This window comes from Dasypus novemcinctus, chromosome 22 (assembly GCF_030445035.2).
Source record: "Dasypus novemcinctus isolate mDasNov1 chromosome 22, mDasNov1.1.hap2, whole genome shotgun sequence".
Classification (NCBI taxonomy): Eukaryota; Metazoa; Chordata; class Mammalia; order Cingulata; family Dasypodidae; genus Dasypus; species Dasypus novemcinctus.
In genome coordinates this window covers 8,326,989-8,399,077 of record NC_080694.1, presented here as the reverse complement: position 1 = coordinate 8,399,077, position 72,089 = coordinate 8,326,989, and positions in this window count along the sequence as shown.

The following is a 72,089-nucleotide window of genomic DNA, read 5'->3' as shown; positions in this document are numbered from 1 at the left end:
CTTCCATGGAACTGAGGTGGACATAACTTGAATCTCTCCTTGACAGTCACAGTCAATTACTCCCATATGCACTCTAATTCCCTGAGACGTGAGACTGCTCCTCCCAAGAAGTCCAACCATACCAACTGGTAAAGGTCCCCCTTATTCCCGTTTTTACACAGACAGGGGTATCCCCTGGAAGCAAGATACCAGGTTCTGCTATAGGGATATCTATAGCTGCGTTTCCTGTAATGGTGGGGAAAAAGTCAAGGGCCCTGCAGAGTACAGGGGAGTGCTGGGATTTCTCTGCTAAACAGGGAAAGCCATTCCAGCAAGCCCAACTGCAAGTTTCCTGACTAGGGAGTGCCATACTTATGATAATTAGACCGACACTGGCTAGACCAATGATTTTCTTTACCACAGCAGGGGCAGGGCTCAAATGGTTTCCGAGCAGAAATATTCTGTCTGGTTGGCATTGTTTTTCCCTCAGACCTTTTCCGATAATCTTTTCATATGACCAATTTTCCCACAATGAAAGCATTTCCCAGAGAGCCTTTTACTAATTTTCACTCCTGCCATAGCCTGAGCCATCACAGTAGCATGGTGACCATCCATCCCTACTGAAGCAGACAAAGCAGGGTGAACTGAGAACTGACCTATTCCAACAGCCTGAGAGCTGGACTTGGTTCGGCCTCACACCGGCCCCCGCCCCCTGGGGTAAAACACCCTAACCCCCTATAGCTCAGCTAACTGCCAATGTTCTGCTTCTCTAACTTGCTTGCTTGCTCAGCATTAGAAAGCACAATCTAACCAGTAAAACTCCTTCTAAGCACGTGAAAACCACCCCTCCCTTTTGTATGGACCCCTATAAAACCCAAGTTCCCCTGAGCTCGGGGCTCCCTCAACTACTTATGGTGGAGGGTGGCCAGCCGAAAAATAAAGGTTCTCTAAATTTATACCTCCTGAGGGTCTAGCTGTCTGATTTATGAAATGGTATTTTGATTGGAGGCCCCAGAGAGATCTGACGGAGCCAACCTTGCCAGGACTCCTAGGGGAAGGCTTCTGAGAGACGTGCCTCAGCCCCAGGATGCCCTGGCCGGGCTTGACACTCCGTAGGGACTGCTGGCTTGGCCTTCGAAACCACCTGTTCTCTTCTGTTCTGGTTAAGTCTGGATCCAGAGAAGGCTGTTGAATTGCCAGAGGTAGTTATAGATTCTCAGCCAGGCCTCTGGGTAAGATGGTAGCCTGGGGCCCTCAGGGACTCCTCGGGGTCATTCTGGTTATTGTATAACTGGTTTTGTGTCTGTGTTCTTCTGTCTGTGTTTTTACTGTTGTGCCTCTGCTTTGCACTGTTTGTCTTTGTCCTGGGTCAGTTTACCTCCTGTGCATCCACTCCCCTCGACTGTTTTCTTAAAAATTCTCAGGAAGTCAAAAAGTCCGCTGCGGGATATGGCGTGAAAGTCAACCCCGGGAAACTCCAGACTCTCTGTGAGCTGGAGGGGCCCGCTTTTGAGGTCAGATGGCCCAGCGTAGGAACTACGATCTCCGAACTGCTTACGCTGTCCAGCGTGTTATCTACGGCCAACCCGGCCCCCCACCAGAGGCCCTACGTTGATGCCTGGATCGATCTGACTCAGACCCCTAAGAAGCTAAAGTCTTGTCTTTCAGGTCTAGCAGCTACAAGTAGCTGACCGGATGCAATTCTTCCTCTGAAAGTCCAAAAAAAGGACTCCAAGCCTCCAGTCTTGCAAGAACAACCTGAAGACCCCACTCTAGACCCCCCTCCCTACCTGGCCCCTAAATCCCTCAGCTCCCCCTTCCATTCCTTCCCTCTACCCTCCGATCCCGAAGCTCACAAGCTTGCAGGCTGTCCCTCCTGTGGCCAGCCCCCCCATAGGCAGCAGGGTACCCCGTATCAGGCTGCGGCAGATTCCACCAGCACCAGCTCAACAGATCAAACCCCTCCTGTGCCCCTCCTGCCTCTGCGACAGGCTGGTCTAGGTGCGGGGCCTGACGGTCAGCCTTTTATGGTGTATTCCCCATTTTCCTCCACAGACCTGTACATTTGGAAGCATCAAAAACCCCCCATTTTCAGAAAAGCCTCAGGGATTAATCTCTCTCCTAGAAACTATTTTCTTTACTCATAATCCCAATTGGGACAATTGTCAACAGTTATTGCAGGCTCTGTTTACGTCAGAGGAAAGAGAGAGAATGCAGAGGGAGGCTGTCAAAACCATCCTGGGACGAGATAGCCAACCCGTGAATGACACTAGACGCATCGAGGCTGTTTTCCCCTCCACCAGACCGGGTTGGGACTATAATGACGGTCAAGGTAAGGAGGCTCTCGGGCGGCTTCTCCAGACTCTGCTAAGTGGCCTCTGTGCTGCTGCCAGAAAACCAACTCATCTTTCTAAGGTAAGTGAAACCATCCAGAGACTAGACGAGTCACCGTCCGCGTTCTTAGTACGCCTCAGAGGCCTACAGGCGTTACACCCCCACCGATACTGAGGCCCCCGAAAATAGGAGAGCAATCAATATAGCTTTCGTGTCCCAATCGGCTTCTGACATTCGCAGGAAATTACAAAAGTTAGAGGGATTTGAAGGGAAGTTTTGTCAGAATTGATGGAAACTGCCCAGAAGGCATACAATAACAGGGAGGATTCTGAAACCCAAAAGACAAAAAAGGTAGCAAAGGTTCTCCTTAGTTCATTAGTTGAGGCCGGTGCTAGGCACCCCCCGGACCTGAGCTCATGTGGGCCTCCAGGAGGGCAAGGAAAGTCGGGGACAGGCAGAGCGAGGCTACAGAAAGATCAGTGCACATACTGTAAGGAAACTGGACACTGGAAAAATGAGTGCCCGGTTGAAAAGTTAACCCAAAACCTGCTTTAGAACTATTAAACTGACGGGGCCAGGGCCCGTGGTGAAATTAAAAGTCGGGGGCACCCCAGTTATCTTTCTAGTGGGTACCGGGGCCACCTATTCCGCACTGAAGACGGACCTAGGCCCCTTCTGGACTGAGCAAATACTCATCCAGGGGGCTATGGGGAAGTTAGATTCTCTCCCATGGGCCACGGCCCGGACTGGAGACCTCAGAGCCGGCACAGTCACCCATTCTTTCCTCATTATGCCTAACTGCCCATATCCCCTGCTTGGGAGAGACACTGCGAAAATTAAAGGCCACTATTTCCATCCATAGTGGTGCAACCAAATTAACCTTTGGCTCCCAACCTCAGACTCTCTTAATTACCTGTCCCCTTACTGAAGAATATGCCTGTTGTGGGCGATTAAGGCAGCATGCATAGAATCTACCTTTCAGCAATGCCGGTTACATGGCCGCCCGGGCTGATACAACAATAGCTTAGGTCACCCTCTCCCTTCTTTACAGAACCAGTTCACGCCAAAAGTTCTTACCTCAAATCTGCCTTCCGCCCTAGCAACAGCAGCTGCCAATCCCAGACCGCCACCTATCCTTACCCGCCACCCCCCTCCTCCCTATATATGCTCAGTCCCCTCAATAAAATTTTGCAGCTTGATCAGAATACTGTCTTGCTGTCGCTCTTTGTGTCTCTTGTCCCATACCTTTCTTCCCTCATAGGATCTAGAGCTCCCGTTGATCGTCCCGCTGGCCGGGACATATGCCCTCACTCCTACCGAGTTGCCCTCCCTGGATAAGGTGTTATAATTAGAATTCCAGCATTTAGTTCCTGGAGTCTGGGCTGAAACAAATTCTCCGGGCCTGGCATGACACCAGACTCCAGTAGTGGTTCAACTGCTGAGCACCTCTCTCCCTGTAAGAATATGTCGGTATACTATCAGTCAGAAGGCGAGATGGGGAATCAGCCAGCACAGCAATCGCCTTCTTGAGGCTGGTATTCTAATCCTCTGCCAGTCCCGGTGTGTGGGTAGAGCTGCTGAAACCTTCAGTCTCGCTGTGCTGCGCACCGCCAGATGAGCAAACTCTCAGGCGTACACGCTTTAGGGCACATCCTAAAGATGGCGCACCGGCACAGCGGAAGCGATCAAGTGCCACCCTCCTGCCTCCGTCTGTTAGCAGACTATCCAATTAAAAAATTACACACAAGCTACACTGCGCTAGCGCCAACAGCTAACCAACACCCCGCCATTCATTCTATATAAGCCACTGATGCTGCGCAGTAAAGTAGATTCGTGTCTTGAACCAGTCTCTGGAGTGTGTTTATCTCCATCGTCCTCACCCCAGTGGGTAACAGAGTTCAACACCAGTGGAATACCCCATAGCTCCCCGTTTTAAAACCAGGAAGCCAGGACTATCCCATGAAAGATCTGAGAGAGGTTAACGAAAGAGTGAAGACTGTCCATCCTACCGTTCCAAGCCCGTATATGCTCTTAAGTCAACTCCCCCCTGACCGCACTGTTTACTCTGTCCTGGATCTTAAAGACACTTTTTTCTCTATTCCACTGTCACCGATCAGCCAACCGGTTTTTGCTTTCGAAGTTCCCTGAACTGAGGGAACAGGGCAATTAACCTGGACTAGACTCCCCCAGGGCTTCAAGAATTCCCCCACTCTCTTCGGGAAGCTTTGGGGCGGGGCGGGATCAGTCCCTATCTAGGGAACAATACCCGAGCATAACCTTGCTTCAATGTGTCGATGATAATCTTCTAGCAGCTGACAGCCTCGACACTTGTCGGGGGGCTACTCTGGATTTATTGGGTGCCTTGGCAGAGATGGGATACTGCGTCTCCGCAACGAAAGCCCAGCTCTGCTCTCCCTTGGTAATGTACCTGGGTTACCTTATAAAAAAAGAGGAGCGTTGGCTTTCATTGGCCCAAGTCAAGGCTGTTCTGGACATCCCCAAACCAACAACCATCCGGCAGGTCTGAGAGTTACTCGGGGCTGTGGGTTATTGCTGGCTCTGGATTCCTGGATTTGCCAAAATAGCAAAACCTCTCTACGCTGCCATGGCAGGGAAGAACACCCATTTGTCCTGGACTGGCGAACGGCAAGAAGCCTTTGAGCATCTGAAGATGGCCTTGGTGAGTGCCCGAGCCCTTGGGTTGCCAGACCTGACTAAACCTTTTCATCTATTCACGGATGAAAACAAGGGAGTTGCTAAGGGAGTTCTGACCTAGACCACTGGCCCCTGTACTACATGGCAGCCGGCTGGCCCAATTGTGTGCGGGACGTGGCAGCCACAGCTCTGTTGGTGAAAAAAGCTTCCAAGCTAACATTTGGGCTAGACATGATAGTCACAGCCCTGCATTCAGTACAGACTATTCTCTGCAGCCCTCCTCCCACTCACTGGTTATCCAGTGCTCGAATAATGCAATATCAAGTACTACTTTTGAATCCCCCATCAGTAATCTTTTCTAAAACAGAAGCATTGAATCCTGGCACTCTGCTTCCCAATGCGGATGGACCCCCGCTGGCTCATGACTGTCTACATCTCCTGGAAACTCTGACGGGGCTGCGACCCGACCTTACTGACACCCCCATTCCTGAAGCAGAACACACCCTCTACGTTGATGGCAGCAGTTTCATTCAGAAGGGAGCCAGGTATGCAGGCGCAGCAGTGGTCGAGCCCCCGAACGTTACCTGGGCCCAGCCCTGGGCCATAACACATCTACTCAACAGGCTGAACTCATAGTCCTCACCCAGGCGCTCCCGTGGGTCAAGAATTGAGTGGTCAACATTTATACTGACAGCAGATACGCTTTTGCCACAGCACACTTCCATGGGGCCCTGTCCCAGGAGTGGGGACTATTAACTTCAGGAGGCCGGGATGTCAAAAATACCACAGAGATCCTAGCCTCACTGGAAGCTATCTGGCTTCCCAAGCAAGTAGTGATTATACATTGTAAAGGCCATCAAAAAGGAGATTGCCCCAAGCACGTGGCAACCGACTGGCAGATGAAATGGCCCAGAGAGCGGCTCAATCACCCGTAGCACCCGTATGACCCTCCCATCCGTAGCAGAACGCAGCCCGGTGGCGCACCACTATCCACCGGAGAACATGGGTCAAGGAGAGAACCTGAACGCCTTGTACACAGAGGATGGATGGTTATGTTTACCAGATGGCCGAATTTCCTTACCTGAGGCTGTGGGAAGGCAATTAGTTAAAAGGCTGCACGAAACTACCCACATGGGGAGCACCAAACTGGTGGAATTGGAGGGTAGAGATTTTCATTTCCACAATCTACACACAATCTGTCGTGATGCCACAACAAGGTGCGTAACTTGTGCTGAAGTAAACCAAAGGGGAGGAGCAAAGATTGAGGAGGGGACAAGGCTCCGAGGACTAGACCAAGGGGAACAATGGGAAATAGACTTTACTGAGATTAAACCAGGGAGGTAAGGGTATTGCTATTTGCTGGTATTAACAGACACATTTTCGGGTTGGGTAGAGGCTTTCCCTACAAAAGGTGAAACTGCAATAATAGTAGTAAAAAAGCTCATAACAGAAATCATACCCAGATTTGGACTATTCCTTAGGATAGGTTCTGATAATGGACCAGCATTTATAGCTAAAGTGACTCGCCAGATAGCAAAAATCCTGAATATAAAATGGAAACTGCACTGTGCATTTCGACCCCAAAGTTCGGGACAGGTAGAGAGGCTGAATTGCACCTTGAAAGATGCTCTAACCAAGTTGGTTCTGGAGTCTGGCGAAAACTGGGTGAGTCTCTTTCCCTTTGCCCTAAAAGCCAGGTGAACCCCTTATATACAAGGCATAATGCCCTATGAGATTCTGTTCCGATGGCCTCCACCTTTACTGCCCAAAGTGGGGTTAGAAGCGGCCGCCAATTTGATAACCAATATTTATGCTCATCTCTAAGAGCCCTCGACAAAATTCGGAAGGAAATAAATCATATAATCCAAACAACTCAGAATACACTGGCCGGTACTAACCAATCTGCCTTTCAGGGGCAGCCCGGAGATCAGGTGTGGGTGTGGAAATTCCAGGTGGGAATGCTTGAGCCCCTGTGGACTAGCCTGTACATGATAATCTTAACTACTCCCACTGCGGTAAAGGTCACGGGGAAGAAACACTGGATTCACGTGTCTCACCTTAAGCCCGCTCAGATCAGCCCAGCGGAAGGGGCAGAGAAAGAATGAACTGTCATAAAAACTGAGGAACCTCTAAGACTCAAGATCAGATGCACGGGTTAAGACTGGGATTGGAAAAAAAAAATGACTATTTTACTTCATCTCCTTCCTAGTACTTTCCCTAGCCCTAAATGCCCGTTCATCTTGGGTAATGACCTACACCTGGAACACTGTCCGAACCGAGAACGGGACCATCTTAAATAGCACCAACTCGGAGGGGGCAAGATGGCGGCTGAGTGAACATCCCTGTTAGGGTCCTCTGCAGGGAATCGGCTGGGCGGCGTTGGAGACTCTTTGGGACCGGATTGTTTCGGGATTTTTGCTGGTCCGGAGGTGTCTGGACATTGATTTGGAGGGAAGGTAACAGAGAGGATCCGTCTGTGAAATATACATGGAGATCCCAAATACCTGTAGAGGATTCCCTCCTTGGGTAGGCGGAGACGAGGCATCTACTCCCGCTCGGTGGGGCTGAGCCAGGCCGGGCCGCAGCTGCGGACGCCGGAGCCGGGCCGGGCTGCGCCGGCGGCGAGCGGGACCGGGCGGCGCCGAGCCGGGCCGCGGCGGCGTGCGGAGCCGGGCGGGGCCGGTTCAGGCCGCGGCGGCAGGCGGCGGACGCCGGAGCCGGGCCTGGGCCGCTGTAGCGAGCGGAGCCGGGCGTAGCCGGGCCAGGCCACGGTGGCGTACAGAGCCGGGCGGGGCCGGTGCAGGCCGCAGCGGCGAGAGGCGGACGCCGGAGCCGGGCTGGGCCGCTGTAGCGAGCGGAGCCGGGCGTAGCCGGGCCGGGCCGCGGCGGCGTAAGGAGCTGGGCGGGGCCGGTGCAGGCCACGGCGGCGAGAGGCGGACGCCGGAGCTGGGCCCGGCCGCTGTAGCGAGCGGAGCCAGGCGGAGCCGGGTTAGGCCGCGGCGGCGTACGGAGCCGGGCGTGGCTGGTCCAGGCCGCAGCGGCGAGAGGTGGACGCGGGAGCCGGCTGGGCTGCTGTAGCAAGCGGAGCCAGGCGGAGCCGGGTCAGGCCAGGGCGGCGTACGGAGCCGGGCGGGGCCGGTCCAGGCCGCGGCGGCGAAAGGCGGACGCCGGAGCTGGGCCGGGCCGCTGTAGCAAACGGAGCCAGGCGGAGCCAGGCCAGGCCGCGGCGGCGTAAGGAGCCGGGCAGAGCCGGTCCAGGCCGCGGCGGCGGGAGGTGGACGTGGGAGCCGGCTGGGCCGCTGTAGCGAGCGGAGCCGGGCGAAGCCAGGCCAGGCCGCGGCGGCGTAAGGAGCCAGGCAGAACCAGTCCAGGCCTCCGCGGCGGGCGGAGCCGGGCCTGCAGAGGGGTTTCGGTTCTTTGTGTTTTTTTTTTTTTTTTTTTTTAATTTATTTTACTTAATTTTTTTTTTTTCGAGCATGTGCAGTACTGGGGAATTCGTGGGCCCTGGGCGGCCTATTGGGGGTTTGTGGGAAGGGAGGTGCTCGCAGACCCATTTGGGCAGACAGACGGGGGTTTTAGGGCAAAGCGGGGGGAAGTTGTTGTTTTAGATAGTGTTGCAATTGTGACACGTGTATACCTGTATCTCTCTTCCCCCTATCCGTTCCCCACCATTTGCCCATCCGCTTTTTCTTTCTTCCTTTCTTCTTGTCTTTCTTTTTTTCCTTTATTATAATTAGTTTTTTTTTTCGGTTTTCTCTTTCCCTCTTGTCCCTCATCTTCCACTTATTTTATTTTAATTCAAGTATACAATAGGTGATACAGGGAACACCTCACATTTGCTGGATTTTCCCATCCTCCACTGACTCATTTCTGTGTGAACTGATTTAGGCTACCTACACTATCGCCCTTTCCCTGCATCTTGTTATCCACTATCATCTACTGTCTCTCCTATATTCCACCCCCCACCTCCCGTTCTTTGATCCACAAAGTGTCTAACTCTTAATTTCTAATACCTTTGTTCTGTTTTCTGTCTGTTATCCACTCTTGAAACTATTACCTTTCTTTTCTTTTTCCCTCTCTCATGAAAACAATAGCTTTGTAGTTCAAACCATATTCCTCCCATATTCAGTCATCTACTTCATAAAAGGTACTCTACCTACAGCTATAACTCTATACAATCAACATAAATCTAACCTCCATCCTCCCAGATCTCATATTCTTCCTTTGTTAACATACATCACCAATACTACTTTACACTTTTCCCTTGCTTACACAATTGCCTTTCCCCAACACTAATACTTTCCTCTAAAGTGACCTTAACCAACAACAAGTAACTAGAATAAGAAAAAGTGACAAAGAGAAGATATAACACCTATGCAAAAATAACAACTAATTAACCTCCAAGAGCAGACAAAGAAGCTAAGGAACTGATTAAATTCGTCAAAATAAAAAGATGACCAGAAAGCAACAAAAATCTACAAACCATCCCAATAATCAGGAAAACATGGCTGAATCCAATCAACAAACCAGTAATAACGAAGGGGACCAAAACTTGGCACAAGCAATGAAAGATCTCAGAACATTTATCACCGACAAATTTGATGCAGTAATGAAAGAGGTTAACAACATGAAGACATCACTTGGAGGGGAAATTGCAGACATACGCAAAAACATAACAGATATGATGGGAATGAACACCACAGTTCAAGAAATCAAAAATACACTTGCAGCAAATATCAGCAGACTAGAAGAGGCAGAGCAGAGAATTAGTGATGTGGAAGACAATACATCAGAAATCAAACAGATAGTAGAAGGGGTCAATAAGAAGATAGAAAAAATCCAATTAGGATTTAGGGACCTGAATGACAATGCAAAACGCGCAAACATACGTATTATACGCATTCCAGAAGGTGAAGAGAAGGGAAAGGGGTCAGAAGGAGTGTTGCAGGAAATAATGGCTGAAAACTTCCCAAATCTACTGAAAGAGACAGATGTACATATCCAAGAAGCACAGCGCACTCCACAAGTCATAAACCCCAACAGGCCCACCCCAAGACATATACTTGTCAAATTATCCAATGCTCAAGACAAAGAGAAAGTCCTAAAAGCAGCAAGAGAAAAGAAAACCATCACATACAAGGGAAGCTCAATTAGATTAAGTGCTGATTTCTCTTCTGAAACCATGGAGGCAAGAAGACAGTGGTATGATATAGTCAAGGTACTAAAGGAAAAAAATTTCCAACCAAGAATACTCTATCCAGCTAAACTAGCATTCAAACATGATGGAGAGTTCAAAATATTCGCAGACAAACAGAAACGGAAAGAGTATACCAACAAGAAACCTCCCCTTCAAGAAATTCTAAAGGGAGTTCTGCAGGAAGAAAGGAAAAAACAGGAAAGGCAAAGTTGGAGGAGAGTATAAGACCAACAACAACAACAAAAAAGACAAAAAAAAATATACAAACAAAATATGACAAACACAAATCCAATCAAAATATGGCTAACACAAATAATTCCTTGATAGTAATAACACTGAATGTCAACGGATTAAACTCACCTATCAAAAGATTCAGACTGGGACACTGGATAAGGAAATATGACCCATCCATATGCTGTCTACAAGAGACACATCTTAGACCCAGAGACGCATGGAGATTGAAAGTGAATGGCTGGAAAACAATCATACAAGCTAACAATAACCAAAAAAAGGCAGGAGTAGCTATATTAATATCAGACAAAATAGACTTTAAATGTGAAACAATTGTGAGAGACAAAGAAGGATACTACATTTTAGTGAAAGGGAAAATCTGTCAAGAAGATCGAACAATCATAAATATCTATGCCCCTAACAAGGGTGCCTCTAAATACGTCAGGCAAACGCTGAAAAACTAAGTGAAAGAATAGATACATCTACAATTATAGTGGGGGATTTTAATACACCACTATCAACTCTGGACAGAACATCTCAAAAGAGAATCAACAAAGAAACAAAACATCTGAATAGTATATTAGAGGAGCTGGATCTAATAGACATATATAGATTACTACACCCAAACACAGCAGGATATACATTTTTCTCAAGCGTACATGGATCATTCTCCAAGATAGATCATATGCTAGGCCACAAAGAAAGGCTGAACGAATTCAGAAAGATTGAAATCATACAAAACATTATCTCTGACCACAGTGGAGTCAAGCTGGAGATTTGCAAGGGACAGAAGCCCAGATTTCACACCACGATTTGGAAATTAAACAGTACACTCTTAGAAAAACAGTGGGTCAAAGAGGAAATCTCAAAAGAAATCAATGACTACCTTGAAACAAATGATAATGATAACACAACATACCAAAATTTATGGGATGCAGCAAAAGCAGTACTGAGAGGGAAGTTTATAGCCATAAATTCATATATCAAAAAAGAAGAGCAAAAATTGAAGAACTGCACATTTGAAGGAATTAGAAAAACAACAACGAAGTAACCCAACAGGAAGAAGAAGGAAGGAATTAACAAAGATAAGAGCAGAACTAAATGAAATAGAAAATAAGAAAGCACTTGAAAAAATAAACAAGACCAAGAGCTGGTTTTTTGAGAAGATTAACAAAATTGACAAACCTTTAGAGAGAATAACAAAGAAAAAAAGAGAGAAGATGCAAATACACAAAATAAGAAATGAGAAAGGCGATATCACTACTGACCCCACAGAAATAAAGACTATCATAAGAGGATATTTTGAAAAACTATATTCCAACAAAAATGACAATCTAGAGGAAATGGACAAATTCCTAGAAACACATAAGCAGCCCATATTGACAAAAGAAGAAATTGATGATCTTAACAAACCAATCACAAGCAGAGAGATAGAATCAGTTATTAAAAATCTCCCAACTAAGAAGAGCCCAGGGCCAGACGACTTCACAGGTGAATTCTACAAAACATTCCGGAAAGAACTGACACCAATCCTGCTGAAACTATTCCAAAACATCAAAACAGATAGAACATTACCGAACTCCTTCTATGATGCCAACATTACCCTAGTACCAAAGCCAAACAAAGACATCACAAGAAAGGAAAATTACAGACCAATTTCTCTAATGAACCTAGACGCAAAAATACTTAACAAAATACTTGCTAATCGTATTCAACAACACATTAAACGTATTATACACCACGACCAAGTGGGATTCATCCCAGGTATGCAAGGATGGTTCAACATAAGAAAATCAATCAACGTAATACACCATATAAACAGACTGAAGGAAAAAAATCACATGATTATATCTATTGATGCAGAAAAAGCATTTGACAAAATACAGCACCCCTTCTTGATAAAAACACTCCAAAAGATTGGAATACAAGGGAATTTTTTGAACATGATAAAGAGTATATATGAAAAACCTAAAGCCAATATTGTTTACAATGGAGAAATCCTAGACTCCTTCCCTCTAAACTCAGGAACAAGACAAGGATGCCCACTGTCTCCGCTCCTATTTAACATAGTCTTAGAAGTACTTGCTCGAGCACTGAGGCAAGAACCAGAAATAAAAGGCATTCAAATTGGAAAGGAAGAAGTCAAAATTTCATTATTTGCAGATGACATGATCCTATACATAGAAAACCCAGAGAGATCTACAACGAAGATTCTAGAACTCATAAATGAGTTTAGTAAAGTCGCAGGTTATAAGATCAATGCGCAAAAATCAGTAGCATTTCTGTACACCAATAATGAGCAAGATCAGGAGGAAATCAAGAAACAAATACCATTCAAAATAGTAAATAAAAAAATCAAATACTTAGGAATAAATTTAACTAAAGAGGTAAAGAACTTATACACCGAGAACTATACAAGATTGTTCAAGGAAATCAAAGAAGACCTAAATAAATGGAAGACTATTCCTTGTTCATGGAAAGGAAGACTGAACATTATTAAGATGTCTATCCTACCAAAACTGATCTACACATTCAATGCAATCCCAATAAAAATCAACGCAGCCTTCTTTAAGGAAATAGAAAAACTATGAAATTTATTTGGAAAGGAAAGAGACCCCGAATAGCCAAAGACATACTGAAAAAGAAAAACGAAATTGGAGGAATCACACTACCTGACTTCAAAACATACTATAAAGCTACGGTGGTGAAAAAAGCATGGTATTGGCATAAGGAGAGACACATAGACCAATGGAATCGAATTGAAAGCTCTGATATAGAACCTCACATATACAACCACATAATATTTGATAAAGCCACCAAACCCTCTCAACTGGGAGAGAGTGGCCTATTCAACAAATGGTGTCTGGAGAACTGGATAGCCATATGTAGAAGAATGAAAGAGGATTACCATCTCACACCTTATACAAAGATCAACTCAAGATGGATCAAAGACCTAAATATAAGAGCCAAGACCATAAAAACCTTAGATAGCAGTGTAGGGAAATATCTACAGGACCTTGTAATACGAAATGGATTTATGAATATCTCACGAAAAGCACGAGCAGCAAAAGAACTAATAGATAAATGGGACTTCCACAAAATTAAATCCTTCTGCACCTCAAAGGAGTTTGTCAAGAAAGTAAAAAGGGAGCCCACACAGTGGGAGAAAATATTTGGCAATCATATATCTGGTAAGAAACTTATAACTTGCATATACAAAGAACTCCTATATCTTGAAAATAAAAAGATAAACAACCCATTTAAAAAATGGGAAAAAGACTTAAACAGACACTTCTCCGAAGAAGAAATACAAATGGCAAGAAAGCACATGAAAAATGTTCCAAATCTCTAGCTATGAGGGAAATGCAAATCAAAACTACAATGAGATACCATCTTACACCCATAAGATTGGCAGCTATGAAAAAAACAGAAGAATACAAGTGCTGGAGAGGATGTGAAGGAAGGGGAACACTCATCCACTGCTGGTGGGAATGCAGAAGGATCCAACCATTCTGGAGAACAGTATGGCGGTTTCTCAAAAAACTAGCCATAGATTTGCCATATGACCCAGCAATACCACTGCTGGGTATATACCCAGCAGAACAGAAAACAAGGACACAAACCGATATATGTACACCAATGTTCATAGCAGCATTGTTCACTATTGCCAAAAGTTGGAATCAACCCAAATGCCCATCAACAGACGAGTGGATCAATAAAATGTGGTATATACACACAATGGAATACTACTCGGCTGTAAGAACAAACACACTACAAACACATGTGATAACATGGATGAATCTTGAGAACCTTATGTTGAGTGAAGCAACCTAGACATTGAAGGACAAATACTACATGACCTCAATGATATGAAATAAACAAGCTGCCCTAGATAGCAAGAGACTGAACGATAGGCTTACAGGAAATCGGAGGGTGGAGGAAGGATATGAGCTGATGTCTGCAGGGGTGGAATTTAAGACGAGATGGTGGTAAGTATGAACACAAAGAAGAGATAAAAGGGGGGCAAGGGGTTGCCTTTGGTTGGGGCTTTGCGGGTTTGAGGGTGGCTGGGGAGGGACGGATGGGTAACGTTGCCCAAAAGTGGGGGGAGGGAGGGGTAGCATACGAACACAGGAGAGGGTCAGGTGTTGGTGGAGAGTAAAATGCCGAGAAAATCATATCAAAATATAATAAAGAGGGTTACCTGTTTAGAATGCTCGGAGGGGAGGGTCTGATGCAGGACGGGCTCCTGGGGAATGTCTAAATGCTCATTCTGCCAGAGTGGGTGACACCATGGGGTAGAAACCCAAGTAGTGAGAGTGGGGGTGGACCAACATCCTGGGGAGGACTAATGCCATCAAATAGAGGGAACTGTATCCCTCGAGAGAAAGGGTGGCTCCCAGGGCATTGGGGCAGTTGAGCAAGTCAGGCCCTGAACACTATTCCATCTATCTCTGGAAGTGGCTCCTCAAGAAACGGAGGTTGGCTGTCACTGTGGGCACCAAGGTGGAAGGGAAAATGGACGTTAAATGTGTGGAACCAAAGTAAATAGGGGGTAAGAGAGGAGTTTCTTGAGAGTACACAAGGATGGATATAAAACATGTAATATTACACCATAACATATAGGAGATGACAGACTGATAATGTAAACCATAATGTAAAACATAGGATAAAAATGTAAAGAACTGTGTATCCTAAAGTATGCACCACAATGTAAGCACAGATGTCACCTTGTTAGAAAGCTAATGTCTCAGACTCTGTACATCACTTTAAGTAAATATGATATGAATAGGGCGTTAAGAGTATCACTGTGGAAGGGAAAAGGTTTTCTGGTGGATGTGTGGGAGTGCTGTATATTATATATATACATTGCTGTGGTCTAGGACTCCTGTGAAGAAAAGCTGAATAACTGGGGGGGGGGGGGGGGGGGGAAAGAAAAAGATAGGATGTGGAATTTTTTCAAGTCAACATTCTTTATCTAAGTTCTTTATCTAACTTTATCCAAGTTCTTTATCTATCCTTTATACCCATCGCTATATGCCATTCCCTAGTAAGGGACCATGACATTATATTGGGCTTCAAATTTCGGGGAGTTCTGGATCACAGAGTGTTTCAACAATGGCAATGGAGGGATACTGGTATGGGATACCAATGACAGGTGATATATGGCTGACAGGGAGCTGTACAGAACGTATGTCCAGGGTGCATGGTAATGTATGGATATACTCATAGTGGCAACAATTAAAAACCACAGTAGGGGGGGTACTGGGTTCCTGGCCAGTGGTACTCTGTTGTGGTCCCTAGGGGAGCAGCGACAGTCTCCCAGGTACAGTGGCGGGGACCAGGAGGGAGTGAGGGTTCAACAGTGAGCCCCTGAAGCTAATGACTATACTTGTGAGCTGATAAACCTAAAATAAGAACAAGGCCTAGAGCAACATTGTGCCTGGGAATTCCCTCCTGTCAGCCTTCATGTTACTCAAATGTGGCCAGTCTCGAAGCCAAACTCAGCATGTAAATGCAATGCCTTCCCCCCAGCGTGGGACATGACACCCGGGGATGAGCCTCCCTGGCAACAAGGGACCACTATCAACTACCAACTGATGATGCAACTGGAAAATGACCTTATACGGAAGGTTCAATGCGGATCGGCAGAATATCCATGTCTACATAAAATACCATGACTTTAAAATGCTGTCTGACCTAAAGTAAGGGGGAAATGGAAAGGAGAAATGAGTTTATATGGCTACGAGTTTCTAAAAAAGAGTCTGGAGGCTGGCAGAAGGATTGCCCTCATGCACAACTGAGCAGAGTCAGAGAGACAGATAAAGCAGATACAACCCCCAGATATTGGTTCCTGTGAGGGCTAAAGAGACCCATGGGAGTTATGGTCATGGCCAATGGGGTCAACTACCAGGGCAGATGGCCCCTCTTTGGAAATGGTGTTTATGTGTGATGAGTCTGGACTCAGATGGGATCTCCCTTCATAAGACTTTCATGCTAATGTGCTGGAGGTGCAGTTAATGTTGGGGTTTAAGATATATTTAGGGGATTTGAATCTCTGGACTGACAATGTGATAGCCAGGTCCTGAGCCTCAACAGACTCCAGCACCTACAATCTGATCTATTGGACTTACCACACTCAGCTAAGATGGAGTTGAAGAAGGACAACCACCACACCATGGAGCCTAGAGTGATTACAACTGAAAATGGGAGGATTACATCCAGCATCCATGTGGAATCTGAGCCTCCTCTTGACATAGAGGTGCAATGGACACAACCAATCCAATGTCCACATAGAAGAGGTGGCATTGGATTGGGAAAAGTGGACATGGTGGACGATGAGTATGGGGAAAGGCAGGAAGAGATAAGAGGTGGAGGCGTCTTTGGGACATGGAGCTGCCCTGGATGGTGCTTCAGAGGTAATCACCGGACATTGTAAATCCTCACAGGGCGCACTGGATGGAATGGAGGAGAGTATGGGCCATGATGTGGACCATTGACTATGAGGTGCAGAGGTACCCAAAGATGTACTTACCAAATCCAATGGATGTGTCATGATGATGGGAACGAGTGTTGTTGGGGGGAGGAGAGGGGGGGTGGGGGGTGGGGCTGAATGGGACCTCACATATATATTTTTAATGTAATATTTTTACAAAGTCAATAAAAAAATAAAAAATAAAAAAAAATAAATAGCACCAACTCGTCCAGCAAAGATCCCGTCCTCACTTTTGACCTGTGTGCCCTGTTTGGTAAAAAGTGGAACAATCCAGATAGGCACCGTCGGGGAGGTAAAGCAGAAGTAGTGAGTAGGGGATGTGGAAGCAGTTCCTTGGAGAAAGGGCTATCCCGAGATTAAATTTATGCATGCTCATGAGATGGACCCCCTGAACGTAACGCCCCAGGTGAGTATCACTGCGCTGCACGGGGTTGTGAAACCCTAGCCCCATGGACCACTAGGGAGCAAACAATTACCCTGAGCAGGGGCAAAAACAAGGGAGACAAAAGGGGAATATAACCCGATCCACATTCACATTTTGGATGGGTTTAATAATCACTGGGTAGGAGGGAGAACCTGGGGCTTCAGGTTATATGTCACAGGACTAGACCCTGGAACAGAGTTCACCATACAGAGGGCTGTCCTGGAGCCACCCCCACTCAGCCCCATTGGCCCGAATCGCTAGGTCCTTGTAAGCTTGAGCCGGGAGACCTCGGGATTAGAAAAGAAAAACCATGAACCTGCCAAATCTACTTTACTCACTATGTTAGACTGTTTTTGTTTTCCTGGATGGTAGTCAGCCAAATGCCACAAATGACTGTTGGCTATGCCTGAATCCCCAACCTCCCTACTACATGGAAATTGGGACAAATGGCATTATGTACAATACAAGTGACCCTCTATACACCTACCTGGCCACAGAAGAAGAGAGTAAAACGAGGTGCATATGGGGACGTGAACCCATGTTAACTCTGGGGGATGTAGAGGGACCCGGTGCCTGTTTTCGCATCACAGCACGCTAGGGTTGATGAATCGTTTTTAAAGCCCCTCTGTTCATCAATTGTTTATACAAATGATTCCTCAGAAACCTGGTACTGGATAGCCACAAATAGCACCTGATTTGCTTGCACCCGGGGAATCAGGCCCTGCTTTTCCCCCACAACCCTGGAAGACACTTCTAGCCTGGCCATCTGCATCCTAGTACATATCATTCCCCAAGTATATTACTACTCTGGAGAAGGCGGACGTGAGCATCTCAGGTCCTTTGACAGGTGTAAGAGGGCAGTACCCATCCTCGTCCCTATTTTAGCGAATCTCGGAATTGGAGGGTCTGCCAAGGTAGGTGCCACCGCTCTAGTCACTGGAGAAGAAAATTAAAAAACCCTTAGTAAACAAATAGACGTAGACCTCCAAATTCCTAGAAAAATCTGTTACTTATCTTGAAACTTCTGTAGCATCACTAGCTGAAGCAGCACTTCAAAACAGAAGAGGCTTAGACCTTTTATTTTTAAAGCAAGGGGGACTCTGTGTAGCCTTAGGGGAAACTTGCTGCTTCTCTGCTAACCATCCCGGTATTACTCGAGAGAGCCTGTCCTTGGTAAGAAATAGATTAAAAAACTGGGAAGAAGCCCGAGTTAGGGAAGCAAATTGGTATGAAAAATTGTTCTCCTCGTCTCCCTGGGTAACCACCGCTGTCAATGCAGTAGCTGGACGTCTTATTCTTTTATTGATTGGCCTCTTAGTAGCCCCTATTGCTATTAATTCCCTTACCTCCTACATTCAGAAGAGAGTACAAGCTGTTGAACTAATGGTGCTGCACTCCCATTACACCCCACTGACAACAGAATCTGAGTCAGGGTTTGACTTAGTCACAAAAAGGAGTAGGGAATGAAGCAGAGAAAGCAGGGTGAACTGAGAACTGGGTCTATTCCAACAGCCTGAGAGCCGGACATGTGTTTGGCCTCACACCCGCCACCCCCCTCAGGGTAAAACACCCTAACCCCCTATAGCTCAGCTAACTGCCAATGTAACTTGCTTGTTTCCAACACTCTTACCCCCTATAGCTCGGCTACCTGCCCATGTTCCGCTTCTGTCACTTGCTTGCTCAGCATCAGAAAGCACAATTAATTAGTTTAACCAGTAAAATTCCTTCTAAGCACACGAAAACTACCCCTCCCTTTTGTGTGCACCCCTATAAAACCCAAGTTCCCCTGAGCTGGGGCCCCTTCACCTACTTATGGTGGAGTGTGCCTGGCCAAAAAATAAAGGTTCTCTAAATTTATACCTCCTAGGTGTCTACATGTCTGATTTACGGATTACATTTCCCCTACATCCTGGCACAACTTAATATATCCAGTCAAATCCACTTTACCTTTCATAACCCCAATAGCCTTCTGACAATTCGGATTAGCATTTTCAAAAGCCATTAGCTCCAAAATGGTATCAGTGGCTTCTAAATTATTGATCTGTTTTCTGATAGCCTCTAGTAGCCGAGCGACAAAGTCAGGGTAATGTTCTTTAGGTCCTTGTAATATTTTTTGGAAATGACACTGGAAGCTGGCCTTTAGTCTCAATTTTTTCCCACGCCCTTACACAACAGCGATGGACCTGTGCGATGGCTTGATCATTCACTGTTAATTGCTGATCTACTCCTGCCCTATTCCCCACCCCCACTAACTGATCCAAGGAAATGGGGATATTATAGGCTCTATTACGAGCAGCTTGAATCTCTGTATGATCGGTCCACCAGGTTTTGAATTGTAAAAACTCTCCAGACCCTAGGGTGATGCGTTCTAATGCATACCAGCCAGCTGGGATCAGCCTAGAGCCTTCAGCCAGCCCCTGCACCGTACCATATAGGTAAAAGGAGAATTTGGACCATATTGTTGCACAGCTGCTTTTAACTCTTTCAAAATTTTAAATGGGAAAGGTTCATGAGTGAACTCATAAACCCCATTCGGATTTTAAGGATCCACTCCACGAGCTATTCTTTCTTGTACAGTGACTGGAAAAGCCATTTGAAGCACCTCCAAGTCACCCTCCCTTCTAGCCTGTAAAATGCCTTGTTGTAAAGCTGACAACTTTCGCCAAACATTTCCAGGCATAGGAGGGGGAGGAGGTGTCAGCAGGGGGGAAAGTGACTTTCTAAAGTCAGCTAATGGTGGAGCTGAAAGCAAAATAACTTTAGAATTAGTATAAAAATATTCAGAGGAAGGAACTTCCTCACCTCCTCTCTTTTCTGTTTTCTCTTCCTCATCTTCTGTTTGCAAAGGTTCCAAAACAGATCTAATAATCGTCCAATTGGGCCAAATAATAACAGGGAGTGGGACACCTTGTACATGTAAATTCTTCTCTCTTCCTACTCTTCACCAGTCTTCCAATTCTAAACTTCCTACTGCTGGGGACCATGAGCAATATTTTTCTATAATCCGTAAAAGTTCTAAAATACGAGACTCACTGGCCTTGACGCCTCCTGCCTTGAGGAATTGAGGAGACAGATACACGGATGATATTTTGTTGCACTGTGTCCACTTTCCATCATACCCTGCTAGATACCCGAGAGTGTCCTTACTCACCAAGGACTTGAAAGGCCTTCTAAACAACTCGAGGTTTGAAGCCCTTTTTCCCTTCGGGTCCCTGTTCAGGCACCAGCTGCTGAAACCAGTTCAGCAACAGGTCTGCAGGAAAGGAAGGCAACGCAGAACTGAAGAAATTGAGGGACAGAAAGAAAGACACAAGAAAGGAAACAAAGAGGGACCAGAGGACTTCACAGCTTTTGAAACGGAGAGCCTCAACCCTAGTTTCCCCATCCTATTTATTTGAAAGCTAAGGAGCAGCTCTGGGCTACAAGAAGCAACTTGCAACATAAGAAGCAACTTGCAACATCTACAATAAGGTAATTTACAACAACAGGAGGCAACTCAGAACATCTTGTACAATAACAAGAAACAACTAATAGGCCAGTTTCCCACAACATATGAGTGTTGAGAAGAAATGGCAAAAATCTGTAGGATACTGGTTTATTATTTGTCTGTTCCTGATGTCTCCAGGACAATAAAAAAAATAGTCTTCCATTAGTATTGTGTTCCTTTCAACATCTGGATTTCTACCAACTGCATATTTTGATTATTATATGTAATTTGATGTTAGGTTACCTGGTGCAATGGATGCATTTTTAAAAATATTTTATTTAAATATTGTGCTGTCAATAACAACTAGGTGATACTGGTGCACTTAATGTTTGGCATTTAATTATACTTTGTTTGCAATTAATGTTGCTACCCTTGCTCTTTTTATTTAAATGAGGAATATTTTTGCCAATACTTTGCTTTCAACATTTCTGAATATTTTTCAAAACTATATAATTTGATACATTTTTATGGTGCAATTTTATGTTTGTTATTTTAGTAAGAGATTTTGATGTATTTTTTCCCATTATTAAATTTACTTGGCCCCTTTAATCAGGACCTGAGAAGGCGGCACTCATATAATCATGTTACTTTGATGGAAACAGATAATCTTATTTTCTGCCATAAGCTCATAGAGATGTCATGAAGTTCATCTCTTTTTAAACTCCTGGGTGGGATTTTCCAGACAAAAATCTCACCATCAGTTATTGATGAATCACTCCGAGTAAAATTCAGACAGAAGCCTAATGAGTAGTTTTCAATGAGTCAGGTCTATCTTTCGTGTTATCTTTAACATCTTCTTTGGCTAGAAAAATCAATAAACATGGATGGAGGGTACTAAGAATGCTGCATGTCTTAGCTCAAAAGCTTGGAAATGCTGGCTTCCTATAGACCTTATTAATTTATATATGTTCCAACTACCAACAGCATACATTAAGACATGAGAACAAGTCCAGATGTGTGAAGGACAGCAAAGGGTTTATTTGATAGCATGTTTAAAAATATGACTTACATAATCACAAAAGCACTACTGTTACTGGATTTTGCTGCGGTTCTTGACTATCCTGCAGAAATGAATTTCAATGGCACATCGGGTGAGCTAGGTCAGTAATTTATTCAGACAGGGAGGGATGTGTAATGGGAGAAAAAAACAGACCATGGTTCCCAGGGGAAGAGGAAGGGGCTGAAAAGTGATAAAGAGGGCTGACTGATAGCCTACAATTTCCCATTATACATGATAATTCCACAGGATTTACTTGTGTGGTGGCCATGGTAGGGGAAAAACAGCGAGAGCAGGGCACAGAAGGCAGGAACAGGGGTCCAAAGGCAAGAGAGCAAATTCAGGCCTTGCTGCCTTTTTTTTTTTTTTTAATGTGGAGGGGTAATGACAGGTGTTGGATGTCCTGATTTTTTTTGAAAATGAAATTTTGGGTTTTTTTTTAAAGATACATAGATCACACAAAATGTTACAGTAAAAAAACTAAGATGTTTCTATATAACCCACTCCCCACCCTGTGCCTCCTTTTGGAACCATTAATTATTCCACCCCTTAGCTAATGGAAGTGGAGGAGTTCCAGCTGTTTGATGTTTTGACTGATTACCCCACTTATCAATTCCCCATGAGGGCCCAATGATAACATCCTTGGGGAATAATCTGGAGCGTCTCTTGGCTTCCGGAGAAAGATTTGTTCTGAATGGCAGAAATTGGAGAGGGTGTTCCAGCAGCCACCTTGGGGTTTTTGATGTCCACCTGGACTCTCTGACAGGTTCCAGATCCATCAACTGATTCCTCTGCTTCGGTCCCCCCTCAGAGTTTACACCTTTATTCTTAAAGGGGTGCTGAAGGGAGATGACCATTCTTCTGTAGCTACCTCATGTTGGTTAAGGGGTGTAGGCCCTACCTGGCAAGGTGTAAAACCCTCTTGCTTTTCTAGCTCAGTAGGCAGCAGACAGATCTGGCATCTTGGGCAAAGCCGAATGAAGTCCCCACATGGTTAAGAAAATTTTGATTCTGGAAGAATTAATTAGAATCCTGAGAATATATGGTCCCACTAAGAGGATACTGGACGACAAAAGTAGAATAGGCAGGGTGCCAGCAAAGGCTGCATTTTCCCAAAGTTAATGGGAAACAGTACTCTTACTTCAGTTTAATGAGAAGAGACAATGCCCTTCTTATTTAAGTTAAAGAGATGAAAACAGACAAGATTTTTTTGGGAGTGTTGCTGGGGGGGGGAAGGGTGCGGTGGGGGTGGTGGGGTCGAATGGGACCTCATATTTTTTTTTAATGTAATATTTTTACAAAATCAATAAAAAATAAATAAATAAATAAATAAAAAGAGGTTGAAAACACACACACACACACACACACACAAAAGCGGTGTCTGATTTACCCTTCCCCTAGCAATAGGCATTTGGGTTAGAGTTAGAGGGACCAGCTGACTTTGACATGAACACTACTTAGCTTTGTCTTGAAGAGGTATTTCAGGCTGACCAATGATTGGCATTCATACTTCTGGTGAACTGGCACTTCCTTGGGCAGCTGGCTTTATTCAGGATTAGTACACCAAGCTGGAAATTCCTTCAATAGCTGTGGGAGTGGCTGGAACTACAGAGTAAAGTTCCTTCCATTTTGGCTCTAACTGAGGAGGAGACCCGCTTTTCTAGGAAGGGGCAGGCAGGGCCAAAATGGATGCCGTGGGAGTGCCCCTTCCCCAGGGTGGTCACAGGCCAGGAAACCCTTGTATAATGCTTTTTGAGCCATTAATTATTCCACCCTGTTGCTAATGGCAGGGGAGGAGTTCCAGCTCTTTGCTGTTTTGACTGATTATCCCACTCATCATTCACCCACAAGGGCCCCATGATAAAGTCCTTGGGGAATATCAGCGGCTTCTCCGGGCTTCTCAAGGAAAGTTTTGTTCTAGAGTGGCAGAATCTTGGAGAGGGTCTTCCAGCAGCCTCTTGGGGGTTAGAGATGTCCACATGGACTCTCTCCCAGGTCCCACATCCCCCCATTGATTCCCCATCTTACTACCCTGCTGCACTAGCATAGAGGAGAGAAAAGAATCTAGTCCTTTTTTCATTCAAACCAAACCAAAAGGTAACTGTTGACTTTTTCCCACCCATGATGTTCATTTACACTTAATTACTTTTTGTAACAGTGATCTAGACTCAACAGCTCTCTGGGGACTGTCCTTCTGATTGGAAATTCACAAAGCAATTCCCAAGGAGCCAGCAGTTTTAAGCTTTATGGTTAAGAACTGAGACAGACTCTGGTTGGAATGGCCACATCATCCATTTAGTGGCTCTACTCTCAAAATGTGTGCTGGCTGAACTATGGGGACTGAAGGTTGTTCTGCCTCTGCCAGCTCACAGTCTTCTAATCTTTCTCAACATGAACTAACTCCCACCTGCCAATCTCAAGAGACAGTGTTTTTCCTATGTGTGTACCTACGTCTCATATAGGCGTAAAAAAATAGGAAAATGTGAGCAGAAAGAGAGTAATTCATAACTGCAGACACAATTAAAAAGAGAAAATGTAGAAAATGTAGAGACTGTAAATTGACAATGTTCATTTATGGCTTTCTGTAATCTGGGCTATTTCAATCACATGCATACACTAAACATCATTAAGGCAAAACACTATTTCAAGGTGCTACAGTACTTAAGAATTTTTAAAGCAATAGGCTTTCAGCAAAGAAACTGTAGAAGGGAAGGCAGCCAGCTATAATAACTGTTTTCTCTTTTGGAAAAGTTTCTACAGAGTGAACTTTTCCTCCTCTATGATAGAAAGAGGAAATCAAAGGAAGAGGCCCAGACACAGTAACACACAACCCTATTGCTATAATTAGCACCCAAGACAATCTGAGGGTCTGGGGTGGGTGATAACTCACAAAACCAATATATATTGTACAATAAATGGTAACACAAAAGCAGTATCAAATTTCTCATCAGGCAATCTAAATTTATGCCAAGTTAATTCAATATTCCTACTGTTTTATTAAACCTATCAGAAAAAAAGAAAACCATTTGCTCTGGTACATCATAAGTTTCAGAACACATTTGTTAATACAAGCTCCTTGTCTGCTATTTTGATATATTAAATATCTAGCAATGAACTTCTAGGGTCACAAATCCACAGTGATAGAATCAATCATACTGCTGAACACAAATATTTTATTGCACTTTTATGAACTTTTGTTCCCTCTTCACTTGCAAGTAGATGTTGTTTAGTGGAAGATATTTTGCTTCTGTAAAATGTATTAGAAACAATATATCAGTAATACAATTCCTATCCACAAAGCTGTTCTGCACCCTTAAGTTTGAAAATTCAAGCACATCTCCCCCTAAAACTTACAAAGAATAATTTGTCAATGGGAAATGTTCAGTCATGATATTCAACTCAATTTATATCCTGAAATTGTTTGAATTTAAATTGTGGGCATTAATTCTATTCTGCAACACTTTTTTATTAGCAAAAACAAAATAATATGAGTCACAGGAGTGAATAAAGTACAACAAACCAAATACAGTAAGTTTTATATGGAAAATTTAGTGTAAGTAGGACTTGCAAAGTTTTGGGGATGGCAAAAGCTAAGGGACTAGACCTCTGATGTCTATAGAGAAGAATTTTTGTTTACTTACCTTCAAAAGGTCTTTTACAACAACACAGAAATCTATATTGCAAAAATCAAGCAATTTATTCGCTCCCATAAAAAGAAGAGAAAGCTGAGGTTTAGGAAAGAGAGATTACTTATCCTGCAAATATATTATCTTCAACCACGTCTAAAACTAAAACCTAGGTCATCTGTTAATGCCATAAATTCAGGACCTTTCCATTTATAATGCATTAATTGATAAACACTATGCAAGAAATCTGATTTGGATGAGGTAAAACTCCACAGATCTGTAATACAGTGGGTACTCCAATATAATCAGCTAGTTATGAACCTTGGCCTTTGGCCATTTCTACAGTACAGTCTTGTTCAGGATAGTACTTACCACTTGTCTGGATCCAAACCTTTCCCACAAGGGTTTGGATCCCCAACACTTCTCTTCCTAAACTAATTCTCACCTCCTCCAGATTCAAATTTCATGGGCAGGGAGGCAGAATCAAAGATGGAAATACTCAAAAATTATCTCTCGCAGGAAGTATGGTATATATGCTAATTTCACCTGACTCTTGGCAAATTACAAAGAATATCAAAAACACTTTACAAAAAGTACCGTACAGGTGAGATATACAAGTTTAATAATGAATAGGAAAAAGAAAGTAAGAGGCTCCCACTTCCAGACAAGATGAAATAACAGGGGTCTGATTAACCCCTCTTTCTTGAAATAAACAAAGAATAAGATAAAAAAAGAAACAAAGGTTTTGGAGACACTGGATATAAGGCAATGAAGTAAAGTTATTCTTCAAGGTAAGAAACAAATAAGGTTAGCCCTAAAATTAACCTGGTGTATTAGTAAGCCAAAGGGGTACTTATGCAAAATACCAGAAACTGGCTGGTTTTTATAAAGGTTATTTATTTGGGGTAGGAGCTTACAGATAGATACCAAGCCATAAAGCGTAAGTTACTTCCCTCACCAAAGTCTATTTGGAGCAAGATGGCTGCTGACATCTGCTAGGGTTCAGGCTTCCTGGGGTTCCTTCCTTCCTGGGGCTAGCTTCTCTTTCCTATGTATGCTGACTTCCAGGGGCACCACCTTAAGTCTTCAGTATCAAACTCCAACATCAGAAACCCTCAACTCTGTTCTTTGTAATGCCTTTTATCTGTGAGTCCCCACCCTAATCATAACTTAATCATGCCCAAGTACAGATCAGATTACAAGCATAATCCCCTATTTCTTTTTGGAATTCATCAATAATATTAAATTGCTACACCTGGCTTACTGCTTTGAGAGAGTCTAAGCTGAAGTTCATGAAGGGGAAATTTAGGCAGAGGATAGGAAGCTCCTTGAGTGAGAAGACAAAGCTGAGAGTATGAGAAGAAGGTAGCTAGCATTCACAGGAAAGAGTAGAGGAGGGGAGAAAGACGCATGGAAAGAGAACTCCAGAGATCTCCAGAGAAACCCCTTGAGTATTCAGCTGAATACTTATCACCACACACATTTTAGAAAACTACTCAAGGCGAAGAGAAGAAACACAAATGAATGAGAAGGAACATTACCAGACACTCTTACGGGGATGGGAATAGCTCCCAATAAATTCCCAACATCATGGGAATTCCCAATAGAATTCCCATGACGTTGGGTAGAGTACGTAGAAAGGTCTTGGCTCTTTAGACTAAAGTCTGCTTTCTTCCTGCCTAAAAAACAGAAAATGGAAAACTGAAAAGAATTAAACTGTCTCCAACAAAGTAAAAAATGTTCAAGAACAAAGCTCAAGAAAATTTATGAAAATAGAGAAATATCTAGTTCTCAAAAAGGTAAAATCCACAATATCTACCATCCAATCAAAGATCACTAGGCACACAAAAAAGCAGAAAAATACAACCCCTGATGATTAAAAGAATCAAGGAAGTGAAAAGGAACCAGAATTGACACAGATGTTAGAAGTAGCAAACAAGCATATTAAACAGTTGACATAACTATATTCCGTACGTTAAAAAAGTTAGAAACTTAGAAAATATTTTTAAAAGACCCAAACCAAACTTCCTAAAAACAACGTCTGTGATGATGATATATGGGATAGGATTGACAACAGAGTAAACAATGAAGAAGTGAAGATTAACCACCTTGAAGACACAGCAACAGAAATGATCAAAAATGAAACTTAGGAAAAAATGTTTAAAAAATGAAAATATCACCAGTGAAATGTGAAACATTGATTTCAAGTGACATAAGAAACATGTAATTGAAGTTACCAAAAGAGAGGATGGAAGAACTAAAAAAATTTGAGGAATCAATGGAATCAGAAGACAACAAGAAATCTAATCTCACCCCTTCTAGTCAATATTGTACTGGAGGGTCTACCCTGTGCAAGAAAAACAAATAAAATACATCAAGTTTAGAAGGAGAAAAATAAACCCTCTTCATTTGCAGATGACATGATCATGCATCAGATGAAATCTATTTTTTTTTTAATCCACTTAAGTTCAGCACAATTGCAGGATTCAACATCAACATAAAAAATCAATTTTATTTCTATATTGTAGCAATGAGCAACAGAAATTGGAATTGAAAAAACATAATTTAAAACCATCAAAAAATTGAAAAAGGTTTAAACCAGACCAAAGGTTTGCAAAACCTGTGCACTCAAAGAAATAAAGACTTAAATAACTGTAGAACTATATCTTGGTCAGCAGGTATAAATGTTGTTAGGATACCAATTTTCCTCAAATTCATCTAGATTCAACACAATCTCAACCAAAATACAAGCAAGCATTTTTGTAGAAATTAAGCTTATTCTCAAAATAATAAGAAAATGCAAAGGACATAGAAAACTCAAAACAACTTGGAAAAGAAAAGCAAATTTTGAGAGTAAACACTACCAGCATTCAGGATGTATTTTGAAGCTACAGTAATTGAGACAGTATGGCATGAGCATAAAGGTAGACAAGCACATAAATGTAAAAGAAAAGAGTCCAGAAAGAGACCAACACATATATGGAAATTTATTTTTAACAAAGATGCAAAAGTAATTCAGTGGAGACAAAATAGTCTTTTCAATAAATTGTCTTGGAACAACTGGATATTCCGATTCAAAAAATAAGCTTCAATTCATACCTCATACCATATGCAAAAATAAAACTCAAAATAAATTAATAGCTCTAAATGTAACTCCTAAACTACAAAACTTCTAAAAGAAAACATAGGCAAAAATCTCTGTGATCATGAATTAGGCAAATATTTCTTAGATATGCTGCCAACAGAGAGATTCAAAAAGAAGGAAATTGATTAATTGCCCCTTATCACCATGTAAAACTGCTGCTCCACAAAAGTTACTGATAAGAGAAAGAAAAGAGGGAAGCGGACTTGGCCCAGTGGTTAGGGCATCTGTCTAACACATGGGAGGACCACGGTTCAAACCCCGGGCCTCCCTGACCCGTGTGGAGCTGGCCCACGCACAGTGCTGATGCGCACAAGGAGTGCCGTGCCACGCAGGGGTGTCCCCCACATAGGGGAGCCCCACGAGCAAGGAGTGCACCCCGTAAGGAGAGCCGACCAGTGCAAAAGAAAGTGCAGCCTGCCCAGGAATGGTGCCGCATACATGGAGAGCTGACACAACAAGATGATGCAACAAAAAGAAAGACAGATTCCCATGCCGCTGACAACAACAGAAGCGGACAAAGACGACGCAGCAAAATAGACACAGAGAACAGACAACCAGAGTGGGGGCAGGAAGGGGAGAGAAAAGAAGGAAAGGAAGGAAAGGAAGAAAGAAAAGCAGAGAAGAATGAAAATGCCCATCCAAAATCTATACAAGCAGGGTAAAACCACAACAGTCTATAAATGCTCGAAAGATGAACAAGGAATGCCAGAGACCAAGAGCACTGGATTCATTAGATAGGACACTGGATTCATTAGATAGGATGTGGAAACTCTGAAAGCTAAAGAGAAACAGGTTTGCAAATCATTATTTTAAAAAAAAACATATGGACGTAGTAGTTCATTCCATTATTATTCTTTCTTTTCTAAATTATACTCTGCTTTTATAGAGAAAAGGAACTAAGATTTCATTATAGCAGCCACTCTCTCTCCATTCTATTACTTCAAACTCACCCACCCCAAGTAACACAGCCAGGGCTGTGTGATTTGCTGAAAAACTCTAAAATACAGCAGGATAATATTTTGAGATGTTTACTGAGGTTTCTTTGCCCAAGATTCCTGTATGCATTACCTTCCCTACTTCCAACAGTCGGGCAATAGTGAAACCTTTCCTCAAGTATTACCCTTAAGGGAAGCTGGGACTAAACAGCCATATTGATTGTTTGATTATTGAAAACTTACTGAGGAAAGAGGACTTGGCCCAGTGGTTAGGGCGTCCACCTACAATGTGGGAGGTCCGCGGTTCAAACCCCAGGCCTCCCTGACTCGTGTGGAGCTGGCCCACGTGCAATGCTGATGTGGGAAAGGAGTGCCTTGCCATGCTGGGGTGTCCCCCGCCGTAAGGGAGCCCCACGCTCAAGGAGTGTACCCCATAAGGAGAGCCCCCCAGGGCAAAAGAAAGTGCAGCCTGCCAAGAATGGTACCACACACACGGAGATCTGACACAACAAGATGACGCAACAAAAAGATACACAGATTCCCAGATGCCACTGATAAGGATAAAAGCAGTCACAGAACACACATCAAATGGACACAGAGAGCAGACAACTGGGGGGGGGGGGGTAAGGGGAGAGAAATGAATAAAAAAATACATCTCTAAAAAAAAAAAGAAAACTTACTGAAAACACAATTTATTGAAAGTAAAAACAACATTTATGATCTATAACAGTTGTGATTTTTGAGGGAGAAAAACACTGTGAATTTTTAAGATCCAAAGTTTAGGTACATAACATTTAGATGTTATTTAAAAATAGAGAGAGGGAATATTGAGAAGGTGGGTTGATGACATGAAGGTTGTTTTCCAGTCATAGAGTCAGGATATAGAAATATTTATTGATGTAGGAAATAGTTTGGAAAAGGTTGGAAAATTAGGGCCAAAAACTAAAAGGTTGGATTAGGTCTCTCTTTCTTATTTATCCCTACATCTACCACCTGCCAACATTGTGGTTGCAAGCACAATTAAGGGTTGAAAAAAGAAAGCAGAAAATGTTGTCTCCATTTCCATCTTGAAGTCTTAGAAGATATGGCCTCCCAATACAAGGTGACCACAAGAGGTTTCAAATGGTGATGTATTCTACATGATAATAAACTTCTTTGAAAAGTGTCCAGAGATGAAAAAAATGTTTTCAATGTAAAGATGCTACACATTTTTTTTTAAATTCTTGGCCAGAAGCATTTCTGAAAAATCAAGGTGAAGAGCTCTTCATGTTTTTTCCCCCAGTTAAACTGAAATAACAGTAACTCATGAAAAATATAAGACACAACCATTTAATGTCTTCAGAAATGATCCTAAGGGCATACAGAATATGAAGAAACATTTTTTTCCAGAAAATCTATTAAATCCTGGTACAAAGAGCAAGGATTCAAATCATGATCTGCTCCCTTTCCCCCTACCCCAGCTCATAAAGATACAAGCTCCACTCCAGGCATGAAATGCCAAAAAGAAATTCTTCTCACTGAAGTGTTCACTCTAGAGTTATGGTATCTCCCCAGGAGTGCAAGGTCTACAGTACTTCTCATCTCCATGAACTTCATGTTGCAGAAGCTCTATTCCAGGCAGGAGTGACAGAGCGATTGGGAGCTTCCTTCCTCCACTGTCCCCTGCTCCCACCCTGCTTTTCGCTTCCTTATACTTTACCCGCCTGTTCTTCATAACCTCTCTGTATTATGGCCCTTCTCCTCCCCACTCCGCCCCTCCTCCCAGCCACTGTTATCTTCCCCCTCCCAGCCTTTGCTGTTCTCCCCGCCTCATTCCAACCTCCCTCATCCCGCATCCGCCCCTCATCCCGCATCCGCCCCGGCACAACCTCTGAAACCACCTCCTCTGCCATCAACTGCTTACGGCCTAAACCGCAGGTCCGCCCTTGCCTCTGCAGCCAATCCTCAGCTGCCCCGCGGACCTGCCCCTCCCACAACCTCCCCGCCTCCACGAGGCTATAAAACCCCATGTACTTCCTTAAATAAATCAGACCTGCGCATAGACCTCGTCTCCGTGGTTTCTTCCACCTAACCGCGCGTCCCCACCAAGCCTTGAGCCGCCCGCTGCCGCCCCGGTCCGGCCGTGAGCTCGGCCCGACCCCCGGCAGTGACCCACCCGCGGTACCGCAGCGGCGGCCACACTCCACCCAGACCTTACTTGTGTGCAAGAAGTTCTATACCAGGCACAATAGGCCACAGATATTGGGCCACAATCACCCTCACATCAACTTATGCTTAAGGAAGAAGTTCCTCGCTGGGAGAAGCAAGCCAAGAAGACCAAAGTATGCCACCTTCACCCAGCACCCTGCTCACAGAGTAGGAATATATTTCTAAGAAAAACAGACCACATTCCCCACCCAAAGCTCTAGAGCAGTGGCATCAGTATTCTGCCCAGGAGGCAGAGGCACACTGGAAGAATAGTGAGCTCCATAGTTCTCACTAAGAGGACTGACTTTATATGGAACCCAAAGTGGGGCAATTCTAAGCTAAGGGCACTGTCTAAAATAATGGATATTTTGGTTGGGAACAATCAACAAGAGACCTTTAGTATGATTAAAGCAATAAGGGAAAAGGCAGACTGGCTACAAGTTTAACAGTCACAAACAAGGAAGGAAATAACATATGAAGAGCACTCCTGGGGTCATGCAAGCCCTAAATTCTGGTCTGAAAAGTTACCACTGTAATAGGACCTACTTTGATTGGATAATACTGTGGAACATTTAGTGACCTACAGTGTTGTTAAAGACAATAGGGGAGAAGGTATAGATCAGTGGTTTGAGCACCTGCTTCCCATGTATGAAGAAGTCCTGGGTTCCTGAGCCTGGTCTCTGGTACTTCATTAAAAAAATAGAACAATAGGCTAGAAATTAGGGAAGTCTACCTGCAGTGTCTGATATCAAGGGAGGAATACAAGCTATGTGATACTGATACAAGAAGACAAGCTAGCAGCTTAACAGAGAAATCTGGGAAAGACACATTCAAAGAGAGACTGGCTCAAACCACCGTCAGTGGTGGAGTAGGGAGACTCAGGGTGGCTGAGTACATATACAAGGCCTCTGAGAAGCAATAGAAGAGGCTATGCACTTCAGGGAAACTGAATGGCAAGGTCACTTAGAAAATAAACCTGCAAACTAGTAAATGTTTGTCTTCATTTACCTAGCCCAGACAGTCACTTAAAAAATAAACAAGCAAACTAGTAAACAACAGTGACAGCCTTGGGGGAAAAGGCGGGGACAATATAAGAATTTCCACAATAAATTATGTAAAATACCTAGACTTCAACAAAAAAATTATGGGCAAGCAAATAAACAAGAAGGTGTAACTCATACAGAAGGGAAAAAAAACAGGCAACAGAAACTGCTATTGAGAGGGCCCAGATTTTGGACTTTGCAGACAAAAAGTTAAAAGAAGCTATTCTAAATATGTTCCAAGAACTAAAAGATGCCATGCTTAAAGAATGAAAGGAATTTATAATACTGATGTCTCATATAACAGAAAACATCAATAAAGAAATAGAAAGTATAAAAAGAACAAGTGGAAATTCTGGAGAGCAAAAGTCCAATAACGATAATAATGTAATTTGTCAGAATGTTTTGAAGGTAGACAGGCACTGGGAAAAGAATCAGTGAATGTGAAAACAAATTGATAGAGATTATGCAATCTGAAAAACAAAGATAAATGAACAGTCTTATAGAAATATGAAACACCATAAAAGAACACCAACACACATACAATGGGAGTACCAAAAGGAGAAGAAAGAAAGAAGTATAAATAATATTCAAAGAAATACTGAATACCAACTCCCCAAATTTGAGGAAAAACATCAATATAACCATGCAAGATCAAGGAATACCAAGTTAAACAAACTGAAAGAAATCAACACCCAGACAAATCATAGTCAAAATGCTAAAGGACAAAGACAAACAGAAAATCCTGAAAGTGGTAAGAGCAAAAAGAGTCATCATGGACAGAAATAGGATGACATATTTGAAGTGCTGAAGGGAAAAATCTATCAACAAAGAATCTTATTATTCCAAATATGATTGCTAGAAAACCTACAGTTCTTCAGACTGAAAGTACCAGATTTTAATTTGAGTCCACCTGAAAAAATAAAGAGCAAAGTAAAGGTAATTATGTTGCCAATTATGAAATGTAATAAAATTACTTATTTCTTCTCTCTTCTCTTAAATGATTTAAAGAATAATTACATAAAATAATGTAATTGTAATGTTATTGTATTTGGGGGCCTATGAAACATAGAAATGAATTATACTTCAAATAGCAGCACAAAGGATGTGGGTGGAAGCAAAGCTGTATTGTAGGCTGGAGTAAGGAAATGGTACCAGATGGTAACTCAAATCCACATGAAGAAATGAGCAAAATCAGAAATACTAAATAATATTAATATTACAAACTCTGTAAATATGTATTAGGTCTCATTTTCCTCTCAGAACAGATCATATACCTTATTATAAGAGCTACAACTATAAAAATCTTAGAAGAACACATAAAGGGAACTACCACCAGGATCTTGTATCAAAATTTAAAACTTTTGTTTATCAAACAAATCATCCAGAAAGTTAAAAGAAAACCAGAATGGGAAAAAATATATGTGGAAATGATATATGTTACAATGGTTTAACATTCAGAATATATGAAGAGCTCTGCAATGCAACAAAAAAACACAAATTCAATTTAAAAATGGACTAAGGACCTAAATAGACATTTCTCCAAAGAAGATAAACAAATGGCCAATGAGGACATGAAAAGTCACTCAATGCCTTTAGCCATTAGGCAATTGCAAATCAAAAATCGAAACCATGAAATACTACCTCACATCCACTGGAATGACTACTATTAAAACGAAAGCAACAAAAAAAACAACCAAAAAGTAGTACGTTCTGTTGAAGATGTGGAGAATAGGAAGACTAGTATGTTTTTGGTGGGAATGTAAAATGTTACAGAATAGTTAGACAATTCCTCAATACTTAAAACATAGAACTACCCTATGACCTGACAATCCCACTTTCAGGTATGTACTCAAAGGAATTAAAAGTACAGACAACAAACAGGTATTTGTACACCAGTGTTCATAGAAGCATTATTCACAGTAGCCAAAAGGTGGAAGGAATCCAAATGCCCATCAACAGATGCATGAATAAATAAAATGTGGTATATACATACAATGGAATATTACGGATCCCACAAAAATGAATGAAGTTCTAATACAATCAACAATACGGATAAATCTTGAAGATATCATGCTGAATATATCAGGCAGAGAGGATCAGATACTGAATGATTCCTCTTAAATGAAAAAATTAGAATATGCAAATTCAGAGACAGAAAGTAGAGTGCAATTTAATAGGAGTGATGAATTAGTGAATAATGATGTTAGACTTTCTGTTTGAGGTGATGGAAAAGTTTTGGCAATGGATGGAGGTAAGGAAGCCAAAATATTGTGGATATGGTTAATCCCAGTTAATAGTAAGCTTGGGAGTGGTTGAGATGGGAAATCTTATATTGCATATATACTAAAACAATTTAGACAGGGAGAGAGAGAATGAGAGAGGGGCTGAGACAATGACAATTAAAGCAATTATTGATTCTGGATTGGATTGAATAATTTAGGAGGAAATCCCAAGAGGACATTATTGGAACAACTGAAAAAATTGGAATACAGACTGCATTTTATATATCTGTGTTAAATTTCTTGACTTGATAACTGTACTTAATGTGGTTACATAAGTCACAATGTGTGTTCTTAAGAAATACACATAGAAGCATTAATTGTTCAAAGAGCATGACATACACATGTTTAGAAAATGGATGGATGGAAAGAGGGAAAGATGAATTGGTATAGATAGATAGATTAAATATGGCAAAATGTTAAAAGTTGGTAAATCTGAGTACCTGAGGAGGAGATAAACTGATTATCTGTGTACTAGTTTTGCATTGTTTTTCCAAAAGTTCTTCACACATAAGAAGTGTGAAGTTCTTTTAAAATAAAAAGTAAAAAAGATTGCCAATATCAGGCTGTAGGGAAAACCTACTGAACTGAAATAATGCCTTAGATCTTTACCAACAGCCATAATAGAAGAACTGAAGTATTATTCTCATGCAAGTATTATTAAAGTATGATTACACCCACCTCCCCTAGGCCCCACTACAGATGAAATAATTAGGGGAAATCATCACAACCTCTATCCAACAGGTGAAATCCTACAGAAACTGGAAGGGAATAGATTCTACCACCAAAACGTTCTAAGTACCTCCTCTGTCTTTCCTCAGTAAAAAAAGCCTGATCCTGTCCTTGGGAAAGGACCAAAATGAGTCACGAAACACTGGTAGAAGTAAAACCATTCCAAATGCTGGAAGGAAAAGATGGGAAACAAAACAACCTACCCCGGAGCAGAAATCCAGAGTAATCTCTAATCTTACTCTGAACAAGAGGGACAAGGACACATGGACAGCCACACCCTAGACCCAGGTTCTCAAGGCCTGCCTAAGATAAGAGGTAAGGCTCAGTCAGAGGGTCAGAGAAGGCACCCCTCGGGCCAACCTCCCCCACCACATGACACTCATCAGGGAAACAGGAGGGTGGCTTTCAGCTGGGAGAGCTGAAATGAGGGAATTCTCTCTGCAGAGAGCACAAATGAAAGATCCCAAGTCAAAAAGGCAGGAAAAAACAAGGTTATCACTAGTGGAAACGAACATTTTGGAGCCCAGAACAGAAAAAAAATTCATATCAGGTAGGCAGAGAGAAAGTAAACGCCAGGTCAGCTCTGATTACACTGAACTTCCACATAAAGGCCTAGCAGAAAGGAGGGTGTGACCATAGCAAAGCAGGAAAAAAATCAATTGTAACAAAAAAGTAAAGAAAATAAATACAACAATATCTACTGTCTTAGGCAGCATGTCTAGATTACAACAGAAATTTTAGGGAAAATCAAAGAGCAAGAAAGCAATTTTAATGTACAAACTATTAGAAGGAGCATATCGTAATCCAGGTCCTGGAAGCAAATTATATTTTTAAAACGTATTTAACATCGTGATGATTAATATATTTTTCTTTGTATTTTTTTTTTTTTACAAAAGCCCACAAAACATGTGAAGTGTGAATGTTCCCTCCATTTTACAGATGTCACTCTCCAAACACAAGCATACAGGAGTTGTGTGATGTGCCCAAGAGCTCAGATCTGGTGAGAGAGAGCCCCAGGGTTTGAGCCTGAGCTCCTTGCCCTTGATAACAGCTGTTTCCCTGGACTAGCAACAGGGCAGATTGTGACTTCCTGAGGTTTTCAGAAAGCCTATCTCTATAATGGCAGTTTGCGGCACTGCAGTATTTACTTAAAGAACATATAGATTACCAGGTTCCATGTAGTTGAATTTGCAGGAGTCCCTGCTGTTTAACATCATTACCTGTCTTTCTATTGATTCTTCCGTAAAAACATATCTATGTGCTAATTTGCAACAGCCTTATTGAAGTATAATTTACAGGCAATAAAGTCCATATAGTTATTGTTTTCATTTTGGTAAGTAATGACAAATAACTCTAACCATTCATCAAATCCACAATCAAGATAATGGACAAATCCATCAGCTTCCAAGGTGCCTCTTACAATCTTTAATTGCTTTCACAAAAACATTCACTTCTTAATAAAAAAGAAAAAAACATTCACTTCTTATGCTGTTAGGCATCTATTGATATTATTTTTTTAGTCTTCACCTTCTATAAATTATATAAATGAATTGTAGACTGTGTACTTTTGTTTAGTTTTTAACACAGATTGTTTGAGTTTGTACCCTCCTTAATGGGTATTAGACATTCACTGATTTTGACGCTTAATTGTTTTCCAAAGTTTACTTTCAGCACAGTGTGTTTATCTAGTCACCTCTGGAAACTCAGAAAGTGTCCAGTTTTCAGCTTTTATGAAAAAGTTCTTGCTAAGCTTGATTATATAGAAATCTGGAAAAAATTTTCCCTTATTCTTATAAAAAGAAAGAAAGCTTGAAATACTGAACATTAAAACTGTTCTTTGTTGTATCAGACATTTATTCTAACAATATGCTATTTTAAAGAAAACCACTTAAAATTTAAACTCATTAAAGGGTAAAAACAAGGATTCAGATAAATATATATGATGAAAACATGGAACAAAAGTAAGTTTCAAAATCACTTGCACAGAAACTACAGTTCCCCAAATGAAGATTCTTCGTAATCAAAATAGGTATTGCATAGTCATAAAGGGATCGATTCTCCACATTCTAAGTGAGGAAACTGATAATTAAAACATACAAATGCACTTAAGAGTTGGAAACATCAACACTCCATTCTCTGCAAGTGGTCAATAACTAGGAAGCTAATAATGGCAAATAGATAACATGAATAGGATTTTCAACCTCCTTGATTTGCTATTTATAGAACAGTTTACTGAAAACAACATAATATACAAATTATCACTGGCCACAAGTGATTAGGAAATATCACACCTAAGTCTAATTGTGGTGTTACATTGGATCTTTGTACAACAAACAAGGATTTTGTTGATATGACCTGGCAAACCCCCTTCTAGGTTAATTACCTAATAATATTAAAAACAGGGGCTACACAGATATTTGCAATGATGTTCATAATGGTATTATTCACAATTGCCAAAAGGTGTAACAACCCATAAGGACTTCAACAGATGAAAAGGTAATCAAATTGTGATAGACACATACAGTGGAGTATTAGGCAATAAAATGTACTGAGGTTCTGATACATGGTAGACTATGGATAAAACTCGAGAGATCAAGTTGCGTGGAATGGGACAGCTAAAAAGAAGAAATCTTAAATGATCTCAGTGATATGAAATAATGAGAGCCAGAAACTCTACTTAGGACTTCTACTGTTTTATTGGTACACCTGTTTCTGGGCAATGCTACAAGATGGAGGTGACTGGGACCTGTTCTCATTTGCCTCAGTCCTATGCCTCCACAGCAACCAGATGACATAGTTGAAGATTTCAGGTTAGACCATCAGGCCTTCAGTAGCTTGCACAGGGTCTTCAGAAGATGGGCTGATTATCAAAAGAAAGCCCAGATGCAAACAGGCATCAGTTGTAATGAGGTTATATGTGGTCTGAAAAAGTAACTGACTTGCCAGCAAGGAACTGGTGGGTAAATGTCATGATCACCAATATTCTTTCAGCTCATGCACTCAATGGGAGGACTGAACTCACACATGAGTGAGTGGCAGCCCTGCTAGACTCCATGTTATAAGCTGGAGGAATCCTGGAATGAAACACATGGGCACCAGTATTGAAATGTTGGGTGGACCATGTAATCACTGAACTCTGACTTCCCTGGACTCTCTGGACCATCAGAACAGCTTTCTCTAGCATGGAGGGAATTGCTCAGTTTAAATACTAAGACATTTCCTTGAACTTTGAGGGAGAACAGGCCCGAATATGGCTAGCGAGCCTGGCTGAATCCAAGGTATGAGATTGCATTCGTCTCCCTTGGCAGCAAGGTGGTACGAGGTCGATTACGCCTCCCATCATTGCTCAGCCCGCTGGCTGCTTACTGGACAGTTCTAAGCCTCATCTACCCAGCAACTAGAAAATCATCCAATCATCCCCTAGACGCTCCTAACCAATCACCTTGTTACATGCCCTATAAATTGTTCTCACTTCCTCATTAAATCGGATCAGCGCCATCAGCCTGTCTCCGTGAGTTCTTCTCGCGTCGGTCCTACCTGCTGCGAGGCCCTCCGACCACTTCCCTCAAACTTTACAAAGTTAATATTTCTAGGTTATCAACTTTTTAAACTGAATTATGCCCTAGAAATTAGAGAATTTTCCCTCTCAGTTTGATGTGGAAGAAATTTTCAAAGAACTAACAGAATTATGCAGAGCAAAGCAAGGTAAAAGAACACAAGAGGTTATTCCAAGAAATTTTTTGAAAAACAAGAACTCTGATAACACCTCATTCTTAACCTGCTTTCAAACAGCCTTGGTCAAATGCTCCTAGAGGCTACACTAGATGGCATCAGCACCCAACCTAGGTATCCCTTCATGACTGTTCCACCAATGATGGCCAATGATGGAAAAAGTAATTCAATGAATAAACACATATGGTATAGAAAAGGAGGAGTGGAATGAAAATGATAGGATTAGTAAATGGTGGATTTGAGAGGGTAAGATTTCAATATTTTCAAACTTTCTATAATTATCTTTGCAACAAAGTATTAGTGAATAAGTGCATTTAAATGTATTGTCTAACATTGAATCCACTCCACTAACAAGGATACTTATCATCAACTTGAAATCCCTGCAGAACATATGGTAACTGCTGTCAGTATATGTGGATCATGGAGGCAGAACTGTTTTTGAATTTGTCAAGAACATACTGCCACTTAGGTGAAATACAAAATGAACACGAAGTGTAATGGGACTCTGTCACTGAAGCACAGCCTGTATTTTAGTACTACTGGCAGACTGACTATGCCCAGTTACTTTCGGTGGCCATTAGCTACAAATCTACACCTTTCTTCTTTTTTTTTTTAAAGATTTATTACCCCCCCACCAGTTGTCTGTCCTGTGTGTCTATTTGCTACGTGTTCTTTGTCCGCTTCTGTTGTCAGCGGCACAGGAATCTGTGTTTCTTTTTGTTGCATCAGCTCTCCGTGTGTGCGGCACCATTCCTGGGCAGGCTGCACTTTCTTTCGCAGTGGGTGGCTCTCCTTATGGGGTGCACTCCTGTGTGTGGGGCTTCCCTACGCAGGGGACCTCCCTGCACACATAAGCACTGCGCATGGGTCAGCTGCACACAGGTCTAGGAGGCCCGGAATTTGAACCACAGACCTCCCCTGTGGTAGATGGACGCCTTAACCACTGGGCCACGTCCGCTTCCCTCCTTTGATTCTTGTTTCATTCCTGCTCTTTGCCATCCTTCTTTCATCATGGAAGACTGTACTGAGGCAGCTCACACTGTACTTGTTAAACCTCCAACTCTAAATACACGCACATCTTGTCCTAGCCAGAATACTCCCAGTATTTCATGAGTAACACACTACTGTCTTTCAGTTATTCTGTGTCCTTCTAGCTTGCCAGGAGCAGCTCATTGTGGTGCTTCCAACTGACCCAAAATGTGAAGAGGCCACAACTAATGCAAGGTGACATTGCTTTTCATTGTCTAAGGTGACCCAGATATGTTTTGTTTTGTTTTTGGCTTCTTCCTTTTTCAATTAATTTCATGTAAGGACATCATCTAATCATTTACATTATAGATGATATATACAATTTTCTTGGGGCAGAGATTGCTGACTGGGAGTCTCTTCCAACTGATAAATGAATTAAGGGGCACCCATGAATGGCAGCAGCAAGTTATAACCTATAAGGCAGGGGGCCTGTCACACAGCTGTATTTCTTTTTCTCCTTGGATTAAGGATTAAGAATTTTATAACCACCAACCACAAATGGAATTGAGAGATAGACGTCTAGGAAAGGCTTGTGAATTCCAGATGGATCTGTAATGTTTGATTATGGGGTTGTGACTCGACCAGTTTCCCATGTAGTTTCCTCATGGTGGCAAGCAAGCAAAAGTCCTGTTCAAACAGGGTACAGCATGATATGATCCTCACAGAGTTTTCTCCAATTGCAGGTGACACAAGAACAAGTGAAAATGGAACATTATCTAGAACTGCTGATGTAGAAAAATCTGGATGATAGGAAAATCAGGGCATTCTTAAGTCCGTCTAGAATGGAACCATGGTTCCAGATCTTCGTGAGAATAAGGATTGGGGGTATGGTTAAAGAAAGTGATTTTCCAGGGAAGGACTATGGGGATGTACTACATTCCTGAAAGCAGTAGCTGTGTTCCCTTTATGTGTCATTAATTTGTGTGTACAGGTGTTAGGAAGTGTGTATGCATGACTCCACGTGATGCGATTTGGAGAAGGGAGTTTCTGTGTCAGTTTCCTAAGAGATGTGTTAAACATAACACTGGGAAACTGCCATTGCAAATTTTCTAAAAAATAATCACATGACCACTGCAAACTTTGCATATATTAACCCGTAAAATCCTCACCATAATCATTCCTGGGACTATATTTACTCTCCCCGACTTTTATACGGACATTCTCAGGTTCACAGATTAGTGACCCAAGATTTCAAGTACCTAAGAAGAGCCAAAATGTGAATGCAACCATGTGCCCCTGCACTGATATGCTGAACTTCTCAGCTTCATTTATCTCAAAGCCGTGAGTCACCAGTGACCAGGCAAGGGATGCCCATCATCCATGTGTGCACCTGGAAGTGCACAGCTTACAGGGTTTCTAAACACTGCTATTCTTTATTAGGTAGCCTCAGGGGTCCCATAATTTAAGTTAGCATTTAGGGGCATTTTACCAGGTATTCAGGCAGAGTTATTACTATGAAAAGCACCAGATATTTAGATATGGATATTAGTGTGAAAGGCACATAGAAATCCCCATGTTTCTGGCAAGCTCACGGAGTCTGCAAGTTGTGAACCAACAGTATGACAAGCTGGTCAACCTCTGCCAAGACTCAGTCACTGCTCAGCACGTCATCCAAGCAGAAAAGAATTAGGGAGATATTTGGATCTATTTGATAACTTCATCACCTCAAGACCTACAAATGATTAAATCTGTGAGCTACACTGTTGGAAACTGAGGCACAGTGGCCTCTCAAGGAGAGAAGTGCGGTCTCCATGCTAGTGCTGTCTCCATGGCTATGCTTGCAACCTAAGGAATGTGGTAATTAAGAGTTCCTGGCAAATGGGATGAAACTGTTAAAGGCTGAAAGAAAAGATGAGCACATACCTTTTGTAGTGAATAGAACACTTAGACTTTGTACCTTGAGATAAGATTTTTTAAAATTCCTTAGACTATGGGTAATGCTGATAGTTAATATGTATTGCTGCTTAATGACAGTAGGCTATGTGTTTATGCTTATTGGCACATAGGCTACGTATGCCTGCTTCTTGGCACGTACACTGGAGTATATAAAGAGCCCCTTGTAAACAATAAAGTTCTCTGAGGAGTGACTACTCGCAGACCCCCTGATCCCAGCTCTCCCTTTCTTTCTTTGTTTCACTCTCTCCTTTTCTCTTTCTTTCGTTCCCAATACCCTTCGGGTCCAAATCTCCAACACTACACATCCCAAGGACAGTAACCAACAAGAACTCAAAGTTCCTAGTAGTCAATAGCCTAGTATCATCCCTTCTTCCAACTCTCTTCTTGAGCTTACAGCCTCCCTTCTAATGAACCATGGGATGGCTGGTGTGAGCAAGGAGTCACATAAGTCAGTGAATACTCTTATCTAAGTAATGAAAAAGAACACTGAAAGGAAAAATATTACAAAGTCAACATTCACTATTTTTAATATGGTAAGGTGTTGAGTGTAATCAAAACCTCTATAATTACCTCTATGAAAAAGGCTCTTTTCCCTAAAATTAAAACCAGTCAACCAATAAAACGCTACTTATCATTTAAAGAGAAAAAATACTACACAGCAGCACTTCGAATCTGGGGAGTTTGAAACGATCTTTGGGAAGTTCAGTAGGACACTCAATATTATCCTAGCTTCAAAACAGGGAGAAGGAGTGATGGGATTGTGACAGTAAATCACGGCTTGTATTTTAGTACCATTTGTAGATGGAATATTTTTTTCATTAGGATGCTTTTAGCTACATAGCCAAAGTATCTTATTTCTCTTGTTTTCTGTTTTTCTCATTTACCATCCTTCTTCTAAAAAGGATGATGGCTTACCAACTCATCATTCCAGGCTTCCTATCCCTCTCCCTCCAGATTTCCTTGCCCCTTCCCAAGTTGTATACAGCTCCCCAAATGACCCAGGAGCAACACCCCAAAGAACTGACAGTTACTCTTTGACCTCCTAGCTCTTCCTTAGGCCCTGCTGTAGGAACCTCCTAGTGACAGGACAAATGATGCCGCCCCATCTAATTCCAAGGGAAGATCACCTTACTCTGAGATGGAACGGTCACTTTCTTTCTTTGTACACCAGAAGAGAGAGACTGAAGATGCATTTATATTCCTGGAAGTATCCAAACTGTAAAAACCCCAATCCCTGTTTTCTATTATAAGCAGCCTCAGTGGTCTCAAGACACACAGAGGTTACAGGTTCCTTTTATCATAGACTGAGGCCTTGACATATTATGTAATGTGCAAAAGCCTACATTCTTGTAATCAGGAGAGTGCTGTGATGGTCCACCTAAATGTGGAAGTGAGAAGTTGACAAGGGATTGTTTCACCTCCTCTATCTCACTTATGAACTGTCTTGCTGAAGGCCTCTGACTCCACAGAGCCCTGGGAAGGTCTGGGATCCTAGGAGAAAGAGCATCATGATCTAGGGTGGCCAGTCTGGTCTCAACTGAAGAAGGAAGGGATGGTGTGTGTTGGCCAAAATGGCCTGCGGCACTAAGCAGCTCCTTTCCTGTGGCCGATTCCCGTGCGTGCCAACCTGAAGTCTGCCTCTTCCCTCAGTAACAGAAAGCCACCAGCCAATCGCGCGCACTAACCTGAAAACTGCCTCTTCCCTTAGCAACAGAAAGTCACCAGCCAATCTAAAATGTGCTGTCCCGTTCGCAAATCCATTCATAAGATGCCGCCCAAACAACCTATCCGCAAATGCCACCTCTCCCCCCGCCCCCACCATAACCCATATAAGCCGATGTACTCCCTCAATAAACTGGACTTGCACCATGAGCCTATGTCTCCAGAGCGATTACTGTGTGTTCTGTGCTCTGCCGTCCCTACCTCGCAAGGCCGCCATCCCACATCTTCCCCCTGCCGCACAGGAGGGGCTGGAGAGAGTAGCAGAGACTGGCGGCGACGCCAACAACTGGCGCCTGAACAGGGACACCCCTCGCTAGCCACCAGCGGGATCCACATTGATCCTCTCTGCATCGGTAAGTGAAGCTCAGTATGGGGAATCTCTCCTCTTCTGAGAACGCACCACAAGCGCGCGCACTACATGCTCTCCTGGCAAGTCGCCGCGTTAAAATTACTGAGAAAGAGCTTTCTCAGTACTGGGACTTAGTTGTCCATTTTAATCCGTGGCTAACCACAGCCACTTTGTGGGACCCTGCCACATGGACTAAGCTCATCTCCCGGGTGCAGTCTGCCGAACAACGTGAAGGCAGGACCTTCCCCTAGGGCTGATGCCCGCACTCCAGGCCGTCCATGCCTGCCTCACTAGTCCCTCCTCTGGTGAAGTTTCCACCTCCCCCCTCGTAAACTTTCCTACTTTACCCCCTCCCCCGCAACGATCTCCTTTCGACCCTCCCCCTCCGTTCCCCTCCACCACTCCTAGTCTCCCTCCCCCGCTCTATCCTGCCCTCCCAGAGTGCAGCAAACCTTTCCCAATCCTTTCTCCAGTCCTACGCCTGTACGATTAGAGCCCGCCTCGGGCAAACCTGATTGCGAGCTGCTCGCCTCCACTCTGAGTCCCTCAGTTGGTCCTGTTACATCTCAGCCCCCCGATCTGCCCTTACCCCCTTCTACCTCCTCCCCCATTTCTGTTTCTCTTCCTGCCATCCAGACAAATCCTCTCCACCTCCCCCACCTCCTAACTTCGCTCCTCCCCCACTCCGTACTCCCTTCTATTCCGTCCCCCAGGCAAGCGTTTCCGCTTCTCCTTTTTATCCCTTTCCCTTTCCCCTTCCCCAGCTGTCACTGTATCCGGTCCACTACCCCCCTGATAACAGCCCAGCCTTTTGGACCCCCTGGGACAATAAAACCATCCAAAATTTAAAGAAAGCAGTCCAGGAGGATGGCCTTAACAACCCATATGCTCAAATGCTCCTGGAAAACATGGGGCACGCACGTAATACACCCACTGATTGGAAAAACCTCGCGAGCCGTCCTCCTGGTGACTTCGTTACTTGGCTCACCCTTTACACCGACGGAGCTAATACTCAGGGCACACAAAATATTCAAAATAACCTCCCTGCCATCCCACCTGACGCCCTGAAAGGCGAAGGACAATTTGTGATCCCCGCTCAACAACTTAACCTGCCCAGCTCCTTATCTTGATCAGTGTCGCACCCTCGCAATGGCTGCCTTCAACAAAATTAACATTCTAAAGGCAAACCAGTGCAGCTTTCCAACCTACTCCAAGAGCCAAATGAATCCTTCCCTTCATTCTATAGTCGCGTCAAAGCGGCGAATGAAAGGAAGGTTTCCCACCAAGCCGCCGCCGACGCTTTACTCAAAGACCTCCTCTGGGAGGGTGCCAACTCCGCTTGCAGACAGGCTATAATGCCCATTCGCAACAAATCTCCCATCGATTGGGTTCTTGTCTGTCGCGACATGGGCAGTTTTACTGCCACCCTTACGGTTTCAACCTCCGCTTCAGCCTCTCTTATGCCAGCTGTCCTGGCGACAGCGATCACTGAGCACCTGCAATCGCCCTCCCGATGAAACTGCTATAAATGCCGCCGACCGAGACACTTTGCTAGAGAATGTCCGCAAACCGCCCCCCGCCCGCCCACTGTTCACCGGCTCTCCCCCTTTCCGTGTGCCCCAGGTGCCGCCAGGGTTTACATTGGAAAAAAGACTGCCATTCTAAAGTTGATGCAGCTGGTAACCCACTCCTGCCTTTAAACTCCCGCAGGGGCAACCCTCAGCCCCACCACTAAGAGGGTTGCCCACTCCTCCCTTCGCACGTGCTCTCCCTTCTTCCAATCCCTGCTGGGAGCCAAACTCGCGCTGCCAAAAAACCTCCAACAATTTTAAGTTCCTGGAGGATCAAATAGCAGTGCTAAAAGGACATCTCTCTACACTAGCCGTTCAGGTTTCTCCTCCTCCTGTTCCCCCCATTAAAGCTAAACCCCCAGGGGTCCCCTCTGGCCCTGATGCGTGCTGCAGAAAACCTAGTACTTATCTTACATTTCTTGAAAATCTCATCGCAGCTCTTGAGGCGCAGTGTCTGTCAGCTCTTAACAGCAGGAGATTCTTCTCCTGCAACTCCAACTGACAAGCCTCTCAAACAGTTGCCTTCGCCGGTAAAAACCCCCTCCATCCTCTGGACTATTCCCATCATCCAACATAAAGCTTTCCTCACCCGACAGGTTCAAAATAGAAATATCAGAGGACAGATTGACACAGGGGCTGATGTCTCCGTACTCCGCTCTGCGGATGTTGACCCCTCCTGACCCATGAATCCAAGGCCCCCTAGCCCAGGGAGTAGCAGGGCTCCAAGCCTCTCAACAAATATGCGTGCCCCTCAACTTGGTCCCATCCGGATGGTAAATATGGCACTTTTCGGCCCCTTGTCATATCAAACATAGCTCATACACTTTGGGGGGGTGATATACTGCCTCAAATTGGAGCAATCATCTCAACTCAAACATCCCCCCAAGCATAAGGGTCACTGATCCGCCTCTGTTGTTTTACATCGTCCCACACGCCCCCCCCAACCAAAGTCAGGTGGACAATGAATAGTCCCATCCGGACGGACCAGTGGCCTTTGCCTTGAGACAAACTTCCCCATCTCCTCCGCCTTGTTAAAGAGCAGTTACTTTTAGGACACACTGAACCTTCTAACAGTCCCCATAATTCCCCTATTTTCGTTTTCTGCAAAAAAACGGCCCAAACCTGGAGACTTCCTCATGATCTCCAAAATATTAATGCCCACCTTGAAAAACTAGGCTCCCCGCAACCCGGACTTCCGCATCCCTCTGCCATCACGGAGGGCTTCCATATAATAGCGGTTGACATAAAAGACTGTTTCTTTTCTATACCTTTGCACGAACAGAACCGCCCCTTCTTTGCCTTTTCAGTGCCTGTAACAAATTATGCCCACCCTCAACTGCGTTATCAGTGGAAAGTTCTTCCCCAAGGCATGAAAAATAGCCCAGCCATGTGTCAACTGTTTGACAGCCGAGTTACAATCCCACTTCTCCCTTATTGTCAGGTCATTCATTACATGGATGATGTTCTCATTGCACATCCCGATATCCAGCATTTAAATGCTTGCCTTAAGTCTCTTTTAAACAACTTCCAACAGCTAGGCCTTACCATCGCGCCTGATAAAGTCCAAGTTCTCCCACCTTATACATTCCTTGGGTATACTATTACAAGCCAAATCACCCCCTCTATCCCGAAATTGCAGTTGCCCCCTACGTGCTCCCTCAACCAGTTGCAACAACTCTGTGGGGACATCAATTGGCTGCGTCCTCACCTAAATATTTCCACACACGAACTTAAACCTTTATTCAATCTCCTTGACGGCGATTCCGATCCCTCGAGTCGGTGAGTTATAAGGGTCCCCGCTTGTCAGGCCCTTGATCTTGTCAATAGCAGGCTTCTTGTGCTCAGTGTGGCCCAATTCCAACCTGCATTACCGCTCCTCGCCATGGTACTCAATACCCTGGGACACCCACAGGCCTCCTATATCAGGAGGCACCCCTCTTTTGGGTGCATTTTGCTATAAGTCAACTAGGAAGAATCACTTCCCATCTCAATGCCATTTGCCTTCTAGGCTGAAAATTAAGAAAAACGGTGGTCCTTGAGCCTGACACTTCAATTCTCCCTCTTAACCAGGAACAACTCCTAGCTCTCTCCCAAACAGCCCTAAACATGAAAATCTTGCTAGCTGGATTCCTAGGACAAATTAGCTGCCATTTTCCCAAAAATAAACTCATTACTGCCATGACCCTCCTCCCTTTTGTCCTCTCCTCTCATGCTTTCCCCTTTAGCTTCCCCCCTGCCTCATGCCCCTGTGGTTTTTACTGATGCTAATAAAACTCTTTTTTCTGTAATCGTCAAAAAGCCCCCTCTGCCTGCTTCTATCCAGGTATTCCGTCATTCAGGGTCTGTGCGAACAGGAGAGCTGCTCGCTCTCCTTCAAGCCTTCACACGGTTCCAATCCAACCCTATTAACATTTTTACCGACAGCGCATATGCAGCAAATACTATTCGCTCACTGCTTTATGCGATCTTAAAGACCAAACCTGGTCTTCTGATAGATGACTGTCTCCAGACTCTGCAGTCTCTTCTTGAAAACTGTTCTCACCCCTGGTTCATCCAGCACATTCGATCCCACACAGGACTTCCAGGAGCCCTTGCAGAAGAAAATGCTCTCGCGGATTCCTCTTTAACCATCTCAATTCTCTCAGCCTCATTAGATCAGGCGAGAACCTTACACTCTAAATTTCACATGTCAGCCAGTTCCCTTCATCATCTTTCTCCCGATCTTACGCAGGCCCAATGTAAACACCTCACTCGCACTTGCAAGCATTGTGGCCCCCTACTTCCCATAGGCCCTCTCTAACCCCAGGTAGTTAATCCCCGAGGCCTTCGCCCAAATATTCTCTGGCAAATGGATATCACCTATGTGCCTTCGTTTGGACGCCTTAAATTTGTTCATGTCATCATAGACACATACTCCAGGTTTCTTTTTGCTACTGCACTCACTGGAGAAAGAGCAAAAAATGTTGTCACCGCCTGTCTACAGGCCTTTAATCAAATGGGTATTCTGTGGACCATGAAAATGGATAACGGACCTTGTTTTCAGTCCAGAACCTCCAAAAAATTTTGTCTTGATTGGAACATTCAACATGAAACAGGAATACCTTATAACCCTCAGGGACAAGCTCTAGTTGAGCGATCCAATGCGCTCCTCAAAACTACCATCAAAAAACTAACGGGAGAGTTCCCTCGTGATACCCCCCAGGACCTGCTTAACAAAGCTTTAGTCACCATTAATTTCCTCACCTTTGATAATCACCATACTACCCCTGCAATTCGTCACTGGGGAGGTCTATGATCAGTCCCCACGCCAGCTCCCCTCGTCATGTGGAAAGACCCTCTCACCAACACGTGGAAGGGCCCCCATCCCCTCTTAACCCAGGGATGAGGGTATGCTTGTTTCTTTCCAGAGAATACACAGCATCCGTTGTGGATCCCCAGTCGTCTCGTGAAACCTGCAACTGTGTCAACAAACAACACTGATGAAAGCCTGCAGTAATAATAGCCTCCTTTCATATGGCGCAGTGGTTTTCATCATTGTCCTCCTCCTGATCGGCGTCACTCCTGCAGATTGGACAAAGGTTCAACAACGTGTCTTCATCCTTATCACTCTCCTCTACATTGGTATTCTTCTTCTAGTAATATGCTTCCTTTTATCTTAGTCTCTATCCTCCTTACAACCCTCTTTCCCTCCTCCATTATAAGTAGGGGAGAAACTTAAAGAGATGTCTACTCCTGGGAATTTGTAGTTAGAGAAACCTTCTCCTGCCAGGGTCGTACCACGTCTAACAACATTGGATCAGGCCGTTGCCCACCCACGGGGTATGCAAACACTATTTCCATTAACCTCCACCCTTTGTTCTTTACACTTGATAACCCCACACCCCCTTGGTACGCTGTTTGGAATCAACCCTACGCATGCTTCCCCTTTCAACAAACTGAAGCATATTGTATTAAATATAATTATAATCAGTCTTATGGCGGCTGCCCATATTGGACCTGTCAAATTGGAGATTATGACACTTGTTTTATTCCCCCTGCCACCCCTAATAGGGCTTTACCCTCAATCTGTCTCATCTCCTTTAATGTTACCAGTGGGTCTCTAATGCTTCACATATAAGATCCTTGGGATTCCAAATGGGCTTCTGGAGTTTCCGGAGCATTATACGTTAATTCCGAGAGCAGGCCACGTAGTTTTCTTTTTATAAATCGTCAATATACTTATGAATATTCTAATACTACCCGGGATATTACATGAGTTGAAAAAAAATACATGAATCTGAAACATCCTTACACAAAACTCTCAATCATGAGTCTCAATATTCTTTCCCTTCCTGGACTGAAATTGTCGATTCCACTCTCAACTTCCTCAACCAGTCCACTATTCTCCCTACCACCACCCATTGTTTCCTCTGTGCAGCACTTAGTTGCCCTTTACTTGCTGCTACGCGTGTACCTTACAACATTACCAATTTCTCCAACCGCACGTGGTCTACTTGTGGAAACCCCATACCTACTGTGCCCTTGTGGAATGTCAACGCCGACAATCTAGCTTGCCTCTTTACAAACTCCACAAGTCATTACTCCTCTCAGACCATTTCTTGTGCTATCAATGAAACACTTCCTCAGAATTTTTCTATACCTGTCGGCTTTTACCTCTGGTGTAACCAATCCTTCTTCACCTGCCTTAATGGCATTCGCCCTGAACCCTGCGTCCTAGTAACCCTTACCCCTCAACTCACCCTCTATAGTGAAAGTGAAGTTAAATTACTATTATCACCAATTCAGAAGCGAGCTGTTTTCCTTCCCATACTAGTCAGAGTTAGCCTCACAGCATCAGTCGCTGCAATTGCTACTGCAGGAGGCGCTCTTGGCCACGGTGTTGCCACCTCAGCACAATTTCACAAAGAGTTACACGTAATCTTAGACTCTACTACAGCATCCCTTGAGTCCTTACAGAGACAAATTTCCTCCCTCGCTCAAGTTGCCTTACAGAACAGAAGAGCATTGGATCTTCTTACAGCTGAGAAAGGGGGAACCCGCCTCTTTCTCCAGAAGGAATGTTGTTATTATGTTAATGAGTCTGGAGTAATAGAGTAAAATGTAATCAAGCTAGAAAATTTGCATGATTCGCTGTCTAACAGTCCTCTTACTCCCCACTCTTTTCTTAGTTGGCTTTCCTCTCCAGTAGCAACGTGGCTCGCCCCCATTCTCGGTCCCCTTGTTTTCATTATTGTGTTTTTTACCGTAGCGCCTTGTCTCCTAAAGTGGCTTCAGAAGAGAATTGAAAGTATTTCCGCCTTTACTGTTTATTCACTTCAATTTCGTCAATATCAACCACTAGCACAGAATGAAGACCCTGCCGTCGGGGAATTGACCACAACACAACTATAGTAGCGCACAGATAAATAACGGAGCTACAGTAATATCGTACCCGCAAATTAATTCCCTCTGCCCGAAAGATTAACTGGCAGCCAGAGACAGGTAAGACCTCCAGAGGGAGGCAACCTAAGACAGGCGCAGTTACACGGGTGAAAGAAAGCAAATTATATAACTGGTAGCCAATGACGGGTAAGATTCTCAGAGGAGAACAACCTAAGACAGGCACGGTTATAGAGCCTTCTTAAAAAACACAAACGGAGGAATTGTTGGCCAAAATGGCCTGCGGCACTAAGCAGCTCCTTTCCTGTGGCTGATTCCCGTGCGCGCCAACCTGAAGTCTGCCTCTTCCCTCAGCAACAGAGGGACACCAGCCAATTGTGCACGCCAACCTGAAGTCTGCCTCTTCCCTCAGTAACAGAAAGCCACCAGGCAATCGCGTGCACTAACCTGAAAACTGCCTCTTCCCTTAGCAACAGAAAGCCACCAGCCAATCTAGAATGTGCTGTCCCGTTCGCCAATCCATTCATAAGATGCCGCCCAAACCCAGCCTATCCGCAAATGCCACCTCTCCCCCCACCCCCACCGTAACCCATATAAGCCAATGTACTCCCTCACTAAACCAGACTTGCACCACAAGCCTATGTCTCCAGAGCGGTTACTGTGTGTTCTGTGCTCTGCCATCCCTACCTCGCGAGGCCGCTGTCCCGCATCTTCCCCGCCACCGCACAGGTGGGGCTGGAGAGAGTAGCAGAGACCGGCAGCGATGCTGACAGGTTTGCCACCGTCTCTAATAACTTTCTTGCAGATGTGTGTGTTCCTAAAGATTGACTTGCAGATCAGTGGTATGACTCCACCAGGAGTGATGAGGACGACAGTCCAGATAGACACCTGAAGCACCCAAACAGAGGGTCACAAGAACCAGTTATATTGCATCTGCTACTTTGTAGGCTGAACAAAGGAGTACAAAACAGAAAGTAAATACATAAGGAGCTGTGCTTTGTTCTTTTCATATTTTAATTCTATAATAGAGGTTAGAGGACCATGGCATTTCAGCATTTGTGTTTGCAATCTTCTTTTCTGGATTTTGCTATTTAGGATTTTGCTATTTAAGAATATCTTTTCCCACAAGACCTGCTCTTTCATGCACTGACCACTGCAAATCCTCAAAGCCTCTGGATTTCTAGGTTCACTACACATGCTCCCCTGACCTGGTGAGGTGCACTAGAACGCATATACTTAAACAAACATCTAGTTTCCATGTCTCACCCAAATACAAATGCTGGCCATGCAAATACAAATCCTGGGATTAGGACTAAAACCTGAATTTGCTTCCATTTGACAGAAGTTTCTGTGTAGTTTGCCCTTCAAGACCGTCCAAGGCCTGGCATGGTTTCTGGGGGACTTGTGTGCAGGGGCTGCTCAATGCCTCACACACCGCCTCATAGAGGCCCACTAACCAGTCCTCCTAGAAAGAAACAGACCCAGGACAGAGCATCGGGGCTGTAGGGCCAAGGTGACACTCTCCTCTCAGAACCCAAGCTCCAGAAAGCTAGCTCTGCCCTGTCCCCACACTGCAATCATGCTCCTCCAGGTTATCTTTCCTCATTCCTGTGTAGAAGCTCCTCCCGTCCAATTTTCCCAAATCTTGATGAACCCTGGAAGTTCCACTGATTTAAGTGGTCACATCACAGATACAACACTGTCTGACTTGCAGTCCAAGGGAATGTGGACAAGTAACTTGATTTCTTTTTGCAAATTTTTTATTGTCTTTCTTCTAAAAATACATAGATCACACAAAATGTTACATTAAGAAATATAAGAGGTTCCAATACACCTCACTCCCCGCCCCCCCACTCCTCCCTCATCACAACCTCTTTAATCAGTGTGGCACATTCATTGCATTTGGTGAATACATTTTGGAGCACTGCTACGCTGCATGGGTTATAGATTACATTGTAGTTTACTCTCCCCCAGTCCATTCAGTGGGTTATGGTAGGACACACAATGTCGTCCATCTGTCCTTGCAATATCAGGCAGGAAAACTCCAAGTCCTGAAAATGACACCTCTTCTTCCCTCTCCCTGCCCTTGGCAACTCGAGTGGCCACTGTCTCCAATTCAATGATACAAATTTTTCCATTGCTAAAGTCACAATAGTTCTATTGTAGAATATCAGGAAGTCCACTCTAATCCATATTTTATTTCTCCATCCTGTGGACCCTGGGATGGTGATGTCCACTCCACCTCTAAATTGAGAGGGGGTTAGATCCCACATGGCCAATGGATGCGATTCTCCTGCTTGCAGTTGTAAACTCTCTTGGTTCCCTGGTGCCAGATACATGTCATTGTCCCAAGTCCCAAAAACACCCAGATGTTACACCTGTTTTCCCCTCTCCCTAATGCCAGAACATCCATGGTTCAATGACTCCTCAATAATGGTATTTCTTCCATTGCTAGAAACACAATAAATCTATCAAAGAATACTAGTAACTTTATTTTAGTCCAGAGCTCATTTCCCAATCCTGAGGACTCTGGGACGATGATTCCAACTCCACCATTAATTGAGGTGGGGTTTTTGATCCCATATATCCAATGGATGGGACTCTCCTGCTTACAGCAATTCTTGGTTCCTTGGTATGTTGTTTGTCCATCATCTATCTCCTTCCTTTTACTTGTCCAGGGTGAGCTCACTGAAGTGGAGAATAGGAGTTGCAATTCCTTTGAAATTCAGAGCTTAGCTGGTATATGGATAATCCAAAGATTTAAGTCTCTTGGATGTATACCAACCAATACTAGTATTAATTATACATTCAAATAGGATAGAAGACTCAGGCATATGTAAATCACTGCTGAGCCTAACTCTGTCACACTGTGGAGGATAAATACCAGATTAGGGCCCACTGGCAAGGGGCCAAATTCCTGAGCTATCTGTCCTGACTATAGTGTCTGGATATCTCAATATCCCAGAGGAGCGTCACTATTTCAGATAGTATCTAATTTGTCTGTCAGTGAGAACCAAAGCATAAGCACTCCCTCTGGGATGGCCTCCCAACTCACTTTGCAGTCTCTTAGTCATACAAACCATTTGTCTTTAGCTTTTCCCGCTTTTTGTCAAGGGCTATTTTCTTTTCTTTTCCAGATGACTGCTTTTGGAACTTGGCAGCAATCTCTTGGTCCCAGGGAGGCTCATCCCTGGGTGTCATGTCCCACGCTGGGGAGTAGTTATTGCCTTAATATGCTGAATTCCACTTAGAAGGAGGCCACACAAGCAACAAGGAGGCTCCCAGTCCCTTACTCTTAGGCACCCTACTTTCCTAGGCTAAGTTTCCATTTCAAGAGCAAAGGCTCATAAGGATAGTCATCCATACCAAATATCCTTCAATGGACTGGATATCCTCCTTCACAAGTCCTTGTCACCGTATTTGGGGCATTCTTGTTGCTCCATTACAGAATGTGGCAGAGATCACCCAGATGGGTGTGGGAGTGCGGGCCAATTTTGGCCAGTAGCCCAGCCGGCCTGGCAGCAGGCGTGTGCACAGCCTGAGGCCATGGTTCAGGGTGGCTGGAACGGGCGACCACGCCCTCAGCCTGGTACGGGCGTAACGCCCTCAGCCTACCCAGACACGCAATATCACCAACGGCTGCCTCCCTTCATCTCCCGCCTGAGCATAACACCCGGTCGGCCCCCACCCCCACTCCCTCCCTCCTCACTTCCCCTTTTTCCCGCCCCACCAAAACCTCGCAGCAGTCCCTCCCCTTAGCAACCACTTATGGCAACCAATCAAGAAGCCACTTTAGCTTGCACCAATCAGCAGCCTACACACCACCCCTTAGCCCTACAAAACTGTAAACCACTTCCTCAATAAACCAGACTCGCGCCATCAGCCTTGTCTCCGTGGTTCGTGTTACTCCAGCCCAGCCTCGTCGTCCTCGCCTCCTGCGACCCCACGAAGCCCCCCAGAGGCTTCAGATGGGAATTTGATATTCTTTTGGTTATGGTGTGAATCTCCACCCACTGTAACATTTGAAATTTGAACACGCTAATATGCTTCATATATATACCTGGGGGAAATTCCTCCCATGAATCTCCCCTCACTGACCCCTCACACCAATGAGTCTCCCAGCCACAGCTGTAACCCTTCTATGATCTAAAACTTCTTCAAAAAGGAAGTCAATAAAATTGCCAAATACACTAAATAGGAAAATGAAATAATAATGACCATTTTATACATAAGGAGTATAATACTGAAATAATAAAAAGTAAAAATAAAATTTTTAAAACATTGGGACATTAAAAAATGAAAATATATTTAAAGGAAAAAAACTTGTTATGGCATTTTGCCTTTCATCACTGTTAAGACTGTTATCCAGTATGCACAGCGGCATTTTTTTTCCATTTATTCCCCTAGTTTATTACTATTTTTTCAGTTTTTTTCCAAAGAAATTTTAGGTCACATGAGAGTCACATACAGAATACAGGTAATTCCCATATACCAAACATCCTCCTCCTTTTTCCCTTTCCCCCATCAATAACAGTTTAACTGTGGATGGTACACTTGTCAAAACTGATGGACAAATACTGAAACATAGCTACTAATCTCCCTCAATGGTTCACAATATCGTTTACATTTTGGACCATATAGTTTTATAAAATCTGATAAAATTTAACATGGCCTAAAGCCATCACTGAAAGATTATGCAGAATTTTAAGCTTTTTTATCTGGTTTATTATATCCTTTCATATCTAATTTTGTCTACATTATTTTTGAAAAAGTACTTTTCAGTATGTAAAACATACAAAGATCAAGATCTACCATTTATTTCCACTGCTGTTACTCATTACTTTCCCTCTATTATTAATTATGAATAGGAAAAGGTGTAAATATTTTTCCTACTGGTCAATACCTATGAACTTTTTCTTGAAATTGTAGACCTTCATGTGAGATTCAGAACAGCTTTCCAAATCTCACAAACCTTTCTCTCTTTCTCCTGTTATTTGTCTGCAATGCTAGAACTATGGCAGGTTGATTCTTTTTTAAATGTTTACTTTTATTTTTAAAGAAACTTTAGATTACATAAATGTTACATAAAAAATAGAGGCGATCCCCATATACCCCACCCCCTCACACACTTTCCAATATCACTGATATTTTTCATTAGTGTGGTACATTTGTTACAATGGATGAACACATATTGAAGCACTGCTACTAATATTTAGTTTACACTGTGCCCGAAGTATTTTTATAGACTGTGACAAAGTGTGTATAATGGCCTGTATCTATCATTGCAATGTCATGCAGGACAATTCCAATGTCCCAAAAACGCCCCTCAGAAACTCCAGTGGCCAATGCCTTTATATCAGTGATAAAGTTCTTCCATTGTTGGAATAAAAATAAGATTATGATACAAAGAGAATAGTAATAAGTCTACTTTAGTCCATTGTTCATTCCTCAATATTGGGTATTTGGGGATGCTGATACCCAATCCATTTCTAAAGGAGTGGGGACTTAGATCCAATTGGGTAGATGGATGCTAAAAACTATGGCAGCTTCTGAATTTCCGTACTTCCTGCTTCTGAATTTCATCCACTCTTAAGTATACTTGAGTATTTTATTCTTATGATTACTAAATTTTGTTTTCTTATTGCATTTTAGTGCTGCACTTTCACTTATTTTTATCATTCATATCAGGCATTTGATTTGACAGTTACTTTCTTTTTATTTAGTTTTTAAGAATTTGGTTTTCATGGTAGCATTTATTTTTAGATATGTTTTTTATTTTTTTCCATTCCTTTAGATTCCCAGTCACATAGGTTCAGAGTCATTTTAATTGGACCTACAATTTAACAACAATTCGCTTTCCTATTATCAGGCATATAAAAGACCCACCAAAGTAACTCATGTATATCACATGGTCCGAAGACTTATCAATAACTTTTGCCCATACTATAGTTCAACACTTAATTTTAGAAATAGCCTCTAGCAAGAAAGAATAGATATAATAATGTTTACTGGTATTTCAAATTTTTTCATGTATGCATAAAATCCTGCAAGCCACATTATACCATGGTTGTCTTACTGAGCATCTTGTAAACATCTACAATTAGGAAGAACTATTTGAACTGAAACCACAAAATGTTGGTCCCCTTACAAATGGGGTAACATTTTAGGATTTCAAAAATGCATACCCAGACTTCTTATTCCCTGGGGACATTCTCCTGCTCACTGAGTGAACTATCACTTGTGGAAGTCACAGAACCCTGTTCACAGCTGCATCTATAACACCTGCTTATGGTATCTCTCTCTCTCTCTTTCTTAGTTAGACCAGGAAAAATATTTTATTGAGAAATGGGGGAAAGAACAGAACTTTCTGAGAAATGAAAGGATGGAAACAAGCACTAAAATTTTGTATAGGCTTCTATAGACAGAGAAAGTGAGTTCTGACTAGTGTGGTTGCCTTTAAAGCTATTAATTATTCCTCCCCTTACTAAGGCTAACGGGAGGGGCCCAAGCTGCTATTGGTTATCCCACCAATTTTGGGGGCCAAAATTGAGTACTGTTTAGAATATGCAGGGCCTCCCCTCAGCCTACGAAAGAGTTCCAAATGTAACCTCAAGGTCAAGGAATCAGCGGGGTCTCATGGCTACATATTCATAATCTGTTGGCCATGTTGTAGCTCATCTTCTCCTCACTACCCTGTACTAAACTGCCTCAACTTCCCCCTTAAGAGAGTTCACTCCATTATTCTTTAAGGGGTACTGAGGGGCAAAGGTCATCCTTCTGCAGTTACTTCCTGCTGCTGACAGGGCATGAACCTCTCTGGCTTTTCTACAGTGTTTGATGGATGATGGGTCGTCCTCACCCTGGTTAAAAGTGGATGAAATCCCCACATGACACGGCGAAATGATGCAACAAAGTGAGATGCAGAGGAGAGACAGTGGGAGATGTAGCAGACTAGGGAGATGAGGTTCCTCAAGGGATTGAATGCCTCTCTCCCATACCTGGGCTCCCGAGATCAATTACTGGTGCCTCTTTAAAGAAAAAAGGAAACATGGGAAGCACATGTCAGTGCAAAACAACAAAGTGGGAGGGAATAAATAAATAAAACAAGTCTTTTTTTAAAAAATGACAATTAGCAACCAATGAAGTTTACTTTGTTCATCGAAGAAAGTGTAGATTTACTTTTCTTTTTTTTAAATTAATTCCATTAAACATGAATTTAGAACTTTCGTCGCATTAAAGATTTAGTAAATATAATATTAATTTATTTAATTGTATTCTAGAAATTTAGGGAGATTACACCTAAGCTAAATAAAATTAAAACCATTATAGGTTATTCCAGAAATATTCTTTATCCTTCCTCTACAGGAGGTTTAAAACTGTGAGTATACTCGTAATTAATGCTGGCTTCTGGTATATATCATACTTGTTTAAATTTGTTTTAACTATAATTTAGAAAATATCTTTCCATGGTTTTCAAGAAGTTTTCCTTTACTTAATGAAATCTGTTAACAGCATTATTAACCACCCGTATTTTAAAGCTGCTAAAATGTTTAAATTGGGGACCGACAGGATACACTGATTATTAATTCCCCAGCCTAGATTATAGTTTTAATCTGCCACACCTAGCCCCTCCCTCAAAGCTCAGGCAAAGAGAAGGCCCTGGGGGCTGGGAAGGTTAAAGGGCTCAGGAAAATTTTTCCCTTTCCCAATTCCCATATGCACCACACCCTCCCCTTCACACACTTTCCCACACTAACAACATCCCTCATTAATGTTGTACATTTGTGACAACTGATGAACACATACAGGCACACTGCCACTATATGGATCATAGTTTATATTATAGTTCAAATTCTCTCCCACACAATTTATGACAAGATACATACCGCTTGTATATGACATTGCAACATCATTGAGCACAATTCCAATGTCCTGAAAATGCCCCCATATTACACCTATTTTTCCCTCTCCCTCCCCTCAGAACCTCCAGTGGCCATGGTCTCCACATCCAAGATAAAAGTTCTTCCATTACTAAAATCACAATAAGCGTATAGAAGAATAACAGTAAGTCTACTGTGATCTATCATTTATTCCCCAATTGTGAGGATTCTGGGTTGGTGACGCCCACTTTGTGTCTAATTGACAGGGGGCTTAGATCCTAAGGGGCATATGGATAGGACTATCTTCTTGTAGTTGTAGACTCTCTGTTCCTTGGAATGGTTGTGGTCCATTATCATCTCCTTGTCACTTGTCCTTGGTGAGTCCAATGAACTGGAGAGTACGTGTTGCAACTCTGCTGAGTTTCAGATCCCAAATGGCACATGGAAAGCCCAAAAGTATAAGTCTCTTTGACATAACCTTATCAACTCTATTACTAACTATAGGTTTGAATAAAACTGGCAGAAGAGCCATGTGTAAGCAAACCACAAAACTAAGTCCAAGATTATCACCTTCTCAGTGTGCCAAATTCCTGAGTCGTCCACCCTGTCTATACTGTCTGGATGTCTCCAGAGCCCTTAGGAGCCCAGCTATTTGAGGCAATATTTACTGTGACAGTCAATAAGATCCAGCTGAGACATGCATAAGTATAACCTCTAGAATGATTACCCGGCTCATTTTCAAGTCTCTTAACCATATAAACTCATTTGTCTTTACTCTTTACCCCTTTTGGTCAATGTCTTTTTCAAGCTGAATTGCTAGTTGGTGCTTCGTAGCAATCCCTCAGTGCAAGGGAGACTCGTTGCTGGGAGTCACGTCCCATGCCAGGGAGAAGTTAGTGCATTTATATGCTGAATTTGGCTTAGAGAGAGGCCACACTGGAGCCACAAGGAGGTTCTCAGAATAAATCTCTCAGGCAGCCTATAATACTAAGCTAAGCTTCAATTTCAAAAGTAAAGGTTCATAAGTAGAGTCATCAACATCAAGGGTGCATCAATGTCCACCCTCCATCACTAGTCACTGCCTCTGTACTTGGGGTTCCTGCTGTTCTATTTGGGAATGTTGCATAACTGGGGTTTTGTTATTCTTTTGGTTATTGTGTGAAAGTCTACCCACTGTGACAATGCCACATGAACATTTGACCACATGCCTATGCCTTATTGGGATGCACCAGGTGAACGTCTTCCCATGAAGCCCCCATCATTGACACCTCACACCAATGACCTTCACCTGAAACAGTTGCAATCCTTCTGGGATCCAAAATTTCTCTTAAAATGAAGTCAATAAACGAATCAAACACAATTTCTAAGAAAATGAAATGATGATAGTTTTAAAAATACAAAAAAGTTTTAAAAATTGAAATAATTGAAAAATTTTCCATTATATCTTTCGTCATTATAAGATCTGTTGTCTTCCATGTTCAGTGACATGTTCTTCCCTTTATTCCCCCAGTGTCTTATTTTTTTCACTGTAATTTCAGAGAAACTTCAGGCTATAGAAAAGTCATGTAGAGAATACAGGGTATTCCCATATACCCAATATCCTCCCCCTTTTCCTGTTTCCCCTATTAATAACATTTTACATGTGGATGGTACATTTGTTACAACTGACGCACACATACTGAAGCATTGCGATTAACCACGGTCAATGATTTACATTATGGTTTACAATTAGGACTATACACTTACAAATTCAGATGAAATTTAATATGGCCTGTATCCATCATTGCAAGATTATGTAGAACAATTCCATTACCTGAAAAATGTCCCATGTTCCATCTATTTTATTCCTCCCTCCTTCTCCCCTCAGGACCTAGGGCAACCACCAAGCTCTACTCCTTGAAGAACAAGATTTATAGTTACTTAAAACAACACTGAGGGCTTGACATACTGTTCTGTCCTCCCCTACTAGGCACTGCCTATGCTCTCAAGAGACTCCTGCCCTTCTATTTGAGGACATAGCAGGACTCCCCAGAATGGGAGTACCACCCCTTACCACTCATTATGTGGGTCAGCACCCACTGACACACATACTATAAAAAGATGAACTTTCACACACTTCCTAGAAGCCTGCCCCTGGTGCACCCTGTCCTGCATGCTCCCCACATCCAACAAGCTAAACGAGTAACCATCTCATGCCATATTTGTTAAAATAACATTCCCAATGTCATAAGTTACAACCACATATCCAAAAATCCCAAGTGTTCACCTGCTCCCTCCCCAACCTTCCCCCCAGTTCCATGGACAGTCCAACCCTCCCCTCATTAACCCCTCACAAACAAGCACCACCCAACCCAATAGCTTCACTGCCCACTGTCATACCCATCCACCGCATGACTACACCCTTCTGCCTTACATACATATTGCCCATAAGGGCACTGGCTCACAACCCTCTACGCCATTTCTGAGAAACGCTTTAATTTAAGAAATGTCTAAAATTAAGTGGTTGTTTATTGGCAAAGCAGCCATGTTTAAAGGACAGGGCACTGACCTTGGAGTTTCCACTCCCAGGTATGAATCCAGCTCTGAGTCTTACTAAGTCAGATGTGAGCCAAGACATTGTATCTTCAATTATCCTTTCTGAGCATTCACACATATTACATATATTAACTCACTCATAGACATACGTCATGGATGATTTACTATTCTACTTCTTGGGTGAAAAAACTGAGGTACAGAATTGCATGTGCGACAATGACAAAAAACAGAAATGAACTTCATCAAAAGTCAAAAGCTTTGTGGACCAAAGGACATTATCAAGAAAATGAAAAGAACCTACAGAAAAGGTTGCGAATCATATTTCAAGAAAGGGTTAAAATAGCCAGTATATATAAAGAACACCAACAACTCAACAACAGAAGGAAAAGCATGCCAATTAAAAACTAATGGCAAAGAACTTCACTAGATAATTCTCCAGAGGATATACCAATTACCAATATGCACAAGATATTCAAGGTCATTATTCATTAGAGAAATTCCTATAGAATATATGGTATATGCATGGTCAGCATATGTGGAGCCACAGAGGGTGAAATGATCTGGAAGATATCAAGAAGGTACTGGCAATTTTGGAAATTTAGGTGAGATACAGAACAAACAGGAGGAACCATGGGACCCTGTCACTGAATTTTAGTACCATTTGTAAGCTGATTATTACAAGTTAATTTAGGTTGCCATTAACTACAAAGCCAGGCACGCTGATTCACAATTCTTTGCTCCTACTGTCCTTGCTGTTCTTCTGACAGTAAGAAGATGGCCCAGCAGCAGCTCATCCTATACTTGTTAATCCAAAAACTCCAGTCTACCCTCTTATCCAAAGCCAAAATACTCTCTGAGTAATTCATGGTTAAACACCAATGTGCTCAGAGATACTCTCTGTCCACCTAGCTCTGAAATAATAAACGATGGTGTAGCTTCCTAATGACCAGGGAGATGAGGTGGCCCCACTGAAGGCTGAGGTGGAGTCGCTATTCTGTATCTAAGATATAAATGTTACCTTTTTTTTTGTTTCTTTCTCTTTCCGTTGCCTTCAGTTAAGTATATCTAATTATGTACATTATATTTGACATATACAATTTCCTAGGAGAGGAGAGTTTCAAGTGGGGTCACCTTCAAACTGACCCCTTTTTTAAAAGGGCATCCCAAAAAAGCCGCAGCAGATTATAAACTACATGGCAGGGGTCTTTACCTCAGCAACATTTTTCCTCCGCTGATTGTAAAAATGTTGTAATCGCAAAGCAAAATGGACTTGAGAGATCTATGTCAAAATAAATGCCCTTCCACAGACGTCCTTACACTTGCTTACGGGGCCTTTGACTTGATCACCCTTTCTCATCTGTTCTTCTTAAAGCACCAAGAGAACAAAGTACCTGAGCAAAGACCACACAGCATGATCCAATCCTCGAGAGTTTTCATTTGGGCTACTGGGCATGATTCTAAGGAAGCAAAACAGTACCTATTCCGATTCACTCACTTTTGGTTGTTGCATCATCATCTTGCTGCATAACTAGCTTGCGTGAGAACTGGCTCACTGCACGGGCACTTGGCTTGCTGCGCGGGCACTCAGCTCACCACATGGACATTGGCTTGCTCTGCAGGCATGGCTTGCCATGTGGATGCTCGCCAAGCAGACAATCGGCTTACCACACAGGCACTCTCATGGGCACATGGCTTACCGCGCAAGCTCTCAGCTCGCGACACAGGCACTGGCTCACCATGCAGGCACATTTTCTCTTCTTCTTTTTGACCAGGAGACCACAGGGATAAAATCCAGGTCCTCCCATATGGTAGGCAGAGGTCCTATCACCTGAGCCACATCTGCTTCCCAGGATTCACTCGCTTTTGAGGAAAAATCTGCGTAAGAAAATCAGAGCACCCTGGAGAGTCATTCTGGTTCCATCTCCTGGAAGAAATGAGGATTGGAGTATGGTTAAAGAAGGTGATTTACCAAAGAAAGAACTACAGTTCTTGTAAGCATCAGTGTTCCTCTAAGGTGGCATGGATTCTGTGTGCAGGGACTGGGGAGTGTCTGTGTAATTCTGTGTGGTGTGCTGATGAATGTGTGGGGCAGGGGAGGGGTGTGACTGTGTGTCCTGGTGCGGGACAGGGGGATGCATATCCTTGAACTCACTTCTAGCCTCCACTCTTCTCCCAAATCCAAAATTCCAGGGTTAGGAATAAAACTGAACTGACTCCCATTTGAGAGAGGTTGCTGTCCAGCTGCCCCTCAGTACTTTCCAAGGCCTGGCAGGGTTTCTGGAGGACTTGTGTGAAGGGGCTACCGACTGGCTTGTTTCACACACTGGCTCTCACAACACTGCTGACCTGGTCTCCTGGAATTAACCATGTACACCACAGCATCTCTGGACCACAGGCTGAGGGCTCCCTGCTCTCTCAGAACCCACAACTCCAGTGAGACAGTCTGCCCTGTCCCCCAAACTCTACTCATGCCCCTCCCTGTGAGCTTTCCTCAGGCCACTGGGTGTTTTCCTGCACTGGGTCACTGGGACACACATAAATGTTTCCTTTCCTCCATCTCCCAGCTGTCACCACTTTTTCAGAGCAAGTGTGGTTCCAGAAATTATCCTGTACTAGTTTCAAAAGAAGAGATCTGGGAAGTAAAAAGAGTTGAAGAGAAAGAAGAGGAAATGTGGAGTAGGTCAAAAGAGGGGAAGAGAAACAAGTACATATGGAATCCACTGCTTTTCTAGCTTTCTTTTTGGCACTTTAGGAAATTCAGCAAAACTGAGGGAACACTAGGTAGCTGCTATTAATATTTTATGTGAACATGCAAGTGAAGATAAGAACTAGGTGGTAAAAACAGGCACAGGAATTGAAGGATGGCCTGACGACTTCTACCCAGACACAGCAACCTGTTCCATACAAGCCCTTAGGTTGCTGAGCCATCCATCCAATGGCTCCTTTTTTGGAGACGAGGGCTGACACGATGCACTGTTTTCCAAAACCTTTATCAGATTGTAATTTTCTTTCTATTATGCCACTGCCTTTTTCCTAAATGAACAAAAAATTTTTTTCTTTGAAGCCCATAAATTTTAATGGAATACATATTGCCATAATTCTCATTCACTGCTCAGTACGTACTTTTAATAAGCAGCTTCAAAGCGTTCTTTCAAAGCATTCCCAAAAAAATTATATTTTTACTTGTTTCAGGACTCTGCTTTGGTTTTGTCTTTTCATGGACTCCAGTTAATTCACATATTGGCTCTTCTGTACTTATCATTCACTTTTGACATTTTTTCTCAAATCTTTTACAATTTCTGTTAATTACTCTGGAATATGTTTTTCTCTTTTCAACTTCTATTTCTTATAAAGCATTATCATTCACTGTATTTCTTTTAGCTTACATTACATTTTAAAGTAATTTTCCTTTTTTTTTTTCATGTTCTTTCCTCATTTATGACCCTTCACTTTTTGAGTATTTATCTAAAGCCTTTTCATATCTTGCTTCATTTTCTTAATGCCTTATACCTTGTTTTTGAAAAAGTACAACATAAAGTATACCAAAATGAACATATTTCATTTCTTTGTACTGTTGTTTCTCTGCATTTATTCCTTTTTTGCCCTATATTCCCTTTTGTATGTCAAGCGACACGAGGTATTTTTACTATTGGTCATTTCATGCGTTTTTTTCTTTGAAATTGTAGGTAGTATGATTCAGAAAAGCTTTCCCAACCTCACAGAGCTGTCCATCCTGTTGTTTCTATAAAATGTTCATAAATATGGCAGCTAACTTATGGGTATTTCCTGGTTCCATATTTCTCCCAGTCTTAAATATGGGTCTTTGTTCTCACTACCTCTATTGCACCTGTCTTATTCTATTTCATTCTGTATCTGATTACTGATTTTTACCCCTATAGTAAGTTCTTGTTCTAAAAGGGAACAAATGCTGTCATCATGCCAAAATCTAGTCGTCACCTTTAAATGTGCATATATTTTCAGAATCAATTAGCTTCAAAGGTATTTTCAGTTAAATGTCTCAAAATGTAATTTATTTCTGAAATACATATATATATTTTATCTAAGAATTATTAACTAAGTTTCTTATTATTACTGTTGAAACTTAAAGTACGTTCAAGTCAACTCAAGGATTATCATCAATTTCTGATGTTAAATATAAACTCCAACATAAACCCACAAAGAAAATATCTAAAAAATATACAGAAAAAAAAAATGGGGTCAAACTGTTTCACTACAAAAGATCAAATACACACAAAAGGTGGCAGCAATGGAGGAAATGAGGGGTAAAAGGTACAAGATGTAAAATAAATGAATTTACAATGCCTAAATAAATCCTGCATTTCAAAGTAATTGCTTCAAAATAGATTATAATGTGTACATCCAAGAGGCCTAAGTTTTTTGGGCTGTCCATGTCCAACCTGGGCTTTGAATCACAACAGAGTTGCAAACACCTACTCACAGCCCATTGGACTCACCCAGTACAACTAAAAAGGAGATGAAGATGGACAACAAACATCTCAAGAAACATAGAGAGTCTACAACTGTAAACAAGATAGCTCCATTCATCTGCTTCATGGGAGTGAAGCCCCCTCTCAATTAGAGGCGGAATGGGCATCACCATCCCAGAATCTTCAGGAATGGGAATAGAACTATGGACTAAAGTAGACTTACAGGTATCCTACTATAGATTATTTGTGATTCCAGCAATAGAAAAATTTATATCCCTGATTTGGAAGCAGTGGCCATTGGAGTTTCTGAGGTCAGGGAGAGGGAAAAACAGGTTCAATATAGGGTTTTACTTGGGACTTGTAAATTGCCCTGAATGACATCACAATCACAGATATAGGCCATTATATATCTTGATATCACCTTTAAAATTATTTGGAGAAAGTGTAAATTACAATGTCAACTATAATCCATGCTTAGAGGCAATGCTCTAAAATGTATTCATCAATTGTAACAAATATACCACACTAATGAAGAATGTTGTTAATGGGGGGAAATGTGAAAGGTATAGGGAGTAGGGTATATGGGAAAACCCTGTATTTCTAAAAATTTATATATTGAAATATATCACGCATAAACAGGAAGTGTATAGCAATCATTGTGAACTTACAAAACAAATGTATACAACATCATACAGGACTCTCATAAGTCACCCTACCACCAACACCTTATATTTTTGTTAAACCTTTTCAATTAATGATTAAAGAGCACTGTCAAAATATTACTACCTAAGTATTTCCCAATACTTTCGGTATGTATACATTTTTTGTATGTATACTTTTTTTATTGAAGTATATCACTCATACACACATACACAATAAGTGTATAGTAAAGACTGTGAACTTAAAAAATAAACATACATAAATTCACACAGGGGTCTCATACATCACTCCTCCACTAACTCTCTGCATTGGTGTCAAACATTTATTACAAACTACACAAGAGCATCATCAAAATATTACTAACAACTATATGCCTTATCTTACATCTGACGTATTTTTCCTCCAACCCATACTATTTTGTATATAACATTTATGTAATCTAAGTATCTTCAAAAAAATAAAAACAATAAACTCACCAATTAAAAGACACATATTGGAAGAATGTATTTTAAAAAAATACTTTGAACACCTGTTATTTTGAAGAGACTCACTTTAGATCCAAAGAAACAAATACTTTGAAAGTTCTGAGATGAATAAAAATATTATGTACAAAGAGTAATGAGAAGAGACCTGGGGCGGCTACACTACTATCAGAAAAAAACAGCCTCAAAGTCCAAAGTCAGAACAAAAGAAAATGGAGAACACGGTATGCTAAGAAAAGGGTCAATCCAACAAGAAGGTGCAACAATCATCAACATATATGCACAGGAGCCGCAAAATACATGAAAAAACATTGACAAAACTGAAAGAATAAATAGTTATACAATAATACTAGGAGACTTCAAAATACCACTTTCAAGAATGAATCAACCATCAAGACAGAGTATTAGAAAGGAAACTGAGGAAGTCAACAATATTATAAAAAAACTGCACTTAACAAACATATATAGAACACCACCCAACAGAAGATTACACATTCTTCTAAACTATCCTTGTATCATTCTCCAGGCTAGACTGTATATTAAGGCATAAGACAATAAAAATTAAAAGACTGAAATTATACAAAGCTTCTCTTCTACCACAATCGATTTATATAAAAATCAGTAATGGGGAAGCAGCTGTGGCTCAATCAGTTGGGCTCCCATCTACCAAATAGGAGGTTCTGGGTTCACGTGCCGGGGCCTCCTTGTGAAGGCAGGCTCGTCGGCAAGTGCTGCAGAGTGCCCCAGACCAGCAAGAGCAGTGGAGAGCCAACTCAGCAGGGTGAGGCAGCGAAAAGGGAGACAAGCAAAAACTATAGAAGAGCCCGCAGCGAATGGACACAGAGAGCAGACAACAAGCAAGCCACAAGGAGGGGGTTGTGGAAATAAATTTTTAAAATAAATACAGGCACAGAAGAACGCACAGTGAAAGGACACAGAGAACAGACAGCAAGCAAAAATGCTGCAAAGGGGGGAGGAGGGAAATATTGAAAGAAAAAAATCAACAACAGAAGGAAAACTGGAATTGTGCAAGTAAGTGAAAAATGTATGACCCATTTTTAAATATCCAACAGGATAATTTTCTGAAATCCACCTACAAGAGAAATCAGAAAATTCTTAAGGAAAAAAAAAAAACATGCAAAAACCTATGGGAAGGAACAAGGCACTGCTCATAGGGAAACTTATAGCTATAAATTCCTACATTAAGAATGAATGGTATCAAACCAATAAACTAACTTCATATCTTGAAGAAAGAAGAATAAGGCAAACTTAACATTACTAGGAAGAAGGAAATAATAAAGATTAGAATAGAGATAAGTAAGATAAAGAACTGAAAAACAATTGAGAGGATCAATGAAATCAAAATTTAGTTCTTTCAAAAGATTAATAAAATTGACAAAGCTTTATCCAGATGAAGAGAAATAAAAGAAGATGCAAATAACTACTTTAGGAATGAAAGTGGGAATATTACCACTGATCTAGCAGAAATTAAAAGGGTTATAATAGAATAGTATGAACATTCATATGCCAACAAACTAGATAACCTAGAGGACATGAACAAATTCCTAGAAACATAAAAATAACCTGCACTGACTCAAGAAGAAATAAAAGATCTTAAGAGACCTATAAAAGCAAAAGACTGAATAATCAAAACCTCCCAACAAAGAAAGGTCTAAGACCAGATGGCTTTAGAGAGAACTGTACCAAGCATTCAAACAAGAATTAACACAAATCCTTCACAAAGTCTTCCAAAAGAAATGAAGAGGCCGGGATTCTTCCTAATTCATTCTATGAGGCTAGTATTACTGTGATACCCAAACCAGATAGAGACATCAAAAGAAAGCAACAGAACAACTTCTCTAATGAATACAGTAGCAAAAATCTCAACAAAACATTGGAAAGTCAAATCCAACAACATAAATTAGAAGGATTATACCACATGAGCAAGGGTGACTTATCCCAAGAAGAAAAAATCCATATGATCACTTTAATAGCACAGAGAAGGCTTCTGATGATATCTACCATGATTTAATAATAATATCACTCAGAAAAATAGGAATAAAAGGTAACAACCAAAACACGATAAACACAAAAAACTCACAGCAAGCATCACAGTAAATATGAGAAAGAATGAAAGCTTGCAATGAATGGATGTGTCATGATGATGGCGGAGAGTGTTACTGTGGGGGGAGTGGTGGGGTGGGGGCGGTGGGGGTGAATGGGGACCTCATATTTTTTTAACGTAATATTTTTTTAAAAATGAATAAATTGAGTAGAATTTGGAGAAAAAAAAAAAGAAAAGAAGAAAGCTTGCAATGAAAGACTGAAACCTGTGATCGGGAACAAGGCAAGGTTGCCCACTTTTATCACTTCTATTCAAAATTATACTCAAAGTTCCTGGCAGGGTAATTAGGCAAAAAAAGAAAAAGGCATTGAAATCAGAAATGAAAAAGTAAAACTAACACTTCTCTCTGATGGGATGTTCCTCCATAATGGAAATCCCAAAGGAGTCAAAAGAAAACTACCACAGAAAATAAATTTAGTGAAGGTGCAGGGTACAAGATAAACCCTTAAGAAATCAGTTTTGTTTTTTCATACCAGGAAAGAACAATCTGAAATGGGCATTAAAAACCAATTCCATTAGTTGCAACATCTGCTGTCCAGTTCACTGGCCTCACCCTGGACAACTAACAGGGAGGTGAGGATGGACAACCACCACTCAGAGGAACTGAGAGTCTACAACTGCAAGCATCACAGTTCCATCCATCACCCATATGGGACTGAAGCCACCTCTCAATTAGAGATGAAATACGTATCATCACCCCAGAACCCTCAGGATTGGGGAATAAAATATGGAACAGAGAGGACTTACTGGTATTCTGCTATAGACTTATTGGTCTTCTAGCAGTGGAAGAAATTATATCACTGATGTGGAGGTAGTGGCTACTGGAAGTGCTGAAAGCAGGGAGAAGGAAAAAGAGGTACAATATGGGGGCATTTTGGGGACGTGGAGTTGTCCTAAATGACACTGCTATGACAAATACAAGCCATTATATTCCTTCCACCACCTACAGAATTGACTGTAAACTACAATATGAACTATAATCCATGCTTAGTGGCAAAGCCCAAATGTGCTCATCAATTGCAATGAATGTGCCACATTAATGAAAGAAGTTGTTATTGTGGGGAAGGGTGTGAGGTGTGGGGAATGGGGCATTTGGGAATTCCTTATATTTTTTAACATTTTGTGAAACCTAAGTATTTTGAAAAAAATTTTTTTTAATTCCATTCACTATAGCATCTAAAAGAAAAAAAAACCTGAAAATAAATTTAAATTAAAAGAATGAACTATACAATGAAAACTGCAAAACACTACAGAAAGAAATTAAAGACCTAAATAAATGTCAGGATATAGTGTGTCCACATTTCACATTTAATATTGTTACAATAGCATTATTACCTAAAATGATCTACAGATTAAATACACTACCTATCAAAATTTCTGCAGCATTTTTTTTTTTGAAATGAAAAAAGTCGATCCTCAAATTCATATGGAATACCAAGAGGCCACAACTAGTCAAAACAATCTTTTGGAAGTTTGTAACTATATAATAAGCACATGCAACCAGAATATCATCCCAAATTGTATAACATAACATATACAGAACTGGAAAAATCTCATCTATTCTCCAGGGGAAAAAAACAATCAAACAGATCAGTCCCAAAAGAACCATAGAAGGAATTATCAGACAAAGCAGTTATTAAATCTCTGCTCAATGAGAAAGGTAAATACTCTTGGAATGAAAGAAGAGACAGTTCACAACAAAGAAACAAACAACAAAAAAGATATAAAAGGAAACTTTAGACCTAGGTATAAAATATCTAATTCAAGGACAACCAGGAGGATGGCAGCAGAGTAAGAAGCTTCAGGAGTCAGCTCCTGCTAAGGGCAGTTAGTAATCACACAGCTATCTAAAGCACCTGTTTGGGGGCTCCAGGAGACAAGAAGAACATCCTGCAACATCCTTGGAAGGAACGGAGGGAGGAGACTGCCCCTCTGCAGAAAAGATACTTAAATAGAGCACTCCATGTCACGGAGGCTGGTGCCCATCCTCCACTGGAGGCACAAGCCGCCTCTGGAGCTATTCCACGGCTGGTATCAAAAGCTCCACTTCCCAAAACCGGGGGAGGAAGAGACAGTTTTGCACTAACATCAGCTATTGATGAGTAAATGGTGGGCTAAAGTATAATACTAAGAACAGCTAAAGTATCAACCTGCCAAGTTGGACAGAGGTCAGCTGCCTCCATTTTGACTCTGCTCCTGGCATGAGGGGAAACCAGCCTGACTGAAAATCACAGTGAAGGTATGAAATAGTTTCTTTCATTCAGATCAACCTGCAGCCCTAGGCTAGGCTTCAGTCTCATCTCTGTCGGGGTGGCAACTGGTGGTACTGCCCCACCTATCCAGGTAACTGCAGGTACCTTTGGTTGGCACAGAATGAATAATTGGGAATATACTAGGGCAGCTGTGGTCATCTTGGGCCTGTAAGCATAGATTGCTGCCCACACATGCAGCTCCATGCCTGCCCCGAGCAGGGGAGAAAGGGGCATGAAGCTTCATCAGGCTCTCTGGGCAACTACAGTCTAGGCCTGCATGAC